This window comes from Nicotiana tomentosiformis, chromosome 6 (genome assembly GCF_000390325.3).
Source record: "Nicotiana tomentosiformis chromosome 6, ASM39032v3, whole genome shotgun sequence".
Classification (NCBI taxonomy): Eukaryota; Viridiplantae; Streptophyta; class Magnoliopsida; order Solanales; family Solanaceae; genus Nicotiana; species Nicotiana tomentosiformis.
In genome coordinates this window covers 72,275,750-72,347,838 of record NC_090817.1, presented here as the reverse complement: position 1 = coordinate 72,347,838, position 72,089 = coordinate 72,275,750, and the positions used below count along the sequence as shown (strand labels likewise).

At 39.5% G+C, this 72,089-nt stretch overlaps 2 protein-coding genes and 1 pseudogene across 2 annotated transcripts; 1 reads left to right on the top strand and 2 right to left on the bottom strand.

Moving 5' to 3' along the window:
- Positions 1-37,535: 37,535 nt before the first annotated feature.
- On the bottom strand, positions 37,536-39,390 carry LOC104096785 (elongation factor TuB, chloroplastic). Its single transcript, XM_009603202.4, has one exon. It carries the CDS (start codon positions 39,264-39,266, stop codon positions 37,809-37,811), a length of 1,458 nt encoding a protein of 485 aa, XP_009601497.1. The 5' UTR covers positions 39,267-39,390; the 3' UTR covers positions 37,536-37,808.
- A 663-nt stretch (positions 39,391-40,053) lies between these two features.
- On the bottom strand, positions 40,054-52,297 carry LOC104089698 (probable serine/threonine-protein kinase WNK3). Its single transcript, XM_070177468.1, has 8 exons — positions 52,033-52,297; positions 51,264-51,301; positions 50,414-50,641; positions 50,095-50,318; positions 49,828-49,985; positions 41,637-41,820; positions 41,431-41,568; positions 40,054-41,341 (listed from the first exon to the last, which is right to left on the bottom strand). Exons 1-8 carry the CDS (start codon positions 52,123-52,125, stop codon positions 40,533-40,535), a joined length of 1,872 nt encoding a protein of 623 aa, XP_070033569.1. The 5' UTR covers positions 52,126-52,297; the 3' UTR covers positions 40,054-40,532.
- LOC138893452 (uncharacterized mitochondrial protein AtMg00810-like) lies at positions 48,595-49,670 on the top strand (annotated as a pseudogene).
- Positions 52,298-72,089: the final 19,792 nt, after the last annotated feature.

Here is a 72,089-nt window from a genome sequence, read left to right as displayed (position 1 = left end):
ATAGAATCTCTAACAATTACCAAAACCAGTAGTACAAGTCATAAGCTCTACAGAGTGTTTGCAAAAAAGAAAGTCTCTAAATACAACTGTCCAGAAATAGGAATAAACAGTGCAAAACGAAAACTTGAAGGTGACTCCGAAGCCTACGAACGCATCGGTAGGCTTACCTTGAGTCTCCGCAGCAAAAGTCCACACAACTAGCTAACGAACACTTTCCTGGATCTACACAAAAATGTGCAGAAGAGTAGCATGAGCACACCACAGCGGTGCCCAGTAAGTATCAAGACTAACCTCGGTGGAGTAGTGATGAGGAACAGTCAAGACACCCACTGGTCAAATAAACTGTATAGATATAAGTACATGAACAACAGAAGTATGATGTCAACATAAAGACTATGCAATATGGCTCACAGTACAGTGATGGCAATAAGGAAGGAAACAACAAGTATCAGCGGAATATCATAAAAATGACACAGAAAGGTGAATGGAACACAACCTAAATCCGGAATCACAAATACAGCAAGGACAAGTAATAACTCAGCAACTATAACCGCTTTTACATCAAGTTTTAGTCAACAACTCCACGAGGTACCGAACCTCTGACAAATCGCAATTCACGGGTCTCAATACCTGAACTCTAACACTTGGCCTCCTGTGCCCTCATAACATCTCATAACCGCACTAATGACTCACGTGACAATAGAGTCATTCTCACATAGAAGGCAAGTGAACAAGGGTGAGCATCTATGCTCAATAATATCGAGAACACCTCTTGTCCGATAAGAGTTCTTAACTACGTGTATGCTTGTGCAAGTGTACTACCCTAGTCCATATCAACAATTAAGCATAAGGAAAAAGAACGGACATCACGTAGAATATTCTCTCACTGCTTTCACAAGATAAAGCTCACACAAGTACGTATACCACTATACAAATATCAACAACAAAAATGCCCCCAGGCCATAAATCATCGCAAATCAACACCTGACACAGCCCACCTTGTCTCGCCACGTGTGCAATAGTAACATAAATGCCTACATTGTCTTGCCACATGCGTAACCCCCCATATATATATATATATATATATATATATATATATATATATATACATACATATCCCGCCTTGTCACGCCGCATGTGCAGATATCAATGGTAACAATAGCACAGTAGAAACCTCGTGCAACCCCATAATAACAACCGCACAGCAGAAACCTCGTGCATCACAATAATAACAACCGCACGGTATAAACCTCGTGCATCACCACAACAAGTACAATAGCAACAATGACAATAATACAAAGTACGACAAGTAAATCAACTCAAGAACTTTAATTCATAAAGAAACGGTAGAACCAATTCACAAGGAATAACCACAGTAAAGAATGTTAGGCGTAAAGAGAACATCTCAACAAAGGTAAAACTAATGTGTAGCAACGATCCCACAATATACACTTCAATAACAGGGAAGCTAACACAAATCAAATAATGCCAAATAAAACAAGTGGACTAAGATATAGGATATCTAAACTTCTTTTAAGGTTGAGGAAATTACGAAGGATATTCAACAATTCAATTAAGGATAAGAAGCGGAAAAATAATCATAACCTCAATTAAGACTGAACAATTATAGGATGAAATAATATAAATTCCAAATAAAGATAAGCAGTTATGAAAAGATAGCATGGCTATAAAAGAGATAACAGTTTCAATTAAGGCACATATGAATCAAGTAACAATAATAGTGGATCATGAAGCAATTGATTCTAATTAAGCAGGTAGATGTGAATCTAGTAATTAAGATATATAATCATAACAAGAACAACTGCATATTCAATGAATACAAGGACCTAAGAACCCTAAAAGGGCAACTTTCCACAAATAAGTTCGTGCACGCACTCGTCACCTCGTGTACACGGACTACAATCAACATAGAAGACTCAAATCCTAAGGGAAAGTCCCCTACACAAGGTTAGACAAGATACTTACCTCGAATCAAGCTCAAATAATCGGTCACAATGCCTTTTCCACGAATATCCGGCTCCGAATGACCCAAATCTAGCCAAACACAATTGCATAACATGAATACAACAATAATAGACTCATCTAATCAATGAAATCAATATTTTAACAAAAATTCCGAAATTCACCCTAAAAAGTCAACCCGGGCCCACATCTCGGAATCGAATAAAAATCATAAAATACGAACACCCATTCACTCACGAGTCCAACCATATAAGAATTACTCAAATCCGACCACAAATCCCCCTTCAAAACTCAAAATCTTCATTGAAGAAGTTCTTCCTATTTTTCCCAATTTCAACCCCAAAAATACGAAATTTAATGGAGAAACAACTATAGATTAATGCAATAAAACCAAATTTGAGTAAGAAATCGTTACCCACAAGATTCCTCTGAAAATCCCTCAAAGAATCGCCTTCTCCCGAGCTAAAAATCAAAAATGGAGTGAAAAATGAACTAACCCTTGATTCCAACCCCTTTCTGCCCAGCGATCCTCACACCTACTATCATTTCTCGCACGTGTGCCTACCGCACCTGCGGTCTAACCAGTCGCACCTGCGGAAGTCACTAACTCCCCAGCCTGCACACCTGCGAGCCTTCTGCGCATCTGCGGGCATCGCAGATGCAGAACTTCCTCGCATCTGCGCTTCCATCTCGGCACCTGCGAGTCCGCTGATGCACACAAATTCTCCGCACCTGCGGAGACTGCCAAGTCCAGCTCTTCTCGCACCTGCGCCTCCATCTTCGCATATGCGACCATCGCACCTGCGCCCAAGGTCTGCAGGTGCGATTACACTAGAACTCAGACCTCCCCAAAACTACGAAAATCATCTGCAACTCGTCCGAAAAACACCTGGGGCCCTCGGGACCCCGTCCAAACATACCAACAAGTTCTATACCCTAACACGGACCCACTCGAGGTCTCAAATCACATCAAACAACGTCGAAACTATGAATCGCACCATGAATCAAACTTATAAATTTTCAAATCTTCCAACTTCTAAAACCCGTGCCAAAACCTATCAAATCAACACGGAATGACGTCAAATTTTGCAGGCAAGTCCCAAATAACATAACAGAGCTGTTCCAACTCTCGGAATCGCATTCTGACCCCGATATCAAAAATTCCACTTCCGGTCTAAATCTCCAAAAATTAGACTTTTGCCATTTCAAGCCTAAATCAGCTACGGACCTCGGATTTACAATCCGGACACACTCCTAAGTCCAAAATCACCCAATGTAGCTAATGGAACCGAGGGAACTCCATTCCAGAGTTGTCTTCACAGAGTTCTGACTACGGTCAAAATCCTAAGACTTAAGCTTTCGTTTTAGGGACTAAGTGTCCCAAATCACTCTGAAATATCCGGTAACCGAATTCAACTACGCACGTAAGTCAACACACGTAAAATGAAGCTGCTTAGTGCCTTATGCCGCCAGACGAGACTTAAATTCTCAAAATGACCGGCCGGGTCGTTACACTCTGGAAGATAAGTAAAGACGTCTCAGTACCGATCCTTCAGACTCAACTAAGCATGCTCGTGACTCGTGAGACCTTCGTAACCTAATGCTCTGATACCAACTTGTCATGACCCAAAATTTCCACCTTCGGGACCGTGATGGCGCCTAACATTTCAATTGCTAGGCAAGCCAACGTTAGAATATAATTAGCCATTTTAACACAATTTTAAATTAATTAATAACAAAGAAACAAATGCGAAAATAAAGTCTGAAATAAAGTGAATAATCCATAATAAAGGCGATATCTAAATACCATCCCAGAACTGCAGTCATAAGTACACGAGCTTCTAAAATAATACAAATAAGGGTTTGAATAAAATAAAAGCTGTCTGAAAGAAAACACACAGCTAAAATAAAGTAGACGGGGACTTCAGAACTGCGGACGCTGTGCATTTATACCTCAAGTCTCCTCTAGGTAGCTAAAATCCGAGTAAGTCTATGCTACGCCACTGGGACCAACTCCGAAATCTGCACAAGAAGTGCAGAGTGTAGTATGAGTACCGACCCCATGTACTCTGTAAGTGCCGAGCCTAACCTCGACAAAGTAGTGCCGAGCCTAACCTCGACAGCTAAGGCAGGTCGCTTATATTAACCTTTACACAATAATAATAATAACAGGAATAGTAGTAAGACCGGTAAATAATATCAATAATTAAAGTCAATTCAGCAGTCTTAATCCTTCAACTTGTTTCCATTGCAGCATATAACCCGCTCCAATAATATAAACATAAAATAAATCTATTGCGGCGTACAACCCGTTCCTCCCAATATAAACTTTAAATAAATCTGTTGCGGCGTGCAACCCCTTCCACCCCAATATAAACTTTAAATAAATTTGTTGCGGCGTGCAATCCATTGCCCCCATATATTAACAACTCTTAAATGTAATAAAAATACTCCAATAAATACCACGTTCAATGGGAAACTATTAAGCATCAAGGAATACAATAATTATAATTTATTTATGAAACAAAAAATGACAAGTAGCAATTAATTATAGAAATCAGGGAGAAAATAGGTAGTTTAATATTTAATATGCTAAATGTCAAGTAGCAATTAAGATACATAAATCAAATAAGCATGTCACAATTATTGCATGAATTCAAAAATTAATATTTGACAAGGAATAGGAGAGAAACAATTATTATAACAATTAATTCGTCTCTTAAAACAATTTAAGATGTTTAAATAATTAAGCAAATAATTAATTTGACAAAATATAGGCATTCGTCACCTTGCCTATACATCGTTACACATGAAATTCACATAGCAAATAATTCAAGAGTTTTATTCCCTCAAGTCAAGGTTAACCACGATACTTACCTCGCTTTGCAACCAAATTCAAGATTCCAATAACCCTTTGCCTCGCGAATTCGTGTCCGAAATACTCAAATCTAATCATAACAAATTCAATATACTCAATACAAATCGTAGGAATTAATTCCATATGAATTTACTAATTTTCCGGATTAAAATCTGAAATACATCTTAAACATCGACAGTGGGACCCACATCTCGAATCCCGAAAAAACTCACGAAATCAGAACACCCGTTCCAATACGAGTTCAACCATATAAAAATTATCGAATTCTGATATCGGATTGGCTTTCAAATCTTCATTTAACATTTTCGAAAGATTTTATAAAAATCTGATTTTTCTTCCATAAATTCACGGATTCATGATGTAAATGAGTATGGAATCATGAAATATAATCAATATAGGATAAGGAACACTTAACCCAATATTTTCCCGTTAACATCGCCCCAAAATAGCCTTACACGAGCTCAAAATCTTGAAAAATAAAAAATGGGATGAAATCCCATTTCCAGAACTTAAGTTCTGATGTCCAGGAATTTCTTCTTCACGAACGCGATAGCACCCTCGCATTCGCGAAGCACATTTTTATGCTGCCCCAGATTTCTTCTTCGCGAACGCGGTGGCAGTCTCGCGACGCGATGCCTTGCCAAACTTGGCCTTCGCGAATGCGGTCTCCCCTACGCGAACGCGAAGCCTTATCGCCTGGTGCCCGGCCAGGCATCGATCGTCCTTCTACGCGAGCGCGAGCGCTCCCATGCGTTCGCGATGTACAGTGCCCTTTACCCCTTCGCAAATGCAGTCCCCTTTTCGCGAATGCGAAGAGTAAATTTTGCCTGCCTCCAGTTCCTCTTTGCGAATGCGAGACTCCTATCGCGAACTCCAAGACGGTAACCAGACAGTGCATCAGAAAAATTCCAGCAAAGTTCCAAGTCCAAAATTCAACCCGTTAACCATCTGAAACTCACCTGAGGCCCCCGAGGCCTCAACCAAATACACCACCAAGTCCTAAAATATCATACGAACTTAGTCAAAACCTCAAATCACATCAAACAATGCTACAACCACAAATCATACCACAATTCAAGCTTAAGGAACTTAAAAATTTTCAACTTCTACATTCGATGCCGAAACCTATCAAATCAAGTCCGATTGACCTCAAATTTTGCACACAAGTCATAAATTATATAACAGACCTATTGTAATTTTCGGAATTAGATTCTGACCCCGATATCAAAGAGTCAACTCTGTGGTCAAACTTGAAAATCTTTAGCCTTTAAATTTCTAGTTTCCGTTAAATGGTCATAACTTGAGCTAGGGACCTCCAAATTAAATTTCGGGCATACGCCCAAGTCTCAAATAGGGATACGGGCCTATCGAAAATGTCAAAATAGTGATCTGAGTCTGTTTCTAAAAATATTGACCATAGTCAACTTAATTAAGTTTTAAGACTCTATTTCACCGTTTAATCAATGTTTCATATAAAAACTTTCCGAAAAATTATACGGATTGCGCATGAAAGTTGAGGAATGATAAATAGTGATTTTTGAGGTATTAGAACACAAAATTAATTATTAAATTTAAAGATGACCTTTTGGGTCATCATATAATTATTTGGAGGTGACGCACATGTTAGGTGATGGGCATGTGGGCGTGCACCATAGAAATGGTGACTTAAATGATTCCGTAGAGTTGCATAATCAAATAATCATGTCATTACCCATATATCCTCTACGTGTTAGAGGAAATTGAGCTGATACTTATATTAAAGATCATGTTTAGGCTACGTGCCGATATTTTTGGGACCTAATGAGGTCTTATTGCTATTGAATTACTTGTTTAAATTTACTATTTTGTAGTAAGTCACATCTATCATTTCCATATCATATCTCAGTCTCTATTGTCATTTATTGATACGTCATATCATCATGTCGGATTGATTTTCATGCCATTGAGAGCCCGAGAGACAAGAGATTTTGAGTGATATTTATGGGATCGAGTTGCATGCCTCAACATATTTTTTTTATTTATGCCTGGATATGGCTATTATAGCGCTTGGGCTAAAAGAGTCCCTCCGGAGTCTGCACCCCCCACAGTGAGCGCGGTTGATTTTCTATTGAGTGATGGATCTTCCCTGGACATGGATCTTGTCCGAATCATTTATATCCGGGGATGGATCTTCCCCTAGGCTGGATTAGCCTTATACAATATTGATTGACTGTCAGTTGATATGTATATATACGGGATGGATCTTCCCTGGGCTGGATTGGCCATATACAGTACTGTGTGATTGAGTATTTTGTGATTTTGAGTGCACGAGATTTTCCACAGAGGTACATCACACACAACATGTGCATTGGCATGTAGATATAGAGATGTCATATTCCTCATATCATTCAGAGTTGATCTAATTTATTTGTACTGAGTTTAACTATTGAACTTGAAAGCATGCCTACATTTCTGTACTGTTATTTTTATACTGGACTGTACCTATTGAGCTTGTCACTACTTTCAGCCCAAAGGTTAGTCTTGTTACTTATTAAGTACATGGGGTCGGTTGCACTCATACTACACTTCTGCACCTTGCGTGTAGATTTTTGATGTTAATGTAGCTGCATACGGCGGGAGCTGGATCCGAAGATATACCTGCATTCCAGTCATTGCTGCCTCTTGTTTATGGTAGCTTTAGAATTTTTAATCTATTCATGTATACTTCAGACAAATGACGTATTTTATTTCATACCAGCTTTGTAAATTCTAATCTTTAAAGCTCATGATTTGTACTATCAGTCCTTGGGGAGTGTATAAGAGTTAGTTAAATATTAATTTAATTGGATTGTTGTTATTTGGCTTACCTAGCGGGTGAATTTAGGTGCCATCATGGCTAGTTGGATTTTGGGTCATGACAAAAGCAGAGCAATGGTGCTAAATTTATAAGGAAAGCAAAATTGATAATATGGGATGAAACACTTATGGCTAAGTGTCAAATGATCGAAATAATTGCCTGGAGTTCTAGAAATATATTGGATATTAATGAACCATTTGGTGAATTAATAATGGTTTGGGAGGTAATTTCTATCAAGTACTACCAGTAGTTCCAAAATCGACAGCATGGACTGTAAAAGCTAGCTTGCCAAAGTTATACTTATGGCCTCAAACGAAAAAGATTTAACTGACAAAAAATATAAAGTAAGAACATATCCATTATTCAGTGTCTTCTTGCTTCGTGTCAGAAACGAAGAAGAGCATCCAACAAAAGATGATTTGGTTCTTACTGAACACTTGGTTATCAATCCCAATGGTAATAGTAGTGCATTTAATAAGAGTAATATTTCTATCAATAGATTAAAACTCAATTTGTACAAATCACTTGATAGAATTAAAAAGATATCTTAGCTAGCAGAAATGAATATGTTGATCAACTAAATAAAATGTTGATTGCAAAATTTTATAGTAAAAACAAAATATTTTTCAATTTTTGGCTCAGCAGAAAATGATACCAATAATTACTACCAAGAAGAATAATTAAATACTTTAATACTAAATGGCCTTCTACTATACATGTTTGTTGTCAAGTTTCTTATTTCTTACGTATGTTAGTGTCACCGTATATATAATAGACTAAGTTAAAATTGATCCTCCATTGTATATAGGTTTATTTTGAAGAAAAATATGCCTGTCATGCTACGGAAAAACTTAGATACGCCAAATAGCTTATGTAATAACACATAGATGGTATATAGAAGTTTTGACAATAACGTCATACATGCAAAAATGTGATGACCCAAAAGGTTATCTTATATTTTAGAACTCGAATCTGTGCTCTTAAGCCTTAAAAATCTCATTTTTGACCTCCTCAATTTGCGTGCACAGTTCGGGAAGGTTTCCGGAAAGCTTTTATGTTGAAAATTGATGAAAATAAGAATTTATGCCTTAAAAGTTAATTTTAGTTGACTTCGGTCAACACTTTTAGTAAACGGGCCCGGATTCATGTTTTGACGGTCCCGGTGGGTCCGTATCAAATTATGGGACCTGGGCGTATGCTCAGAATCGAATTCGGAGGTCCCTAGCTTAAGTTATGAATTTTTGATAAAAATTAAAAGTCTAGAAATTATTTATTTTTAAGAATTGATGGATATTTGGCATTGCTAGTATCGGGTCCGTATTTTGGTTTCGGAGCCCGGTATAGGTTCATTATGATATTTAAGACTTGTCTGTGAAATTTGGTGAGAAACAGAGTTGATTTGACGTGATTCGGACATTCGATTGAGAAAATAGTAATTTTAAAATGTTCTTGAGAATTTCATTTGATTTGGTGCTAAATTCGTAGTTCTAGGTATTATTTTGGCGATTTGATTGCGCGAGCAAGTTCGTATGAAGTTTTTATACTTGTGTGCATGTTTGGTTTGGAGACCCGAGGGCTCGGGTGAGTTTTGGATAGGCCACGGGATGTTTTGGATTTTGACTGGTATTTTGCTGCAGTAGGTGTTTTGGCATGTCCTTCTTCGCGTTTGCGAAGGTACTCTCGCGAACGCGAAGAGTAAACTGGCCAGCTGAAGTTTTCTTCTTCGCGAGCGCGAAGGCTTTGTCGCGAACGTGAAGCGATGGGGGCGTTACCCTTCGCGAACGCGACCAGCTCCTCGCGAACGCGTAGTGTTAGGCGCACCTGGGGAAGGGTTGGTCGTTCCTTCATCGCGAACGCGAGCAATGCCTCGCGAACGCGGAGGCCAGGGGGGAGTAACCATCGCGAATGCGAGCAGGATCTCGCGAACGGGAAGGCTTGGCAGCCAGTACCTTTCGCAAACGCGACAGTACTCTCGCGAACGCGATGAACACTGTCGCCCAGCACTTAACAGAATCCAAAAACGGGATTTTAGCCAAAAATTTATTTTTCTCAAAAATCAAACGGTGTTAGGCGATTTTTCAAGAGTCATTTCTTCCCCAAAGTGTTGGTAAGTGATTCTAAACCATTTTCTTTCAATTACCCATTACATTTTTTGAATTTTCAACCTAAACTCTAGAGTTTTAATGGTAGAATTAGGAGTTAAGGTAGAAACTAGGGATTTCGGGAATTTGGGGATTTAGACCTCAATTTGGGGTCGGATTCCAAAACCAATTATATATTCGGGCTCGGGGATGAATGGGTAAATGAATTTTGGTCCGAACCTCGGGTTTTGACCAAGCGGGCCCGTGGTCGATTTTTTGACTTTTTGGAGGAAAATTTGGGAAATTTAATTTATGCAATATAATTGATTCCTTTAGCAATATTTGATATTATTGAGTCATTTTTGAATAGATACGAGTGGTTTGGAGGTAAATTCCAAAGGAAAAGTTGTGATTGAGAATTAAATGGCCTTCGGAGCGAGGTAAGTGTTGTGTCTAACCCTGACTTGAGGGAATTAGAAACCTTAGATTACTTGCTAAGTGAAATCCATGTGAGCGGCGTATATGTGAGGTGACGAGTACTTATGAGCCGCCAATTTACCTGTTTTCCATGTTTTCTCTGTTTTTCTTATATTGTCTCTTTCCTATGCCAAATTGCTACGTGTTATAGTAGTATTGCTCAATTTATCGTTCTTATCATGTTTACGGATTTTCTGGTGATAATTGAGTTTTTATTTCAAAGTTGAGATTGATATTATGGAACCAAATGTTGAAGTAAGGTTTGTACTTGTTATTATATCTCTCTGTAGTTATTATGCATTGCATTATGGTAAGGGAGAGTGTAAAAGCACGAAGGGTGATGCCATGCCATATTGTGAGTGTTAATGCACGAAGGGTGATGCCGTGCCTTATTGTAAGTGTTAATGCACGAAAGGTGATGCCGTGCCATATTGTGAGTGTTAATGCACGAAGGGTAATGCCGTGACATATTGTGAGTGTTAATGCACGAAGGGTGATGTCGTGCCATGATACGAGAGTTAATGCACGAAGGGTGATGCCGTGCCATGATATGAGAGTTATTGCACGAAGGGTGATGTCGTGCCATATTGTGAGTGTTAATGCACGAAGGGTGATGTCGTGCCATATTTTGAGTGTTAATGCACGAAGGGTGATGTCATGCCATGATATGAGAGTTAATGCACGAAGGGTGATGCCGTGCCGTTTCTATTAATATTATGGTGAGATTGAGAGTAAAAGCACGAAGGGTGATACCGTGTATTTTTTCTTACTGTATTCACTATTCCTGTTGATTCACTGTATATTGACTGTTTCGGTGATCATTTTGTTGTAGTTCTTTATCTTGTATTCCCCTCAGTATGTTCCCCTCCCGACATTTCCTGTTTAGTTCTTCATTTATGTTATTTGTATATACACTGTTAAATTGTACAGGTTGATTTGTAGGCACCTTGCCTTAGCCTCGTCACTACTTCGTCGAGGTTAGGATCGACACTTACCAGTACATGGGATCGGTTGTACTGATACTGCACTCTGCACTTTCTGTGTAGATTTTGATACCGGCTCGGGTTGATCGAGATTTTGCTATTGGTCCGTTGACCAGAGACTCAAGGTAGATCTGTCGGCATTCACAGACCTTGAATTTCCCATCTATCTTTTCTGTTCTACTGTTTCTTTTATTCAAACAGTTGTATTTCTTTCAGACTATTACTTGTAGTAAATTCTAGAATGCTCGTGAATTGTGACTCCAGATCCGGGTGGTAGTAATTAATACAGTTTTATGATACTCCGTACTTATTATATTTCATCTTAGTTGATTATTGTTAATTATTGAATGGGAATAAGGAAATGGGTTTAATGATTCTCTAACGTTGGCTTGCCTAGCAAGTGAAATGTTAGGCGCCATTACGGTCCCGTTAGTGGGAAATTTCGGGTCGCGAGAGTTGGTATCAGAGCACTAGGTTGCCTAGGTCCCACGATTCATGAGGAAGCTTAGTAGAGTCTTAAGGATCGGTACGGAGACGTCTGTGCTTATCTTCTAGAGGCTATGATGTTTAGGAACAAGTTTCACTTCTTTTCTTCTCTGTCGTGCGATCTTGCTTTCTCAATGCTTATTGAACTCTTCTATCTTATTATCTCGCAGATGGTGAGAACACGTACCGCTTCCTCAACTGAGAAGAAGCCAGAGCCTCCCGCGATAGCTCCTACGTGGGGCAGAGGTCAAGGCCAAGTCCGTGCCAGGGGCCGAGGCAGGGGCAGGGCTCAGCCTAGGGCCCGAGCAGCAGCCCTAGCAGTGGAGCCTCAGATAGAGCTTGACGAGGAGGTTCTAGCCTAGACTGTTCCTGCCAGACCAGCTCAGGTTCCGGAGGGGTTCATTGCTACCCCGGTACTTCAGGACGCTTTGGTCCGTTTTGTGGGCCTTATAGAGAGTGTAGCCTAGACTGTCGCATTTCCCATAGCACCAGCAGTCTCTCAGGCTGGAGGAGGAGCCCAGACTCCCATCACTCCCGCTCTGGAGCAGATAGCTCCTTAGTATTAGGCTCCAGTAGCTCAGCCAGTCGGATTAGTTCAGCCGGTTATTGCTGTACAGGTAGGAGATGGGCCAGCAATGTCTTCTGAGGCTTTATGGAGATTGGATAGGTTTACCAAGCTCTTTCCTGTTCACTTCAGTGGTGCTCCTTCAGAGGACCCCCAGGAGTATCTTGACAGCCGTCATGAGGTTCTACGAAATATGGGCATATTGGAGACCAATGGGGTCGATTTTGCTGCATTTCAGATGACTAGTTCTGCCAAGAAATGGTAGAGAGATTACTTGTTGACTAGACTAGCTGGGTCGCCTGCTCTTACTTGGGACCAGTTCTCTCAACTCTTCATAGAGAAGTTTCTGCCTATCACATTGAGAGAGTTGCGTCACCGTCAGTTTGAGCGTCTCCATCAGGGCAGTATGACTATTACTCAGTATGAGACCCATTTTGTAGATTTGGCCCATCATGCCATTCTTCTGCTTCCCACTGAGAGAGAGAGGGTGAGGAGGTTTATTGATGGACTTGCTCAGCCTATCAGATTGCAGATGGATAAGGAGACTGGGAGTGAGATTTCTTTTCAGGCGGCTGCTAATGTCGCCAGACGAGTCGAAATGGTTCTTACTCAGGGAGGTCAGGGGTCTGACAAGAGACCTCATCATTCTGGTGAGTTCAGCGGTGCCTCATCTAGAGGCAGGAGTACTTTTGGTAGAGGCAATCCTCCCAGGCCATTTCATTCAGTGCTCCAGGCATCCTACGGTGCCTCAGGTGGTCGTGGCCCCCAGATGCATTATTCCGACCAGCTAGCCTACAGTGCATCACCAGCTCCTATTAGTGCACCTCCACTCCAGAGTTATCAGGGTGGTTATTCAGGTCGATAGGGTCAGTTTCAAGGTCAGCAGTCACAGCAGCCGAGGTTATGTTATACTTGTGGTGATCTGAGGCACATTGCTAGATTTTGCCCTCGAGCAACGGGCAGCTCACAGCATCAGAGTTCACGTGCCATGGTACCGGCACCAGTTGCTGCACTACCCACTCAGCCAGCCAGAAGCAGGGGTCAGGCAGCCAGAGGTAGAGACCAGACTATTAGAGGTAGAGGTCAGGCCGTTAGAGATAGAGACCAACCAGTTAGAGGCCGTCCCAGGTACGTAGTTCAGGGTGGTGGGGCCCAGCCCCGATGTTATGCTTTCCCAGCCAGGCCTGAGGCTGAGTCATCTGACGCTATTATCACAGGTACTGTTTCAGTTTGCAGTAGAGATGCTTCAGTTCTATTTGATCCGGGATCTACTTACTCCTATGTATCATCCTATTTTGCTTCGTATTTGGTTGTGCCCCATGAGTCTTTGAGTGCTCTTGTGTATGTGTCCACACCAGTGGGAGATGCTATTGTGGTAGATCGTATTTATCGTTCGTGTGTGGTCACCATTGGGAGTCTTAAGACTCGTGTATATCTTCTACTTCTCGACATGGTTGATTTTGATGTCATACTGGGTATGGATTGGCTGTCACCTTATCATGCTATATTAGATTGTCACGCCAAGATGGTGACCTTAGCCTTGCAGGGGTTGCCTCGATTAGAGTGGAGAGGGAATCTTGGCCATTCTGCCAGCAGGGTTATCTCTTATGTGAAGGCTCGACATATGGTCGAGAAGGGGTGTCTAGCTTATTTGGCTTATGTCCGCGATTCTAGTGCGGAGGTTCCTTCCATATATTCGGTGCCGATTATTCGTGAGTTTCCAGAGGTGTTTCTTGTAGACCTGCCGGGGATGCCACCCGGCAGGCATATTGACTTCTGCATTGATTTGGCTCCGGGTACTCAGCCTATTTCCATTCTGCCATACCGCATGGCCCCGCCAAAGTTGAAAGAATTGAATGAGCAGTTGCACGATTTGCTTGATAAGGGCTTTATTAGACCTAGTGTCTCGCCCTGGGGTGCACCTGTGTTGTTTGTGAAGGAGAAAGATGGATCGATAAGGATGTGTATAGATTATCGGCAGTTGAACAAAGTCACCATCAAGAACAAGTATCCATTGCCGAGGATTGATGATTTATTAGATCAGCTTCAGGGTGCCATGGTGTTTTCAAAGATTGATTTGAGATCTGGCTATCATCAGTTGAGGATTAGGGCATCCGATGTTCCTAAGACAGCTTTTCGGACTCGGTATGGGCATTATGAGTTTCTAGTGATGTCATTTGGGCTGACAAATGCCCCAACATCATTCATGGATTTGATGAACCGGGTGTTCAAACCCTACTTGGATTCATTTGTGGTTGTGTTTATTGATGATATCTTGATCTACTCCCACAATCGAGAGGAGCATGAGCAGCACCTTCGGATCATTCTTCAGACTCTGAAAGACAGTCAATTATATACTAAGTTCTCAAAATGCGAGTTTTGGTTGAGTTCAGTTTCTTTCTTCGGTCACGTTGTATCAGCAGAGGGTGTTCAGGTAGATCTTAATAAGATTAAGGCAGTCTAGAACTGGCCTAGACCCACATCAGCTATAGATATCCGTAGTTTCCTGGGTTTGGCGGGCTATTACCGTCGATTTATGGAGGGGTTTTCATCTATAGCAGCCCCGTTGACCAGATTGACCCAGTAAGGCGCCCCGTTCTGGTGATCAGACGAGTATGAAGTGAGCTTTCAGAAGCTCAAGACTGCTTTGACCACGACACTGGTATTGGTATTACCCACACGTTCAGGATCTTATACAGTATATTGTGATGCATCCCATATTGGTCTGGGTGCGGTATAGATGCAGGGTGGCAAGGTTATTGCATATGCTTCGCGGCAGCTGAAGGTTCACGAAAAGAATTACCCTGTTCATGATCTAGAGCTGGCAGCCATTGTTCATGCGCTGAAGATTTGGAGGCACTATCTTTACGGCGTGCCATGTGAGGTATTCACTAATCATCAGAGCTTGCAGTATTTGTTCAAGCATAAGGAACTCAATTTGAGGCAGAGGAGGTGGCTGGAGCTATTGAAAGACTATGATATCACCATATTGTATCATCCCGCGAAGGCCAATGTGGTGGCCGATGCTTTGAGTAGAAAGTCAGTCAGTATGGGTAGCCTTGCATATATTCCTATTGGTGAGAGACCGCTTGCATTGGATGTTCAGGCCTTGGCCAACCAGTTCGTGAGGTTAGATGTTTCTGAGCCCAGTCGTGTTTTAGCTTGTACAGTTGCTCAGTCTTCTTTGGGTGGTGCCAAGCAGGTTACTGTTGGAGATGACGGAGTTTTGAGGATGCAGGGTCGTATTTGTGTGCCTAATGTGGATGGGCTTCGTGAGTTGATCCTTGAGGAGGCTCACAGTTCTCGGTATTCTATTCACCCGGGTGCTGCCAAGATGTACCAAGACCTCCGGCAGCATTATTGGTGGAGAAGGATGAAGAAAGACATAGTTGCCTAAGTAGCTCGGTGCCTAAATTGCTAGCAGGTAAAGTGTGAGCATCAGAGACCTGGTGGTTTACTTCAGAGGTTAGAGATTCCTGAGTGGAAGTGGGAGCGTATCACTATGGACTTTGTTGTTAGACTCCCATAGACTCAGAGGAAGTTCGATGCCGTGTGGGTTATAGTGGATAGGCTGACTAAGTCAGCGCACTTCATTCCTGTGGCAGTTACCTATTCCTCGGAGCGGTTAGTAGAGATTTATATTCGGGATATCATCCGTCTTCACGGTGTGCCCGTGTCTATCATTTCTGATCGAGGTACGCAGTTTACCTTGCACTTTTGGAGGGCAGTTCAGCATGAGTTGGGTACGCGGGTTGAGTTGAGCATAATATTTCATCCTCAGAAGGACAGGCAGTCCGAGCGTACTATTCAGATCTTGGAGGATATGCTCCGCGCTTGTGTTATAGACTTTGGAGGATCGTGGGATCAGTTCTTGCCCCTTGCAGCATTCACCTACAATAACAACTATCAGTCGAGCATTCAGATGGCTCCCTATGAGGCATTATATGGTAGGCGGTGTCGGTCGCTAGTTGGGTGGTTCGAGCCGGGAGAGGCTCGGTTGTTGGGCACAGACTTAGTATAGGATGCCTTGGACAAGGTCAAGATTATTCAGGATCGACTCCGCACAGCTCAGTCCAGGCAGAAGAGTTATGCCGATCGTAGAGTTCGTGATATTGCATTCATGGTCGGAGAGAGAGTGTTATTTCAGGTATCACCCATGAAGGGTGTAATGAGGTTCGGAAAGAAGGGCAAGTTGAGCCCTAGGTATATCAGACCTTTTAAGATTCTGGAGAGAGTGGGAGAGGTGGCTTACAGGCTTGCGTTGCCACCTAGTTTAGCAGTTGTTCATCCGGTATTCCATGTGTCTGTGCTTCGAAAGTATCACGGTGATTCGTCCCATGTGTTAGATTTCAGCTCTGTCCAGTTGGACAAGGATTTGACTTACGAGGAGGAGCCGGTGGCAATTCTAGCCCGGCAAGTTCGCCAGTTGAGATCAAAGAATTACCCTTCAGTTCGAGTGCAGTGGGGAGGTCAGCCTATTGAGGCAGCTACTTGGGAATCTGAGTTCGATATGCGGAGTAGATATCCCCACCTTTTCACCAGCCCAGGTACTTTTCTATGTCCGTTCGAGGATGAACGGTTATTTTAGAGGTGGAGAATATGATGACCCAAAAGGTCATCTTATGTTTTAAAACTCGAATATGCGCTCTTAAGCCTTAAAAATCTCATTTTTACCCACCTCTATTTGCGTGCGCAGTCCCGAGCAGGTTTCCGGAAAGCTTTTATGTTGAAAATTGATGAAAATAAGAATTAATGCCTTAAAGTTGATTTTAGTTGACTTCGGTCAACATTTTTGGTAAACGGGCCCAGATCCATGTTTTGACAATCCTGGTGGATCCGTATCGAATTATGGGACTTGGGCGTATGTCCGGAATCAAATTCGGAGGTCCTTAGCTTAAGTTATGAATTTTTGATGAACATTAAAAGTCTGGAAATTATTTATTTTTAAGAATTGATTGATATTTGGTATTGTTAGTATCGGGTCCGTATTTTAGTTTCGGTACCCGGTATAGGTTCATTATGATATTTAAGACTTGTCTGTGAAATTTGGTGAGAAACGGAGTTGATTTGACGTGATTCGGACCTTCGGTTGAGAAAATAGTAATTTTAAAGTGTTCTTGAGAATTTCATTTGATTTGATGCTAAATTCGTAGTTCTAGGTGTTATTTTGGCGATTTGATCGCGCGAGCAAGTACGTATGAAATTTTTATACTTGTGTGCATGTTTGGTTTGGAGCCCCGAGGGCTTGGGTGAGTTTTGGATAGGCCACGTGATGTTTTGGACTTTGAAAATCTGGTATTTTGCTGCAGCAGGTGTTCTCGCATGTCCTTCTTCGCGTTCGCGAAGTTACTCTCGCGAACGCGAAGAGTAAACTGGGCAGCTGAAGTTTTCTTCTTCGCGAACACGAAGTCTTTGTCGCGAACGTGAAGTGATGGGGGCGTTACCCTTCGCGAACGTGACCAGCTCCTCGCGAACGCGTAGTGTTAGGCACACCTGGGGGAGGGCTGGTCGTTCCTTCATCGTGAACGTGAGCAATGCCTCGCGAATGTGAAGGCCAGGGGGCGTAACCATCACGAACGCGAGCAGGATCTCGCGAACGTGAAGGCTTGGCAGCCAGTACCCTTCGCGAACGCGACAGTGCTCTCGCGAACGCGATGAACACTGTCGCCCAGCACTTAACAGAATCCAAAAACGGGATTTTAGCCAAAAATTCATTTTTCTCAAAAACCAAAACGGTGTGAGGCGATATTTCAAGAGTCATTTCTTCCCCAAAGTGATGCTAAGTGATTCTAAACCATTTTCTTTCAATTACCCATTACATTTCTTGAATTTTCAACCTAAAATCTAGAGTTTTCATGGTAGAATTAGGGGTTAGGGTAGAAACTAGGGATTTCGGAAATTTGGAGAGTTAGACCTCAATTTGGGGTCGGATTCCAAAATCAGTTATGTATTCGGGCTCGGGGATGAATGGGTAAATGGATTTTGGTTTGAACCTCGGGTTTTGACCAAGCGGGCCCGGGGTCGAATTTTCGACTTTTTGGAGGAAATTTTGGGAAATTTAATTTATGCAATATAATTGATTCCTTTAGCAATATTTGATATTATTGAGTCATTTTTGAATATATACGAGTGGTTTGGAGGTGAATACCAAAGAAAAAGCTGTGATTGAGAATTAAATGGCCTTCAGAGCGAGGTAAGTGTTGTGTCTAACCCTAACTTGAGGGAATTAGGAACCTTAGATTACTTGCTAAGTGAAATCCATGTGAGCGGCGTATATGTGAGGTGACGAGTACTTATGCTCCGCCAATTTACCTGTTTTCCATATTTTCTCTATTTTTCTTATATTGTCTCTTTCCTATACCAAATTGCTACGTGTTATACTAGTATTGCTTAATTTATCGTTCTTATCATGTTTACGGATTTTCTTGTGATAATGGAGTTTTTATTTCAAAGTTGAGATTGATATTATGGAACCAAATGTTGAAGTAAGGTTTGTACTGGTTATTATATCTCTCTGTAGTTATTATGCATTGCATTATGGTAAGGGAGAGTGTAAAAGCACGAAGGGTGATGCCGTGTCATATTGTGAGTGTTAATGCACGAAAGGTAATGTCGTGCCATATTGTGAGTGTTAATGCACGAAGGGTGATGACGTTCCATATTGTGAGTGTTAATGTACGAAGGGTGATGCCATGCCATATTGTGAGTGTTAATGCACGAAGGGTGATGTCGTGCCATGATATGAGAGTTAATGCACGGAGGGTGATGTCGTGCCGTTTCTATTAATTTTATGGTGAGATTGAGAGTAAAAGCACGAAGTTTGATGCCGTGTATTTTTTCTTACTGTATTCACTATTCCTGTTGATTCACGGTATATTGAATGCTCCGGTGATCATTCTGTTGTAGTTCTTTATCTTGTATTCCCCTCAGTATGTTCCCCTCCCGACATTTCCTGTTTAGTTCTTCATTTATGTTATTTGTATATACACTGTTAAATTGTACATGTTGATTTGTAGGTGCCTTGCCTTAGCCTCGTCACTACTTCGTCGAGGTTAGGCTCGACACTTACCAGTACATGGGGTCGGTTATACTGATACTGCACTCTATACTTTCTGTGCAGATTTTGATATCGGCTCGGGTTGATCGAGATTTTGCTATTGGCCCGCTGACCGGAGACTCAAGGTAGATCTGTCGGCGTTCACAGACCTTGAAATTCCCTTCTATCTTTTCCTTTCTACTGTTTCTTTCATTCAGATAGTTGTATTTCTTTCAGACTATTACTTGTAGTAAATTCTAGAATACTCGTGAATTGTGACCCCAGATCCGGGTGGTAATAATTAATACAGTTTTATGATACTCCGTACTTATTATATTTCATCTTAGTTGATTATTGTTAATTACTGAATGGGAATAAGGAAATGAACTGATTCTCTAACGTTGGCTTGCCTAGCAAGTGAAATGTTAGGCGCCATCACGGTCCCGTCGGTGGGAAATTTCGGGTCGTGACAAAAAAATATGATACTGGTCAATGTGCTTTTAAGTATATTCTTATCCCCGAATTCAACTTTCAACTTCCGAAACTAAGGAATATCCTTTTAAATTTGTGTGAAAATAGTTTTTAGTATGTTTATATTTTGCAAATATAATAAATAAAGCACAAGGACAAACATCCCAAATATTGGACTATATTTACCGCAATATATTTTTTTGCACGACCAACCATATGTTGCACTCTCAAGAGGTATATCAAGATCGACAACTAGAGTTCTGGTTAATGCAGAGCAACCAACGCATTAGGAGAAAACATACACAAAAATAATATTGTCCACAAAGAAGTGTTCGTTAAGATACCATCACATTAAATACTTTTAAACTCTAATATATAATTATCTAACTAACATGACAAAGTTGATCATTTGTGTAAGTTTTGATGATGTCCTTTTATTTTAAATTCATGTATTATGCTAATATAATAATATTTTTTAGCATTTAGATGATTGTTGTATTATTATACATAAAATTTCTCTCATTAATTAAAATTTTATTTGTCACGTCGCCGTTAGGCAAGCCAACGGTAAACTATCACATTAACTGTTCATTTGATTACTTTCAAAACCATAAATTTTATTAAGGAAGGAAATTTACACTTTTAAATCCATGGGAACGTACATAATTAGTAGTTTATAAAAAAAGCGAAAGGCGAAAATAATATATAAATCCGTAAGCATCAAATAGCATATCCCAAAACTTGGTGTCACGAGTGCATGAGCTTTTACTAAGGAGTCCAATAATAATACAATATTTGTCTGGAATGTAAATAAGATAGGATAAACTAAATGGTACAATGAAGACTCTGTGGGCTGCGATGCGTAGCCTGGAATGCAGCTCACCATAAAGTCTCCCCAGCAGTTGCGCCTACGCGCCAAGATGACCACCAAATGGACCAGTCGGATCCTGCACATTTAGTGCAGAAGTGCAACATGAGTACGTAAATCAACGCGTACCCAGTAAGTATCTAGCCTAACCTCGGAGAAGTAGTGACGAGGGGTCGACATCGACACTTACTAGAGGTTCAATAAAACAATATGATAAATTATAAGAAGCTATGAAGCACAACAATAATAATGGGGTAAAACCGTAAGTTACATAACCTTCCAAAAATCTCTTTTAAAGATATAGATTTCTCAGTCTCGTATTCTATCTCAAGAACTCAGATGTATCATGTGCCAGTATCAAACTGATAAGGAAATACCATATAAATTGCCGGGCATCAGTGGAAGGACAATCTCATGAATATTCGGACTGCTAGCGATATAACGCACGATTATGCCGAGGTCGTTCAGCCTGATACAGAATAATGTGTATACTACCGAAGGTCGAGCGGCACGAACCATAGATGCATCTATTATACTGCCGAGGCATTCAACCCGCTCCACAAGAAAGGAAGGAAATCATCGAATTACGAGATACGTTCTTACAATACAGTACATGAGAACAAAGCGAATATAACCCTTCCCGTTTCTCAAATAATTTGCTAACAACTCAAGGTAATAAGGTGTAACGACCTGACATGTCGTTTTGAGAATCTGTACTTCGCTCAGAGTTTTGAGAACTCGATCATCTTCGCATGATGTGTTATGACTTGCATAAATCTTCGATGTTGGTTTTCAAGTTATTCGGAATCGATTTGGAAGGATGAACTTCAAGATTCAAGCTCTAAGTTGGAAGAATTGACTAAGGTTGGATTTTTGGGTAAACGATCTCAGAATCGGGATTTAAAGGTTCCAGCAGGTTCGTATGATGATTTTGGACTTGGGCGTATGTTCGGATTGGGTTTTGGATAACCCGAGAGCATTTTGGCGCCAATTGTGGAAGTTAGCACTTTGGAAGAAATTCATCATATTTGGGCTGAAGTGCATTTAATGTTATCGATGTCCGTTTGGGATTCTGAGTCTGAGAATAGCTCCATATGGTGATTTTGGTATTGGGAGCGCGTCCGAAAATGGATTTGGAGGTCCTTAGGTCATTTTGGAGTCGTTTGGCAAAAGTTAGAAATTTGAAGGTTTTTGAGAAGTTTGACCAGAAGTGAACTTTTTGATATCGGGGTCGGAATCTGATTTCGGAGTTGGATCAGGTCCGTAATGTCAAATGTGACTTGTGTACAAAATTTGAGGTCAATCGGACGTCATTTGATAGGTTTCGGCATCGGTTGTGGAAGTTTCAAGTTTCAAGTTCATTGAATTCGAATTGAGGTATGATTCGCCGTTCTGATGTTGTTTTGTGTGTTTTGAGGCCTCGAGTAGGTCCGTGTTATATTATGGGACTTGTTGGTATGTTTGGACGGGGTCCCAAGGGCTTCGGGTGTGTTCTGGGTGGGCTACGGGACAATTTTCCTCCTATTTTGAACTGCTGAATCTGTCATCTGGTTTTCCTTCATCGCGTTCGCGTCCTTGCACTCGCATTCGCGTAATGTTATTTTGGACGGTGGAATATTTCCTCTTCGCGTTTGCATCTACCCTCTCATGTTTGCGAAGTTCTGCCACCTCCTTCTTCGCGTTCGCATTCCATATGTCACGTTCGCGAAGTGCAAACTAGGCCCCAGGCACTGGTGATCATTTTACTCTTCGCGTCCGCGTGTCTCTTACGTGTTCGCGTAAGTCCTGTCCCTTGTTCATCACGTTCACATCCCGTTTCTCGCATTTGCGAAGGGTATTCTGGGCAGCTTTTGTTTTCTTCTTCGCGAACGCGATAGTTCTTCTGCGTTCGCGATGCTTAAAAGACCTGGGCAGTGTTCTTTTAAAAATCGCAATTTTGACTTCATTTTAACATTTTCAAGCACGGATTAGGGCGATTCTTGGAGCAATTTTCGTCTTGTGGACTGGGGTGAGTGTTTTCTACTCATTTTTGATCTTATATCACGAATCTACCCTCATTTTTGGTAATTGGATTATGAATTTTATAGAGGAAATTTGAGGTTTTGGCCTAAAGTTCATAATATGAATTTTTGAGTTTTGAACATTGAATTGGAGTTGGATTTGAGTGAAACTAGTATGGTTGGACTCGTACTTAAATGGGTGGCCGTATTTCGTGAAATTTGTCGGGTTCCGAGGTGCGAGCCCGGGGGTCGACTTTTGGGTCGATTTTTAGACTTTGTTAAAGATTGAGACTTTATGATCCGGAATAGTCTCTTACGAGTTTTATTTGTGCTTTGAAGTTATTTTGATTAGATTTGAGCCGCCTGGAGGTCATATCACCCGATGAGTTCATTTTGAGTATCGGTTTGCCTTCTTTGAGGTAAGTGTTTTGCCTAACTTTGTTGAGGGAATTTTTTCTACTATTTGATATTGTTTGCTATATGCGGGGGTGATACATATATGAGGTGACAAGCATATATGCATGTGCCAGGATAACCATGCTCGGGGGTAAAATATGTTATAAACTGTGTCTTGTAGAATCACGTGATCTTCTTGCCTCATGCCTTACTTGGCTCCTAGATACTAAGAACATAGTATTAAATGTTAGAAACCAAGACTTAGCTTATGATAACTAGATCAAATTTGATGGAAATTCTAAGAATACATTGGTGTGTTTAATTCGGTTATCAATATGCATAATCATTAATACATTGCTACGACCGATATTCTTGAGATACTAGATTCTATACTTGTGTTGTAGATCATTTGTAAAATTTGTTGGAATACTTGAATAAAAAGGTTCTTGTGGGTTTATTGTACTATTGTTGGCTTGGAAAGTTGCGATCGGGAATTCATTTGAAATATTCATTTAAACACTCCCATTGACATTATTTATGCTTCCTTCTTTGTTTGTCATTGATATATATATGCTTGGTAAGGAAAAGTGTAAAGCACGAAGGGTGATGCCGTGCCTTTGTTTATGCATTATCATATGAGGGAGAGTGTAAAGCACGAAGGGTGATGCCGTACCATATTATTTGAGAGTTAAAGCACGAAGGGTGATGTCGTGCCATATTATTGAGAGTAAAAGCACGAAGGGTAATGTCGTGCATATTATTGAGAGTAAAAGCACGAAGGGTGATACCGTGCCATATTATTGTGAGTAAAAGCATGAAGGGTGATACCGTGCCATGTTATGTGAGTAAAAGTACGATAGGTGATGTCGTGCCATTATATTTATATTATTACGCTTTCATGTTATGGTGAGTTCATGGCATGAAGGGTGTTTCCATGCAAGTGAGAACGAGAGACATGCATTATGTTGTGATATTTCTTTCTTGCAGATACCTTCATGTCTTTACCTGGAGTTGTTATTGTCATGTTCATGGTTCTTATGTGATATGTCATTACTGTTCTGTCTTTATCCTTTATCACCTTGTTGTCATGCTATCATGCCTTCTATTTGCTTAAACTTGCTAATATCATGCCTATTTCCTGTTGTTAAGATTTCATCCATGCCATCTGTTTTGTTGCACTTAAGTGTAGGTCTTCTTCCATACTAGTCGTTCATGTCCCTACTTGCTAACTTATATAGATCATGTGTCCGCTTCCTTATTTGTCATATTCGTCTTCATGCCTTCACCTTGCTAGTTAGTCGAAATTACATTCCTTTTTCCTAATCATTGTCATTACCTATATGCTTTCTGTTTAGTCTATTACTGATGTTCTCATGTACAATCTCGTCCTCCATAGTTATTTGCGTATTTCCCACTCTGTCATTTCTGTTATCGGCATTTCTGTCATTTGGTTGGTATTGCTTTCCGCATAATTGGTGAGGATGAGATAAATGCACGAAGGGCATTGCCGTGCCGTTAAATTTGATGTCTTGGGTATATTTCTCACATTATGAAAGTTTTGATGTGATTGTTGTGAATTATTGGCTTTCGCTCTCAGGAAAGGATTAGGTGATATTTTGATACTTATTGAATTGTGTTTTCTTTTAGTACTCCGTTATTGCTTTGTATAATAGTTTCGTGTGCTCTACTCTATTGTACTGTAGTATAGTTTTATTGTTAGTTACATTACAGGTTTTATCAATGAGCATCTTTTAACCAAAGCCTCGTCACTACTTCGACGAGGTTAGAAAAGATACTTACTCAGTACATGGGGTCAGTTGTACTGATACTACACTTCTGCATATTACGTGCAGATATTGGTTGTTGTTGTTGCTGTGTTCTATGGTTGCCGGGATTGAAGATGTACCTGCATTCCTGTTGTAGCTGCCTCTTGTTCATGGTAGCCCTAGATTTATAAAAACTCTTTTTATGTACCTTTCAAATAGAAGATGTATTTACTTCATATCAGCTTGTAAATTCTATTCTTAGAAGCACATGATTTGTACTACCAGTCCTTGGGGATGTATAAGACTTAGATAACTCATTTGTTAAATTGTGTTATTTAATTAATTAAAAATGGGAAATCGTTAATTGGCTTACCTAGCGGGTTGGGTTAGGTGCCATCATGACTAGTGAATTCCGGGTCGTGACAGGTGGTATCAAAGCTCTAGGTTCATAGGTTCTACAAGTCATGAACAAGTGTCTAGTAGAGTCTTGCGAATCCGTATGATGATGTCCATACCTATCTTCGAGAGGCTGCAGGGCATTTAGAATAAACTTCCCATTCTTCTTTCCTTATCGTGCGACATTGATTCTGCTTGGAGCGTAACTTTTTGAATTCCTTCCATGCATTCGTTTGCGCATGCGAGCGTTCGGTATTGGCGGAGCATCGACGGCTTGTGAGTCCCTGGATGAGATGCGAGATATGATTCATATGTGCTGATGATGGGTCAATCCGGAGTACTTGAGGCCGGGTTATGACTGTGGTTTGAGCACGGGGATCTCGGTTATGTGAGCATGCGCTTTTATACTTATACATCTGGTAGTGTGCCTATGAGTAGAGATGTGGCAGGCGAGTGGTTGGGTGACTAAATGACGAGTAGGATGTGGCTGCAGACTATATTCGGGTGATTAAATGTGACGAAAGGAGTCTGTTTGAGGTGTAAAAAGGGGTAATGGACGTTGGTTTCTGTCTTTATGTGGCGTATGGTCTCGAGTTATGAGTGTATTGAAAGGCTTTCGTGTTGTTTAATTGTGAAAGGGATTTGACTCGCTTGCCTTATTGATGAGTTCAGACTCAGGAAGCTTAAGTGATGGCATAGAGGTCGTGGCTAGGGTTTAAGATTTACAGTGGATGGTGTCAAGGCTCGCGGTATTTCCATATCACTATGGATTATGCATTTCATTAACAGGAAGACTAAGTGGTGGAAGGAACGGCTTTATATTCACAGAAGGTGCCTTCAGAGCGGGTGCCTTGGTTGTGGTACTTTGGGGCGCTAAGAGGGAATGCAACGGCTTATGGGCCATAGGGCGGTGCGGTTTTTATGCTAGAACCTCTTATGGCGAGCTTTGGGGTAAGAATCATGGTGTTCTCACAAGGAGGGGTATCAACTTGAGGTTAATCTAGAAGGAACTTAGAGGAAAGTGGCGGTTTGATAGTAAATTGGATCAACACGGTAATGATAAGATCGGTTCCTTAGGTACTTATGATGTGGTGGGTTTCCACAGGTGTTTCGTGGCAATGCTCATGGGTTTTGGGCAACTGCGTGGCTTGGTTAAGTTAGAGGGATTCGGTTCTGATAGCTTGGGTATGTGCCAATGGATTTCCAGGGGTTCTCGATGATTTCTATCACGGTTTGGGGTGAATACTTCCTATTGGTGTGAGGAAACATGTTGCGTATTGGCATTTCCTCCTAGATGAGATCAAATAGAATGCTTCTGACTGAACGGGATTGAGTTTTGAATGTGCAAGGTCACGGTTCCATTTTGAAGGGAAAGTCATGAATTCTTAGACAGCATGGACAGTTTCGGACGTCTAAATGGATGTTATTACTACTTGGTATTGCATGAGAATGGTGTGCATTTTAGAAGGCGCATTGTGTTTTGACTTACGAATGCATCATTTATATTGCGATGCTCTCCTGGTTAGTCTGCTGGTGAGATTAAGATTTTGTTATATGACACGGAAGAATTTCAGAAGTATTTCTCATGGGATGATTGTATACGAGAGATGTGTTAGACATTTGGGCGGTGGAGTTGGGATCAGGTAGGGTGATTCTTGTGTTCCATAGATTTGAAGATTGGAGTTCTCAGAAACAGATTGTTTCGTGGTTGTGGACTGTGAGATATGGCCAAAACCAGCCAGATGATGGTGTGTGTTACGGTTATGTCGCTGTGGACTTTTGGAGGGCTAATCGTCCGTTCAGGGATGACCGGAGTTAATTTGGGGGCTCATTAGTAGGCCCAATAAGGATGAATATTCAGTATAGGATCGGATTTGCTTGCTCATGCGTAGTTGTTGCCACGTGTATATCATCGGGCGAAATGAATGTTATTCGCGCCTTGGTTTATGTTATATGTTTTCCTCTTAGACTATGACGGATTGTGGGGGTTATATTGTCCTTCGCACGTATATTGTAATTCAGTTTAGGCTTCATGGTACTATGGGCGAGATGGCCTTCGCGATGTTGATTTTCTTATTGCACCATAGTTGTGCTTATCCTTCTCAGTATTGTTTGTTCTTGATAATTTTCCCACGGTTGTATTTCTGTGCACACTATGGTGCTTGATATTGACGCACATATGATCAGTGAGCCGAGCGTTCTGGCTCGAGGGGTACCTTATGTGGATTGATATGATGGGATCGGGTTGCACGCCGCAACGGTACTGTGATGAAATATAACTCCTGATGTTTACCTCGTGTAGTTTTGCTTTCACCTTGTTGAAAATAGTTCATAGTAAAATGCTAAAATTTCCCTGCCTACTTAACTTGTTTAGTAGTCTTTTTATTTAGCTCTCCTACGGTTATCTGTCATGTCTGAATTATTACTCGTTGGTGTTCGGGACCGTGTTATATGGGGTTCCATATGATTACTATTGATACTAGTCGGTGGGGCTGCTTGTAATGGCTGGGATGAGGTTTCTAGACTTGAGAATGGCACTATTGTAATAGGATGAGGAAGGTTTGGAAGAATAATATTATGCTTTGGTGAGGATTCGGGCAAAATGGCCCTGGTCGGACTAGTGAGTTTCTTGGATTATTGATCAGATGAGTGGTTAAGAGGTTATGTGTGTTTCTTTCATCATTGGCGGGGTATGAAGGTTTTAAACGAGGCTCTAATCGATATGAGGTTTGCTACCGACACTGGATTTGTTTTCAGGCAGTAATGGTGGCCAACAGTTCCTATTGTGATTGTCCGAGTGATGGGCGCATCATGCGATTTCATCCTGGGGTTTATGGTTATGGCCTAATACAGCTTGTTCATGCTTATACTGTGTGTAGATGTGAGATTTGGGGCTTATAATGAATTCGGGGTGTTAGAAATTGGGTTCAAAGGTTTAAGGACCAAGGTTGAAGTAAGGATCTCTAGTTAGGTTGTGTTGGCAGGTTTATATGGGGCAAGGTGATGCGGGATCACCCCTGGGTTTATGCATAGTAAGATTATACCATGATTTGATAGCTTTAGAATGACTCCTGGCACATTCGAGGACGACCGTATGTTTAAGTGGTGGAGGATGTAACGACCCGACAGGTCATTTTGATAATCTATACTTTGCTCAGAGTTTTGAGAGCTCGAGCATCTCCGCATGATGTTTTATGACTTGCGTAAATCGTCGGTGTTGGTTTTCAAGTTATCCGGAATCGATTTGGAAGGATGAATTTCAAGATTCAAACTCTAAGTTGGAAGAATTGACTAAGCTTGGATTTTTGGGTAAACGATCTCGGAATCAGGATTTGAAGGTTCCAGCAGGTTCGTATGATGATTTTGGACTTGGACGTATGTTCGGATTGGGTTTTGGATAACCCGAGAGCATTTTGGCGCCAATTGTGGAAGTTAGCATTTTGGAAGAAATTTATCATATTTGGGCTGAAGTGCATTTCAATGTTATCGATGTCCGTTTGGGATTCCGAGTCTGAGAATAGCTCCGTATGGTGATTCTGGTATTGGGAGCGTGTCCGAAAATGGATTTGGAGGTCCGTAGGTCATTTTGGAGTCGTTTGGCAAAAGTTAGAAATTTGATGGTTTTTGAGAAGTTTAACCGAAAGTGAACTTTTTGCTATCGGGGTCAGAATCCGATTTCGGAAGTTGGATCAGGTCCGTAATGTCAAATGTGACTTGTGTGCAAAATTTGAGGTCAATCGGACGTGATTTGATAGGTTTCGGCGTCGGTTGTGGAATTTTGAAGTTTCAAGTTCATTGAATTCGAATTGAGGTGTGATTCATCGTTTAGATGTTGTTTTATGTGTTTTGAGGCCTCGAATAGGTCTGTATTATGTTATGGGACTTGTTGGTATGTTTGGACGGGGTCCCGGGGGTCTCGGGTGTGTTCCGGGTGGGCTATGGGACATTTTTCTCCTATTTTGAACTGCTGAATCTGTCATCTGGCTTTCCTTCATCGCGTTCGCATCCTTGCACTCGCGTTCGCGTAGTGTTATTTTGGAGGGTGGAATATTTCCTCTTCGCGTTCGCACCTACCCTCTTCGTTTGTATAATCGTTTCGTGTGCTCTACTCTATTGTACTGTAGTATAGTTTTATTGTTAGTTACATTACATGTTTTATCAATGAACATCTTTTAACCAAAGCCTTGTGACTACTTCGACGAGGTTAGAAAAGATACTTACTCAGTACATGGGGTCGGTTGCACTGATACTACACTTCTGCACATTGCGTGCAGATATTAGTTGTTGTTGTTGCTGTGTTCTATGGTTGCCGGGATTGAAGATGTACCTGCATTCCTGTTGTAGCTGCCTCTTGTTCATGGTAGCCCTAGATTTATAAAAACTCTTTTTATGTACTTTTCAAACAGAAGATGTATTTACTTCATATCAGCTTGTAAATTCTATTCTTAGAAGCTCATGATTTGTACTACCAGTCCTTGGGGATGTATAAGACTTAGATAACTCATTTGTTAAATTGTGTTATTAAATTAATTGAAAATAGAAAATCGTTAATTGGCTTACCAAGCGGGTTGGATTAGGTTCCATCACGGCTAGTGAATTCCGGGTCGTGACATAAGGCTCGGCCTAATATATATATATATATATATATATATATATATATATATATATATATATATATATATATATATATATATATATATATATATATATATACATGTAACTCTAAATCAATTTTCATTATAAATTTAATTATTTAAGCTAGCAAATGGAGTTCAAATAATTCAAATATTACATGTTAAAGTCCTAAGTCTACCCAGACATAAATATGCTTTAGCTACGTACGGACTCTCGTCACCTCGTGCGTACGTAGTATCCACAACTAGTAGCACATAATAATTACATCACCTATGGGGGTAGTTTCCTCCTCACAAGGTTAGAAAGGAGGCTACCTCGCTCCGAAGTTCCATAACCGGCTCCAACGCCTCTCTAACACCTCAACTCAAAGCCAAACGTCCCGAAACTAGTCAAACAACATGCAAATCAATGAAAATATACTCCAATGCTTACAATTTATAAAAATTCCCAACTCCGCTCGAAAAGTCAATAAAGTCAACCCTCGGGCCCACGTGCCCGGATTCCAAAATTTTTCGAAGATAAACTTTACCCATAACATTACAAACTCAAATATATGATTTAGTCCAAATTCTACGTCCAATTTCGTGGTCAAAATCTACAAATACCAAATTCTAGGTTTTCTACCAAAATCCTAAATTTCTACTAATTTTCATATTTAAATCTATATATAAACCATGTATTTAACTCACAATATGCGGGAATTACTTACCTTGACATAAATGATGAAAATCTTCCTCCCGAGAGCTCCAAAAATCGCCCAACCAAATAAAAATGTGAGAGAAATGGGCTAAGTATCGGATTAAAAACACCCCACTGCCCAACAACTTTTGCACCTGCGGATGCATTTGTGCGTCTGCGAGCTTTCTTCTGCGAGAAAAATCTCACTCCTGCGGAAGTCCACTGCCAGTAGCCCATTGCACCTGCAAAAATTCTTCCGCTCCTGCGCAATCGCAGGTGCGACACTGCCTCGCGAATCTGTGCATTTGCCCGCACCTGCAGCGGTGGCCTCGCTTCTGCGCACACGCAGATGCATAGCTCGTCTCCGCTTCTACGACCACACGCCCAGGCTGCCCAAGTCGCTTCTACGAGCTTCATCTCGCTTCTTCGAGGTCGCTTCTGCGACCAAACTTCCGCAGAAGCGATCGCTCCAGCAACAGAAATTCCCAGCAACATCAACAAGGCTCAAATCGATCTGAACCGCGTCCGAAACTCGCTCGAGCCACTCGGGTCTTAACCAAATATACCAACACATCCCAAAATACGATATAAACTTAGTCGAAGCCTCAAATCATGCCAAACAACATCAAAACTACGAATCGACGATCGAAACCTTTCTTTAAACTTTCAACCATTCAAACTTCGCTGAACACGTCCGAATTATACTTAAACATCCCGGAATGACGCCAAATTTTGCGTACAAGTCACAAATCACGATACAAACCTATTCCAAGGCTCGAAATCCCAAACGGGTATCGATAACTTCAAAGTACACTTCAAACCAAACATAAAAAATTCTTAAACTTTCAAAATGCCAACTTTCTACAATAAGCGCCGAAATGCTTCCGGACAACCCGATACTCAACCCGAACATACACCCAAGTCCGAAATCATCATACGAACCTATTAAAACCTTCAAATCCCGATTCCGAGGTCGTTTACTCAAAAGTCAAACCTTAGTCAATCCTTCCAATCTAAAGCTTCCGAATTTTGAAGTTTCTTTCCCAAATCAACCCCGAACTTTCCGAAATTCGATTCCGACCATACGTACAAGTTATAGTACTTGAAGTGAAGCTACTCAAGGCCTCAAACCGCTGATCGACGCGCTAGAGCTTAAAACGACCGGTCTGATCGTTACATTATTGTTCCTTCAAATAAATAAATATTTTAATTATCACGTGCCATTATTAACATGCAACACACGTTCATCGATACTAGTTATATTAAAAGCACGAAAATCCTTAGTGAAAATGTCGTTCGCCTTCTTTACCCTTTAAAAATAAAGTTAAAAATAACTAAAATTTTACTTATTAGATCTTTCCTTATTTAAATTACATAAATAGTCCTAATATTTAGGACTTTATATGAATATTTTTATTATTTGAACTATGTAGCATAACTATAATATATTTCATATATTACTTTTCCTAATATTATTTGAGAAAAAGGAAAACATGGGTCAAATGTGAAGAGCATGAAAGGCCAACAATCTTATGCAACTCTAAGTGATGCAGCAACACCGAGAGCAAGTTCCAATCGGACAAGAGTACCAAGCATAAACAACAACAGGGGTCCTTGGCAAATGGAGGCTTATGCAACTCTAGTTTCTCATGATTTTATAAGTACTAATTTCTCGGCACGTCAAGTTATGTAGTATAATTTTGTAAAATACTATAAATATTATTAAATTATCATTTGAGTAAATAATTAAGCATAAAAGAAAAATGGACAAATTTCTATGAAAAAATCAGTGTAGATTGTCGTATGGTGAATTTCTTATCATTGTAAAGATGATTGGATATCATTTGAGCTTACAAAGACGAACAATCAAAATTTAATTTGATACATATGATATATTTACTTATTTTGATTTTATGAGGTACAATCTAATCAGTGGCGTACGTAATATTTTTCATAAGTGGTGTCACAATTTGAAGAAATGAATAAATAAATAACTTATTGTAGTTGTAAGCGGTGTCATTTTCTATATTTATCCCTAATATTTTTATTTTTCTTATACATAATTAGTAAAAAAATCCAGCGAAGCGATGTCCCATGACACCGCATAAGACAAGGTGTATACGCCCCTGAATCTAATGAAACATCTCAACTAAATGATAATTTTATATAATACATCATCAAACAATATTTTTCACATGTGTAATTTTAATTTACTTTATATTCGTACTCTCTTCTCCAAGTCTATCCATCTCCCATAAGTGATTTTCTTGCTACTGACATGCAAATTACATCTAAAAAGTATGAGATTAAAACATTAGTGATAAGTATTAATTAATTATGTACAAAAATAAATCATAAGTTCGTATAAATAATTGTCAAAGATAGTGTCACCGCTAGATATTTTCCACGTGTTCCAAGGATACAAAATCATTTGAAATACTTTTGGGTGGCAATGTTATTGGCTGATTCCTTTGCAATGGTGTTATTAGTAAAAGTTATTTCAACTTCTATGTGCACTGAAGTACTGTTGGGGTTAACACGATTTAATCAACCATTATTAATATATTAGCTCTTATTTGGTCCATATAAGTTCTTTCACTTTTTCACATAATTATTAAAAGAAGTTAATTGGATATGTTTTGTACGTAGCTTGTTGACAGGGACAAAATATTTTACTAATTTTACTTTGCTTGCCATTTTGACTGAACATAATATGGTTAGGTAGAGAAAGCAAAAAAAAGTTTAATATATATATATATATATATATATATATATATATATATATATATATATATATATATATATATATATAAAAGATAGGTTTTGTACGTTCTACCGTGATCAACATTCTTGTTTGAGATATACAACAAATTAAGATAATTTAACATCTTGTGCTGATAGTAACTATTTTTTTTAGTTAGTACATTAAAATATTTTAATTAATTAAAAATTGAAGTATTATCAATTGTGTGACCGAGTAATCCAAGTAAGATATTAGGAGAAAAAAGAGTATAGAATACAAATTTACATTGGATGCAATATAAAATTTATAGTGAAAGAATAATAATTTTCAAATGAAAGTAGGTGCCGAACAAATACAAAACTTTGAGAGTTTGTTTCAATCAAACAAACAAAAAATTTTGCAAACAAATGATTAACTTAAGCCAAATAGTATGCCTATTACCAAGTAAAACCGTCCCATATGCAAGGATATTAACTAAAAGAGCTAAGTTTTTGTAAAACAATAATGCCAAACATCTCAGAACAAAATAAAATATTGAGAAGGATCACTTTTTCTTCATTAGCGTTTGGATAGGAACGGTATCAAGTTTTAAAACTGTAATTCTTTAAATGATCTAGTTTCATAAGAGATAATATATCTTCTGTGTAACAACATTTTAAAACTAATACACCTAGGAACAAAGTGATATTCTGAAATTTTGCATCAAAGGAATCTCATTTGAATGAAACTTTCTTTATCGTATTCATTTTTGCATTTAAATTTTAATTTGCCTAGAAAAAAACTGAAATTATTAGCACTTTAAAGAAACCCTCCTCCATTTATTAGGATATTTAAAACATCCCTTAAATCATACAATAGAAAAATTTAAGGGATGGTTCAGTTGTAACATTGAAAGTGAATACATGCATGCTTAGATGACAAGAAATTTTTCAACTGCGCCAAAATAAGAATAAGTAGCACAATTTTCACTTCCTTTCCATTCACTTCCATCAGATATATTTCTGATACTGTAAATATATATAAAGTTTCATCAAATTTAATTTAACAAACAAGCACACATCTCTCATTCCCAGCAATGAACATTATAGGGTGAATTAATGATTTTATCGAACAAGTCATGTTGGATATCTTCATTTCAATTTGTTTGTCTGCCATAAATTTATTGGAGTAAGATTTAGTATTTGGAATGGTTATAAATGAGATTGAGAAATTTGTATGAAGAGAAAACAATTGGCGTATTCTATTCTTTCGGAACGAAAGAATAATGGAGAACAATGGAATGAAGATTCCATCAATTTAACATTGAACGTTAACATTAAATATTTTATACATTATAACATATAGTTCAATTTTACTTCTTTGGTTATCTTAGAATGTTTTACGACCACAAAAGATTCTAGTATCATATTTTCATTCTTTCACAAGAACTTGAATTTATTTTGTATTCTACTTATTGCAATAAGGAAATCATAAAATTCCCCTCTCAAGAATATTATAACATTCATATTTCCAATTCTTTTATTGATCATAGTTTCAATTTAGAGACAATAATGGGATAGTTGTACTACAAATTTATACTGCAACATCACTTTGAGAATAAACACTATTTTGCACCAACTTGAGATCATGATAGTAAACAATCGTTATATTTAGATATTGGTTAAGGGTTAATGTTCTTTGTGATTAGATATTTCATCCCACAATTTAAAAATGAACTTCACATGATTTTATGCATGCAAGTATGCAACATATATATTTTTGCCATCTAAATACTATTTGGCAACGAAATAACAATTATAAATATATCAAAAATGTAAATTTAGCATACATTTCAAGATCATCATTATAAGTATGTCATTTATCCTAATATTTGCAAAACATAAATTTCACAAAATCCACAAAAGGTAGAAACTTATAAGTAAATAATAAAGTAAAGTTAAGAAAACAGAACCTATTTTTTTTATCGAGTCTCACCCAAGAGATTTGCATATTGTCAAAGATTGTTGCCTTTCGTTTTTTTTCCTTTTGCATGCGGTCAACTCTTTAGACGATTTTCCATCTGCCTTATCAATGAATTTTTATCTTCTAAACGCGTTATGTAGACTCCTTTGTATGAGAAGAAGATCCACAAAGGCAACAGTCACCAATTAACACACCTTTTGACAGAAATATAACCCACATGGAAAGAGTTTGCCACTATATAATTTTTGTCACATACAGGAAAAAATATAAGTTAAACAATCGTGTCTTCCCTCCTTTGACACATTAATAACTGATACTACTATGAAAAGTTACACCTCTTCAAATAAATTTAGTATTTTTATTTAATATTTTTATAAGTAGAATATTTAAATTAATTAGAAAGGCAATTATATAATTTAACTTTTCAGTTAAAGTGTTCCTACTCTTAATATAATATAGATATAGATACTCGTTAAAGCACATTCTAAAGAATTTCTAATCACATTCATTAGTATCAATGAATCAGTAGGGATCCCATTTCACCCAGCCAGCTACAATGAATAGACAGATATACGCTTGAAAGAAAGCACAACTTACTAGTGAAAAGAAAGGCCGTTAGACTTGCTGCGCCTTTTCCTTTTGTTGATAACTGTTTGACCCAAAATCGGATTTTATATATTTTAAGGCATCTACCAATCGTTTCCATCCAAACTTGAAACAAGGAAATCAATGATAGTAACTAATGAATAAAATAAATAAAAGCAGGAATAATGAAAATCTTATCAGATGAGAGCCTCGTCGGGTTGAATAGGCAATATCATTAACAATCTTCAAGATAGTTGAACAAAGTTTGACAGCGAAATAAAGTAAACAAGATCACTGAAAAATGATTATAGTATGCTTTTTTTTTCTTTTTTTCTTTTTTTTTTACGATGCCCCTCTCTCGAAATGCAGAGGTGGTATTTATATGAGACACTGTCGTTCCGAGCTTCAAGCCAGGACGTCAGGGAGTTGGGTAGTGGAGAGCGAGATTCTCGATAATTGGAACAGCCTTAGCATAACATCCGATGGCCAAGATCTCAGGGTGCGGTTGACTGAGTCTGCTCTTTTCAGATACTCGACCCTTCGATAACCATAGCTTCCAATCGCTGAGCCCGGTAGCAGATCCCATCGTATATCTGCATTTCTGATTCTTACTTGCCACGTGGAATTTTCCTAGCACGCCACGTGAAAAAGGTAAATTTAACCGATGCAGAGTCTAGACCAGCTTTTGCGGACCTCGACTAATTCTACGGGGTACTTGCTATCTTCCACCAGCACATGAATCGGGTAACTCTGTTCACCAAGAGTTGGACAGCTGAAAAGAAATCACCTTTTTCAGAAGGCTCCTTGTCTAGGATAGTAAAAGCAGATTTAACGACACTTGCTAGCATCAGCTTTTTTAAGTAAACTTGCTCTATCACTGGTAGCAATGCATTTATCCTTTGCTTGAATCAACACAAGGGGATTATAAAGTATTCAGTGTAAAGCGAACTGATTGCACATGACTTGTACTTGTCAAAATAGTAACTTCTTTTCATTTTTCATGTGAAGATACAAGCAATTAAAACCACATTGGAGGATAAAACCAAGTACCAACAATTGGGAAGAAAGGTCATACCAGAGTATCAAATCCAGAAAGATCAAACACATTCTAAACAATGTTAGCTCTGGAACACATGCTTCTTAACCATAAAAGTCAGAATTGACCAGTTGGCTAAATATGCCACTCACCTAAGAAGAAATAAACCACTGGATTCAAAGAGTGCATCAGTAATGCATGATAAGAGGAACAAACTCGAAAGATGAGAAAATGGACCTTTTCATTCTGAAGATACAAAAGCAAAGTGTATGTGACAATCGTAATGTATCTAAGATGTTCGCGTTAGTCAATGAAGACCAACATTTCTCATCATGTCAACATCACGTACCACATATTATTCACTGCTTCTGTATTCAAGGTCAGTGAGTCCTCCAATCCAAGATGAACCAACTCTGAATGTTCTGCTCAAATATTGTAAACCAAGCAATACAGAACAACAATTTTAAGCAGTGCAGATAAATACATATCTGTTTCGAGTACCATAGTTTTTAGTTACATAGACATACAGAAATTCAGTCATTCGCCAGCTGACAAATTATTATCCATAGTTTACAAAAAAATTATTTATTCTTTTGTGCTTTTCTATCAGCATCATTTTGCTGAAACAAAAAGCCGAAGCAGTGAATCTCAAATTAGCAAATCTGCACTTAAAGTTTCAAACAGAGTTGAACATTTGTTCTAAATTAAATAAAGTGCATGAAATCAAATGTTCTCATTCCTTTCAAGCAAAGGAAAAGTGAAAGAGGAGACTGAGGAAAAATCCCAAAAGTTCAGTAGAATTTGGTGTTTAAAACAGGATACTTCTACTAAAGTAAGATTCTAAGACATAATAAAAGTAACCAAGAAGTTGCATATATGACAATGGATTAAGTAACTTCAATGGAAAGTGCCGATCATGTGAAAAGAGAAGCTCAGCTGCAAGTTCATCATTCTAAGATTTTCTGAATAACACCAGCTCCAACAGTCTTTCCTCCTTCCCTGATAGCAAACCGCATCCCTTGCTCACAGGCAACAGGCATAATAAGCTCAACCACCATGTTTACACGATCGCCAGGCATGACCATCTTAGATTCCTCTCCTTTGTCACTCATAATCGCGGTAACCTTTCCAGTCACATCAGTTGTCCTCATGTAAAACTGAGGCCTATAACCCGCGAAAAACGGGGAATGCCTGCCCCCCTCTTCCTTCTTCAACACATACACCAAAGCTTCAAACTTTGTGTGCGGAGTAATCGTTCCGGGTTTCGCCAACACCATCCCTCTCTGAATATCAATCTTCTGAATACCTCTCAACAACAACCCCACATTATCTCCTGCCATTGCTTCATCCAAAATCTTCTGAAACATCTCAACCCCTGTCACTGTAGTATTCCTAGTATCCTTCAATCCAACTATATCAACAATTTCCCCAACCTTAACAGTCCCTCTCTCTACTCTCCCCGTCGCCACAGTACCTCTACCGGTGATCGAGAAAACATCCTCAATAGCCATCAAGAAAGGCAATTCAGTTTGTCTTTGTGGGATAGGGATATATTCATCAACATTATCCATCAATTGATAAATCTTATCAACCCATTGATTTTCACCCCTTTTAATACTAGGATTAGCCATCAAAGCCTCTAAAGCTAAAAGTGCAGAACCAGAAATAATAGGAATTTCATCACCAGGGAACTCATAACTTGACAATAATTCTCTTACCTCCAACTCAACAAGCTCAAGTAACTCCTCATCATCAACTTGGTCTTGTTTGTTCAAGAAAACAACCATGTTAGGGACACCCACTTGCTTAGCTAACAAAATATGCTCTTTAGTCTGTGGCATTGGGCCATCAGCACCTGACACAACAAGAATTGCCCCATCCATTTGGGCAGCACCAGTAATCATGTTCTTGACATAATCAGCATGCCCCGGGCAGTCCACGTGGGCATAATGTCTGTTTTCCGTTTCATACTCCACCGTGGCAGTGTTGATAGTAATACCACGCGCCCTTTCTTCAGGGGCAGCATCAATTTCGTCATATTTCTTGGGGGCGGAGTTGCCCATAGAGGCAAGCGCCATGGTCAAAGCAGCTGTGAGTGTGGTCTTTCCATGGTCAACGTGGCCAATTGTACCAATGTTGACGTGGGGTTTTTTACGCTCGAATTTGCCACGTGCAGCGCGGACAGTGAACCGACGGGGGTGGGTGGTGGAAGGAGTAGTTGTTGGTGAGTGGAGGAAAAGGGTTGAAGGGGTGGGTGTAAAAGAAGAGGAAAGGACAAGCTTTGAGGAATTTGAAGGGAATACAGCAGCAGTGTTGCTGCTACTGCTTGAGAAAGAAGGGGAAAAAGGGTAAGCAAGCTTTGTAGAAGCTGTAGCTGTTGCAGAAGCTGCTGAAATTGAAGCCATGGCAGCTTTTTGCCTGAAAATGGGATTGAAGTTTTGGAGAAGAGGGTCGAAAGAGAATTGTGGTTGAAAAAAGGAAGAAGAGGAGAGGAAAGGAGAAGGATAATGATGTTATTTATCCTTGGTAGGAATAAAGAGGGCCTCTCATATATGTGGGGTTTTATCCAATCACTTACTTCTCAACTTGCAACTGTGGGGATTAGGGGGTATGGGATTTCTGTGAATTCTGTTCCCAAAATGTGACACGTAAGAAAATGGTCTAAATTTTTTACCCTGCCTTCTTCTTTTAACTTCACATAAAAAAAAAAATCGGAATCTGTATGTTCCAAAGCCTTCTTTTTCTCCCTTTCAGCTTTCGGTAGTGTTTAATTTAATGATTGTACATGCCAAATCTACAACAATGGCTATATATTTGCTATAAAGATTGGTAGAAATTAACAGGGAGTGGGATGTATACAATAGAGTGCCAAGAAAAATCTGGTAACGTGTGCTTTAGAAAAAAGTTCCATATCAAATACTAGTATGTAATACTTAAGTACGAAGGATTGACTAAAAGTGCGAGAACAATAGGGTATATACAAAAGTTTAAACCGTGAGTTTACACCAATGATCTGTATCGAGGTTATAAAGAGCTTTAGGATAGGTAAAAGTAGTGTTTTAAAAGTAGCGGGGGTGCTGAGGGGGCATTTATAAGCACATGAAAAAATATACTTTGTGAAGAAAAATCGGACAACAGTAGAATCATTCAGATAATATTACTTACTTTTTTCTAGTGAACACCAAGATAAAATTAAAGAAAACAGCAAACAGTAGAATCATTCACATAATATTACTTACTTGTTTACAGAAGTTATATATTAACTGGCATTATTTCAACCAATTAACATTTCCAATAGTTAAATACTCATGTAAATATGTACAAGTATACATGCCATTGACTCATTTTTAGCAGCAACATGAACGCACAATATGCGTGTAATGAGAAACCTGTAGTACTGTAATTCCTGGCCCTGAAATGATGGTAACTTTGACAGAAGTGAATCTGTATCTAACGATAGGTCCATGCTTTTCCCTCTAGCTTTTGATCTGCATGTGACCAATGTCAGCAACATTAATCTTTCAGCATTCTGGAATATCTTGAAACAGGGTAGTCGCATAATTGGTGCAATCCAAGAACTATCTGCAGTTGAGTGGCAAAAGGCCGCACAGTAACATCTTCACAGAGAAACTTCAGTCTTCAGGATCCATAGAATAGCAGCCTCATCCGCACTACAAATTATGGGAAGATATTTTGCAACCATAAATGCCACGGATCTCAGGAGGAAGCTTGCTTAGAATATCTGATATAGCCGAGTCATGTTTCTTCCTGAGATCATTTAGCTCCTTTTGCTGCTGACCTAGCAGCTCCTCGAGTTTCTTGACAATTTGTCTGACATCAGCTGGGTAGTTGTTGCTGATCATGTTATTTCTTTCCTCGGATGAATTAGGCCCGCTTGCATAACTAAAATCCGCAGAATGATCATTATCATCAAGGTAAGAATCATGTAGAACACCGGCCTCATCATCCATGTAAGTCTCCGTTTCATAATCTTCGAGTAAGGCAGCAGCAAAATGTGAACTACCTCCGTCTCTCAGGACAACAGGTGATTGTTCATTTTCTTCGGTCCAGCTACCTTCACGAATTGGTGAATCGGTCTGTGACATGTTTGAAGGCCCCTGTCTGAGCGGAGAGCTTGCACTACTGGCTGTTTTCGGTGAATCAGACCAGTACTTCCGACCTGAAGGAAGTCTTTCCAACACAAGACTGCCCGAATGAGCAGAATCAATAGTTAAGGGGGGAACATCATCTCGGGCTCCAGAAGTACAGCTATCGGGAGCAACTTCATCAGTTATGTCATTGTTAGAGCATTCTCTCGGTGCCCAATCTGGGATATATGACCGAATTTCAGAATCAATCATTGCTGCTATTGCTGAAACATCCTGATCTGTCAGGTCCAGCTCTTCGACCATTTCACTAGCAACGGCATTTGCCGTATCAACTTGAATATCAAAGGGGAAGTGAATGTTCCTAATATGACCTGATACCACAGTTCAACTGTTATACAACCTAATTAAGGGAAGCATCTTAAGCTTGATAAAGAAACAATGAGCATGAGCAAATGGTAACCTGTTGAATCAGTTATTCGCAGTTTAAGAAATATTGTATTTAGGTCCTTCCTTTGGCCCTGCACCGTGAAATCTCTACCTCCCTCAGGTAATGGGTCCTTAGTACTTTTTCCATTATCAGACTGATCATCCCTCATTTCTGTAAAAATCTCACAGAAGTCAATAATATTAGCGGACATTTCAGGAAGTGTGCGATCCGATAATTACCTGCATGTCTGGAATTGGAGCTCAAAGATCGACCTACGTTTCCAGAATCCTCATCTGAAAGGAGAAAGGGGTCCATCAATAGTTCTTTAGCAGGCAACCGATCAGAAGCTTTCGCGATACATTTATCTATAAAGGCTTTAACTCCTGGATCCTTCACTTTTGCCAATGAGGCAGGCTTAATTCCCTTCATAGATGCAATTGGTAAAATCAGAATCTTAGTGATGTAGTATTGTAAGATGAAATTAAAAATACCAAGAAATGCAGAGTCACCTATCTCATTATAATGATCTGCTAAAATAAAAATAGAGTTGCAGAAAAATTAAAATTACCAACCAAATTAACAAGCTCCCACTTCCCTCTTTGCGCTCAAAAGAAAACCCCCCCCCCCCCACCAAAACCCAAATAAAAAGTTCACGCCTGTTTTGTAATTTCTAGCAATCAAACACTGAAAATTGATCATATAAACTCATGGATTTGTTGAGTAATGATCTAATATAGTAAAATAAGGTGCTCCCTAGATCCAGTCTAAACAGTTTCATCTTGCCCTGGCACAAAGTTAAAACAGGAGTTTAAATTAAACAGTACTTCAAATAATACTACGCCCCAGAATTAGAGATATAGGTTTGATAGTGATAAGCTTGAGATTTGACAAGGATCAAAGTGGATCTCATATTACTTTGATATAGTATAGTCCTCAATATGCAATAGGTACTCAGAAGGAAAGCCATTTCCCTTTATTAAAGCAAGTGACAACATTTAGTCATAATGCAAAAAGAACACAATCCTTTTGGGATGGAGGTAACTAGTGTGCTAAGTGCTAAGCACTTTTGAGGACCCCATGTTTGCCCGGAGGAGAAGACAACTGTACGTTACAAAAACCTAGCCATTTGATATGCTTCTTTTCTTTTCTTGTAAATTATTCTCCATCACTAGTATCCTTTAAATCCGAGCACAGATGTTGGAAGTTATTTTAACACCTTCAACACTAAAGAGCTCCTTTCCCTGTCACAGTAAAATCCTTACTACTCCCTCATAATCTTACTTGAGCATCTATGTTGCTATTCGTTCAGCCAAACCACTACTCTCATTACCACTTAACATACTGTGTATTATTGCAACTCATTTTAACACCTTCAACACCATGTCAGTTGCTGGATCCAGATCAAGATCTCCATTATATTGTTGGAGAAATTGATCCAGAAAAATTTAATCCAGAAAATTATCTTTCAGTTTAAGTTGTCTGTTCTGCTTCAACCTAAAGTGATGCTAGGCTGCTTCATAGAGGTTCGCTTGACCACATCATGAGCATATTTAAGTTAAGTGCAAGTCAAGCAATTAAGCCCCCATTTCTTTAACTATGAGTCATTCATATCTATTCCTTGTCAATGACACATAATTCCGATAAATGAAACAAACAATAGGCACCACGTACTTAATAACTAACAATGGATTTTTACACTAGTACACAGTATTAATTGAACTCAATAATCTTATTCATCTTCACTAAAATAACCTAACAATACAATGATTTATGTGATACATCAAGATACATACCACATTATTCAGAACAGAAGACCGGATTAGCTAATAGATACTGTTGAGTTAGCACTCATAGGAGAAAAAGATAACTCACTTATTAAACATGGAGAGAGAAAGAGAGAGTATGACAATGATTTCAGTTGGAGTAAGGTCTAAATGAAGTGGTTGATATTGCTAGCTGGAGCAATGCTAAAGAATAAAATTGACATCCAGATAGAAATTCCCAAGGTGAGGGTGGTATTTGGAGGTAAACTGATAACCAGGAAGTACTGAAAGTCCTTTTGAAAATTGTCCCCTGTGAAAAGGATCTTTACTTGAGCCGGGGGTCTATCGGAAACAACCTCTCTACCTTCAAGGTAGTAAGATCTGCGTGCACTACCCTCCCCAGAACCCACTTGTGGGATTATACTGGGTTTGGAGTTGTTGTTGTTGTCCCAGTTGAAAAGGAGGGGGCAGTGCTTCTTATTCAATGTTGACAAAACACTATTGACATATAAACCAAGTTGGGGATTGGCATTTATGTAATCTTCTGAATTTATATTGCTGAAATGGAATGTATTCCATCTAGGATAGAATCGTCCACTTATGCAAGCAGGTCATGACAATGTTGTTTAGGTAGTTTGCTAGATCAAACGAATATCAAAAAACAAACAAATGTAGGCAATTGGGCATCCAATAGGCCCCATAGCTTCAAGATATTAGCTATTAATAACACAGGTAGTTATTCAAGGAACGAATAAGTGCACAGGAGCCCTTTTGAGATAGAGCTTAATGAAATTATCTAAAATGAACTGCCAATCCAACATTTTCAGTAGGCTCATTTGAATAAGAAAATTTAAGACCAAAAGAATATTTTTCATCATCAAAAGCAGGTAGGAGTTGAACTAATGTGGATACAAGACTAAGAAATTAAAACCTGAAGTTCCTTCAATCAGCAGCTGATTCTGATTATGCATAGCCAAACTGCTTTTAAGTGGTCAACAAAATATCATTCCTATGGTAAAACCACCATTAGCTACTGAGCCCACCAAGTCAAGGACATTCATTCGACAGAGGGCTACTATCTTTCCTAAAAAGATCATGTTTGTTCACTACCTTTGCAAATTGAACATCCTGCTTTACAAAGAATGGTTATTGAAGTGAGATCGAACACCCTTTTTAACAAAAGAAAAGGTATCGGACTAAACTTACTTTTACATTCAAGGAGAGAGAGAGAGAGAGAATTTAGTTTTAAGAACTCTGGTACGGGGTATACCCTATCAATTCTTATTGTATTCAAAGACTCAAGAAAAATGAATACTAAGAACTCCAAGCACAAAAATGTTTATCTTTGACAAACTAAAATAGAAACAAGCGGAATCATTATGGTACAAATGGAGTATTCCTTTTTCTTTTGCGAACAGTAGATTCTTAGGTTGGTGAAATAAAGAGGAAAAAATGCTTCATGCAGTTTTCTTCCGAGAAACAGCTTCCAATTGCAGCATAATTGGTCCCTAAGAAATGCCTGTCAATATGCAGAAAATAGTAATGAATTCTCATTCTTTCCAATTCCAATGGGTAATATTATATCTGAGTCTTTTTGCACAACTTGCGGATTTGCCCTCTTCGTTTAAAGCTATAAGCATCCTTTGGAGATCTTCCAAGGAAGCCAATTCCAAGTAGATCCTCCCTTTCCCTCGCTCCACTTTGTTTCGCTCGACCTTGGAGTAGTGCCACTATCATCAGGTCGATGAACTTGATACTGCCATAAAACCACGAGTCCACGACAACGCACAGAAACCTGACTTCTTTGTATTTGTTCTGATAACCGGGTTAGTGTATTAAAATGTCTAAATGTAAACGCAGCATAAGTGTTTATTTTACTAATTTGCTATTATAATAATGCGCCTCTAAAGACACAGACTTAAGCCGGAGTTTCCATCCTCCCCACCCAAAGGGAAAAGGAGAAAGAGACAAAGGTCATCAACCCCCAGGAATGAACAACTTTTTTTTCTTTGATGACCGAGAAATCGGTCTGCATCGAAACTCAAGGATTCTGGGCCCGCCCTCTATCCTGCTCACTTGAATACCATGCTTAGTTCGCATGGCGCAGGGCTCGAACCCGTGACCTTAGTCACAAGTCCCTCAACCTTTACCACTTAAACTAAGCCCTGGGGCCCAGAAAAGAACATACTTCGAAGCAATTGTGTGACTACCAACAGATAATTACCTAGAGCTTAGTAAACGAACAATCATGTAAAACTATAAATGTCATAGTTCCTTAAGGGGGGCACTAATTATAACTCTCAATTAGAAAAGTTTCCATTACTTTTGCTGCTTACAACCTTGTTCCCAAGAAAATGATATCTCTATCAACAATCATGAACCCTGTTAGTGTATAGATATGTATAGTGTAGTCTTGTCCCACATTGGAAGAGGAATAATATCTCCTTGTAGTGTATAGCTATAAATAGGGACCTCTTGTATTGTATTTATCATCCAATATCAATAACATATTTTCTCCCGTGCCTTCTCACATGGTATCAGAGCATTAGATCGTTGTGCGTCATTCCAGCGTTAACCGGGAAGAAAGAACTTAGTCATCGTGTAATTTTTCCGGTGACCTAAGGCTTGTCTAAGTGAAAGTCACTTTCTGTCAGTGTTGTGCTAAAACCAACACCACCACGAGGTAGATCACCCTCCGACTACCTACCCCTGAAATTTTATCCGGCAGTAAAGCCGCTACGCTCCTCCACGCGCCGGCAACAACTTTTCCGGCGAGGGTTCCGGCCATTTTTTCGCGAAGCTTCTTCAGGACAGTGTGCTCTCCTCAAAATTCCGAGCCTACCCATCTAATTCAAATCAAATTGCGGCCACTTTTATATTTTTCCGGAGTGAACAGTGACCTTTCTGGCCATTTTTTGAAAATATTTCTTCAGGACAGCTTGCTCGCAAAGGAATTCCGAGTTTATCCATCCTGGTTACAACAAATTCCGACAACTTTGGAATTTTCCGGCGAGCTACAGTGTTTCTGGCACAGAACAGTGTTCTGTTTTCCTACTGTAAACAGTGTTTTTCAAGCTATTTCTTCAGTTTTCTCAGAGGAGTTACTTATTTTCACTATTTCAAGTTAACCCTACTACTACAAATTGTAACGACATGGGAACCGATGCTTTGAATAGTCGGATGGTTTCTTTAGCAGAGTATATTGAGTTCCTTCAGTATAAAGCATGTAAGCAAACATCTTCTAAGATAGCTTCTGTTGTTCAAACAGGTAATAGCGTGACTTGTTTCTCCCAATCTTCATCCTCTGAGTCTTGGGTCATTGATTCAGGTGCATCAGATCATATTTCTGGTAACAAATCTCTTTTCACTACTATTTCGTATTCTCAATCTCTTCCAAAAGTCACAATGGCCAATGGGTCTCAAACCATGGCAACTGCAATAGGTCAAGCAAGCCCACTTCCTTCCTTACCTTTAGATTCAGTCCTTTATGTTCCCAATAGTCCTTTTAATCTCATAGCTGTTAGTCGCTTAGCCAAATCACTTAAATGCGCTGTTTTATTTCTTAATGACCATGTTTTTATACAGGAACGCAGTACGGGGCGGATCATTGGTACCGGACGTGAATCAAACGGACTTTATTACCTTATCCTTGCTAAATCACATGGACTTACATCTTGTCTTCCTTCTACAACTTGTTCTGTTACTGATTCACCAGATTTATTACATAAACGGTTGGGACATCCAGTTTGTCAAAACTTCAGAAAATGGTATCTGGTTTATCTCACTTGTCAGCTCTAGAGTGTGAGTCATGTCAGCTCGGTAAGCATACCCGCTCCCATTTCCCTCGGCGTCTTGATAATCGAGCAAAGTCACCTTTTACTTTAGTCCATTCAGATGTTTGGGGTCCTAGTCGGGTCAGTTCCACCTTAGGATTCCGCTACTTTGTCAGTTTCATTGATGATTATTCTAGGTGCACTTGGATATTTTTGATAAAAAATCGATCTGAGCTGTTTTCTATTTTCCAAACCTTCCACGCTGAAATTCAAAATCAATTTGGGGTTTCTATTCGCACATTTCGTAGTGATAATGCCCGAGAGTATTTGTCTTCCCCATTTCAACAGTTTATGAAATCTCAATTCATCAAACATCTTGTCCGTATACATCTCAACAAAATGGGGTAGCTGAAAGAAAGAATAGACATCTTATTGAAACTGCTCGTACCCTACTCATACAATCTCATGCTCTGTTGCGTTTTTGGGGGATGCCATTCTTACATCTTGCTATCTTATTAATCGTATGCCATCTTCAGCTATCCACAACTAAGTTCCATTCTCTGTCATGTTTCCCCACTTACCTTTGTTCTCTCTTCTACCCCGTATCTTTGGAAGCACTTATTTTGTCCATAACCTTACTCCAGGAACAGATAAGTTAGCTCCTCGTGCTATTAAGTGCGTATTTCTGGGTTTCTCGAGAACACAAAAGGGGTATCGATACTACTCTCCTGACCTTCAGCGGTACCTTATGTCTGCTGATGTTACCTTCTTTGAAACCCAATCATACTTCACAGGTTCAGGTCATCACTTAGATATTTCTGAGGTACTACCAGTTTCATCTTTTGGAGATTCAGTCACTCCAGCTCCACCACCTACAGCTCCAGTTGTAGCTCCACCACCTATAGCTCCAGTTGTAGCTCTACCACCTATAGCTCCAGTTCCACCACCTACAGCTCCGGTTGTAGCTCCACCACCTATAGCTCCAGTTCCTCCACATAATCCAGTTCAACCTTTTGCAGCTCCACTACTCTTGACTTATCATCGTCGTCCACATCCAGCATCAAGCCCAGGTGATTCACGCCCCGCATCAGATTCTGCACCTACTGCGGACTTGTCTCCTCTTAGTCAACCAATTGCACTCTGCAAAGGTGTACGATCCACACTTAATCCTAATCCCCACTATGTCGGTTTAAGTTATCATCATCTGTCGTCACCACATTATGCTTTTATATCTTCTTTGTCCACTGTTTCTATCCCTAAGTCTACAGGTGAGGCACTATCTCATCCAGGTTGGCGACATGCTATGATTGACGAGATGTCTGCTTTACATGCGAGTGACACTTGGGAGCTTGTTCCTCTTCCTGCAGGTAAGTCTACTGTTGGTTGTCGTTGGGTTTATGCAGTCAAAGTCGGCCCGGATGGCCAGGTTGATCGGCTTAAGGCTCGTCTTGTTGCAAAAGGATATACTCAGATTTTTGGGCTTGATTATAGTGATACTTTCTCTCCCGTGGCTAAAGTAGCATCTGTTCGTCTCTTTTTGTCCATGGCTGTTGTACGTCATTGGCCTCTTTATCAGTTAGACATTAAGAATGCTTTTCTCCACGGTGATCTTGAGGAAGAAGTTTATATGGAGCAACCACCTGGTTTTGTTGCTCAGGGGGAGTTTAATGGTTGTGTGCAGATTGCGCAAGTCATTATATGGTTTGAAACAGTCCCCTCGAGCTTGGTTTGGTAAGTTCAGCACAATTATTTAGGAGTTCGGCATGACTCGTAGTGAGGCTAATCACTCTGTGTTTTATCGGCATTCTGCTCCTAATCTGTGTATTTATCTAGTGGTTTATGTTGATGATATTGTTATTACTGGTAATGATCAGGATGGTATTACTAATCTGAAGGAACATCTCTTTCAGCACTTCCAGACTAAGGATCTGGGCAGATTGAAGTATTTTCTAGGTATTGAGGTCGCTCAGTCTAGCTCAGGTATTGTTATTTCACAGCGGAAGTATGCCTTAGACATTCTTGAGGAGACTGGAATGATGGGTTGCAGACCTATTGACTCTCCTATGGATCCGAATGCTAAGCTTCTGCCTGGACAGGGGAGCCTCTTAGAGACCCTACGAGATATAGGAGGTTGGTTGGCAAATTGAATTACTCACAGTGACTAGACCTGACATTTCTTTTCCGGTGAGTGTTGTAAGTCAGTTTATGGATTCTTCCTGTGATAGTCACTGGGATGCAGTTGTTCGCATTCTTCGGTATATAAAGTCAGCTCCAGGCAAAGGATTACTATTCGAGGATCGAGGCCACGAGCAGATTGTTGGGTACACAGATGCTGATTGGGCAGGATCACCTTTTGATAGACGTTCTACGTCTGGATATTGCGTTCTAGCAGGAGGTAATTTGGTCTCGTGGAAGAGCAAGAAACAGAATGTAGTTGCTCGATCTAGCACCGAAGCCGAATATCGGGCCATGGCTATGGCGACGTGTGAGTTAGTTTGGGTCAAGCAGTTGCTCAAGGAGTTAAAGTTCGGAGAAATCAGCAAGATGGAACTAGTGTGTGATAACCAAGATATTTTCACTAAGTCTCTTACTGGTTCTCGTATTAGTTACATGTGTAACAAGCTCGGTACATATGATGTGTATGCACCGGCTTGAGGGGGAGTGTTAGTTTATAGATATGTATAGTGTAGTCTTGTCCCACATTAAAAGAGGAGTAATATTTCCTTGTAGTGTATAGCTATAAATAGGGACCTCTTGTATTGTATTTATCATCCAATATCAATAATATATTTTCTTCCGTGCCTTCTCACAAACACAAAATAACATGTACGAAGCTTGATGAACAAGAAAGAAAGATAGAAAGAGAGCATGGGAAGAACGATGCAAATTCTTACTGCTGTCACTTTCTTATATATTTGAGCAGCATTGGAACACTCAACATAAGGATACTCAAAAGTCACGAGCTCCAGCAGGCACATACCAAAGGCATAGATATCTACTAGCTCATTGTATTCCTCCTCATAAAGTTCTGGTGCCATGAATTCTGGTGTACCTGAGATCAAATATAGAATTGCATTTTTCAGCAACCATCTAAACCACCAATGAACAGCCAATTGAAACCTAGAGGACAGTTGCAAAATTAGAAAAACTGAGGACCTCACCAATGACACTATGAGCAGCGCGAGCCTTACAAAGAATTGCAGCAAGTCCCAAGTCACCAATCTTAACCTCCCCTTGGTTACCATTGATAAAAATGTTATCACACTTAAGGTCACGATGAATAATTGGAGGGTCATGACCATGTAGATATGAGAGACCCTCCAATATCTGCCTAGACCAATTCTTGAGTGCTCTAACATCAACCTTCTTATGTTTCTTACGGTACCTACACGAGCATACAAAAAGACCAGTCCACAATTCAATGTTTCAAAAAATATGGGTATTGGGTTGAGAAAAGGAAGAAAAACCACATAGCCATACTGTCTTAAAGTCCCGGAAGTGAAAATTTCAGTAATGATATTGATATTCTCATTTTTTGAGTCAACCCACGAGTTATAGAATTTGATGATATTCTTGTGCTTGAGGGTTTTAAGCAAATGAACTTCAGAATATAGACGCTCCAAGTCCACAGAATTCCTCAAGAGATCAGCCACTTTAACTTGATTCCAAGCAACTTCAATCCCCTCTAATTCATCAAATGCTCGATAACTAGATTTCCAATAGTAAGTCAAGAATGGACAAAAAATCGCACTTGACAAAATTCATTAATGGGGAAAAAAGCAGTAAAACAATACTCCCTTCATCTCAATTTATATGACAAAATTTCCAGAATATCTGTAACAATATTATTATACAATTTTCACAAATATTAAGAATTCAAAGTCATTTAACTATTCAAAGTCAATACCTTTATGTAATGTTTTCTCTATCAATCTAACTTTTAAACTATTACTTTATTTTTCTTCCGTTATTACTAGTATAATATACTCCCTCTGTTTCATTTTATGTGGCACTATTTCCTTATTAGTTTGTTCCAAAAAGAATAACATCTTCCTATATTTTCGAAACAATTTAACTTTAACCTTCTTATTTCACCCTTAATGACATGCTTTTATGGCCACAAAACTCCATGGCATGTTTAAGACCACAAGTTCCAAAAGTCTTTTTTTTTCTTCTTAAACTCCATGCTCAATCAAACGCTACCACATAAATTGAAACGGAGGGAGTACTAGTCAAATTAACATCTTATATTCCTTATCCTGCCAAACACCATCAATCAAAATGAAACAGCTGCAGAGCATCACACACGTAAAGACGTTATAAAGGATACACTTTCTTGAAAGCTCCTTTTCCCAAAACCTCTTTGTACTGCAAATAACAAGACAATCAACTTCAAAGTCACAATGTGGCAACAGTAATAGCAAAGCAACAATAACAACTCAGTATAATTCCACTAGTGGGATCTGGGGAGGGTGGTTTGTATGCAGACCTTACCCCCTACCCTGTGGTAGAGAGGCTGTTTCCGATAGACCCTCGGCTCCCTCCCTCCAAGAACTCCCCACCTTGCTCTTGGGGTGACTTGAACTCACAAACTCTTGATTGGAAGTGGAGGGTGTTCACCACTAGAGCAACCCACTCTTGTCAACAGCAATAGCAAAGCAGTAACAAAGAATAGAACAGCGGGAAATACAAAAAGAAATACTCCCCGTCCCAATTTATTTGATTCTCTTTCCATTTGGGACGTTAAAAGAAAAGTTCCACGCTATTCTATTTATGTACAATTTTAACTAACTTCAAGCTTTCTAATTTATTAAATTTTATCTATAATATGATAAATTCTTTCCTTATCAAACAAACATTTTTTTTTATAACGGTTGTATCTGGACCAGCTTGTCACTAGCTCAACTATTTCCTTACCAAACTAACTTTTCGATCATTATGTTATATTTTTCACACTATCACTCGTATATTATTTCAGTCAAATCATATAAGATGAGCAGAATATGGTCACTGAGCAGTTTGAAAAATGTACTCCAAACACAGCATAATGTACAATGAAGCCAAGAGTTAATAAATTAATGTAAAAATGAGAAACTGACCCGGCCGTAACGAGCAGAAGGATCGAGCTCGACAAACTCCGGTTCAGATTCAGAATCGTCCGGTTCCTGTTCGGACGCAGAATCCTGCTGCATTGTCTTCGTTCAATGAATTCAATTATGAGAAGAAAAAATAATTCAAAAACCTAGCTCTTCGCGAACAACAACAATTGGATTCAGATCAAGATCAATTTGAAATTGCGAAATAACAATCTAATCGTACACTTTTGTCTCAGAATTGAGATATAAGCAGTTTAAGGGGATGTGTAAATTGACAGAAGACTCTGTTACACCAAACTAGTAGTTACATAATACATCATATGTAAACAGCAGAAACGTATAAAAGAAATGAAGCGTGCCAACTGCCAAGGGAAAAAAGCAGAGTTCGAGTTGAAGGCGTCTGGGTGGGGTCATGGGCAGATAGATGTGTGTATTCTTTACTTTACGCTGTGCATGCGAACGAACCAGACTCAAACCCGGACGCATCTTATCTTGGATCCTAGGACCCGAATACGAGAGATCACTTCATTTTAATTATAAATTATAAATTCTTTTAACTTTTTTTTAAAAAAATCAATAAAATTTGTATATTTAAGAGTTATATAAAAAGCCATATCTTATCTAATCGTTTAGTATCTAAGTATCTAACAAAAGTTTGAAAAATACAAAGTTGTCAACTAAAAAATATTGGCTTTCTACATATATAACATAATGCTGTATAAAATAGAGTTAGGAAGCGTATTATTTCAAGAGATGAAACGTACTTTGTGTAGGGATTTAAATATTTTTTTTTAAAATTGGGATAACATTACATATTTGTGTAAGATTACATAATATAGAAAATGTATAAACAATTGACATATTAAATGGATGCTTTGCGTAATTGATCCTTTAATTTAGTGGGATTGAATAGTCAACTCTAGAGAAAATCGAAAGTCAACGGTTTTGGCACATGGCGACACCTAGTTAGCTGGGAATCCTTTTTATTGTTCCTTTTGTTTTATAGTTCCGCTCAACTATATCTCTTTTTTCTTTTTTATTATCAGTTTGCTTCTAACCTACGTGGCAATCCTAGATATATAACTATAATATACAAGGCTAACTAGTTAAAAAATTTCTTATTAGCTTTTCTTTTTGCCTTTTCCTTCTATTTTGAGTGAAGAAGATGATGAGAATAGAAACAAACATGCCCCGAGAACACCTTTTGGAAACAAAGTAAATTCAAAGGTAGAGTTAGAAATCTTTTTCCTTTTTCTTTCTCTATTCACTTAAAACATGCACCAATGATGGTGTGTCTGATAATTCACACATAAAAGGCCGAGCTTGAACACACTTCGTCAAAGAATTATATATGTAATGTGTAATGACCCGGCCAGTCGTTTTGAGAGTTGTAGTCTCATTCCCCCATTCACTGTTCAATTTATGCTTCACAGTTTGTTATGTGACTTGCCCGGGTGATTAGTTTGGGTCAGGTGAGGTTTTAGGAATGAATTGGAATACTTAGTTCCAAGGTTTAAAGTTTAAGTTGAAATAGTGATCGGATGTCGACTTATATGTAAACGACCCCGGAATAGAGTTTTGATGATTTCAATAGCTCTATATGGTGATTTTGGACTTAGGAGCGTGTCTGGAATTTTTTTTTTTGAAGTCCGTAGTAGAATTTGGCTTGAAATGACGAAAGTTGAATTTTTGGGAAGTTTAACCGGGGAGTTGACTTTTTGATATCGAAGTCGGAATCCAGTTCTGAAAATTTTCATAGTTTCGTTATATCATTTATGACTTGTGTGCAATATTTGAGGTTAATCGGACTTGATTTGATAGGTTTCGTCATCGAATGTAGAAGTTAGAAATTCTTAAGTTCCTTAAGCTTGAATTGGGGTATGATTCGTGATTTTTAGCGTTGTTTTATGTGATTTGAGGTTTCAACTAAGTTTGTATGATGTTTTAGGACTTGTTGGTGTATTTGGTTGAGGTCCCGAGGGCCTCGGGTGAGTTTCAGATGGTTAACGGATCAAAATTTAGACTTAAACAGCTGCTGGAATTTTTCTGCTGGAAAAATCGAGGCTGAAAAAAATCGAGGTTGGAAATCGAAGGCTGGAAATCAAAGTCAGGAAATCAAGGTTAGGAAATCGAGGGAAGAAAATTGAGGACAGAAAATGGAGGTCTGGAAATCGAGGGTAGGAAATCGAGGGTAGGAACTGGACAGAAACTTTAAGTTATAAAACAGGAGCTTCGTCCCATTTTTTATTTTTAACAAATTGGAGCTTTGGGAGAGGCGATATTTGAGAGATTTTCAAGGAAAAATATTGGGGTAAGTGATTCTAAATCGGATTTGGTCAATATACACGAATATATCATTGTTTTCATCATTTAATAAGTGTTTTGAGATGGAAACTTGGGGAAGATTGTAGAAATTTCATAAAACAAATTTTTGACATTTCGACGTCGATTCGGAGTTGGATTTGAGTGAAACTAGTATGGTTGGACTCGTAACTGAATGGGTTTTCGAATTTTGTGAGTTTATCGGATTCCGAGACGTGGGCCCCATGGACGATTTGTTTTGGGTTAAATTTTGGATTTTTGTTAGTAAATTTGTATTTTCTTATGGAATATATTGCTATAATTTGTATTGATTGAATCAAATTAATTATGATTAAATTCGAACCGATCGGAGTCAGAAAATCGAGGAAAAGACATACTACTTGACTGATTGAGCATGGTTTGAAGTAAGTGACTTATCTAACCTTGTGTGGGGAAATTCTCCTTAGGATTAGTATTGATATGAAAATGTTGAGGTCTTGAAAGTCGTGTACACGAGGTACCGAGTGTGTACACTGGCTAAATATGGAAGATTATGTCTTTAAATTGTGTAGAGCATTGTTGCATATTAATTAAATTATTTTATTGTGTTATATTCATCATCATTAATATATTTTCGTATTTTAAATTTGTCTGACATGTTCCTCCTAAGTGTTTTATTTGTTTAGTTGAAACTCTGTTTCTTTTGTTCCATGCATTACTTGAAGGTTGGATTTCTTAATTTAAATATTATTAAAAATGAATTGTTTTACATTACAAAAATTTGATGTTAAGCCAAGATGTTAAATTTATGAAATATTATTTTTGCTGAATATTTTGTGAGACTTTGCACTCATTGTGATTGAGCCGTGAGTTCCTTATTGTGGAAATTATTCTTGTTCTTGATTTATTTTGGCAAGTTGAAATATTTGGGCACTGAAGGTGCAAATTATGATATATTGTGATATTGATATGCATGCGGTGGTATAAGGTCTAGGTGTTGAAATGCATGCGGTGAGATAAGGGTGGCTTGATACGCGTGGCTAGCAGGGAAACTACTAGAAGTCATGCGGTGTGAAAAGGGTGGCTAAAACGCGAGATGCTATTTCGGAAAAAATATTTTCTTTAAAATTTAACGTGAAGGCTCCCGTGGTGATATAAGGAAATGAGATATTGTGAATTTATTTATGATTTGAGACTACGAGACGGTACCTCGGGAGTGCCCTTGTTGATATTTCTTTATGGCTGCATTGCCTTTTGTTATTTTGGTGAATTTCCTTAAAGTTGTAAATTTATATTTTTCCTTCTGCGAGGTATTGTTTGCCCTTATTCTGTGCAGTTAAATTGTGACATACTACTTACTTGATTCATCCCCATTTTTATTATTATTATTATTATTATTATTATTATTATTATTATTATTATTATTATTATATTGTTAAACTGTTCGCCCTGTCTTTTATTATTTCTAGTAGGGCCCTGACCTGATCTCGTCACTACTCTACAGAGGTTAGGTTTGGCACTTACTGGGTACCGCCATATTGTACTCATACTACACTTCTGCACATCTTTTGTGCAAATCCAGGTACTTCCTATCAGACCACGTATCAGTGAATTAGACTGTACACTGAGACTTCAAGGTACATCTGCCAGTGTCCGCAGACCCCGGAGTCCCCTTCTACCCTTATTATGTTGTTTTCCTTATTTCTTTAGACTCTGATGTATAGAGACACTGAGGATAAATTCTTAGAAGCTTGTGACTTATTCCTACCGGGTTTTGGGAGTTGAAATTGTTAAATTGCAGTTCTTATTTATTCGGTTGTTAAGGATTAAATTTTAGTTTATATTTAGTTATATTCCACATTGATAGGTTTACCTAGTCTTAGAGACTAGGTGCCATCACGACATACTACAGAGGGAATTTGGGGTCGTGACAAGTTGGTATCAGAGCTCTAGGGTCATAGGTGTTATGAGTCACAAGCAGGTTTAGTAGAGTCTCGCGAATCGGTACGGAGACGTCTGTACTTATCTTCGGAAGGTTATGTAACTGTTAGGAAAATGTTCACTTCTTTGATTCCTTATCATGCGCATTTGTTGACTTCAAAGTTTTAAACCATTGTCTTTCTATTCTCTTATAGATGGTGAGGACACGCACAACTGGATCCGATGATCAGACACCCGCGCCCTGTTGGAGCCGCAAGAGGCCGGGGCCGGGGCAGAGGCTGAGGAAAACCACGTGGTGCAGCCAGAGCACCTACATGAGCTGCTGCAGCAGAACCACCAGTAGCTCCAGTTAGGGAACAGGCACTTGAGACGCCTATTACTACCCCTGCACTTCAGGAGACTCTTGCCCAGTTCTTGAGCATGTTTGGCACTCTAGTTCAGGCAGGGTTGATTCTACTTGCTCCTGCCACATCTTAGGTCGGGGGAGGAGCACAGACTCCCGCCGCCCGTACCCCAGAGCCACGGGCCCAAGTTGACCATACTACAGAAGTTATACCAGTGTAGCCAGTTGTCCCAGTTCGGCCCGAGGCTAGGGCAGCAGTTTCAGAGGGGGAGCAACTGAAGCTCGAGAGGTACAAAAAGTGACAACGGTTTAGCTTCAGAAGATGCTCAAGATTTTCTTGAAGAATGTCATTGTATCCTCCGTACTATGGGTATTGTGGATTCCAGTGGGGTTTCTTTCATGATATTCCAGCGTAGAGGAGCGGCCTACTAATGGTGGTAGGCATATGAGTTGGAAGTCCTGCTGAGGCAGCTTCACTCACTTGGACTCAATTCTCAGATATGTTCTTGAGGGAGTATGTTCCTCAGAGTCTTAGAGATGCATGGCGCGCAAAGTTTAAGCAGTTGTGCCAGGGTTCTATGACCGTGTCAGAGTATGCGGTCCGATTCAGTGATTTGGCTAGGCATGCACCAGCCTTGGTTGCTACTGTTCGAGAGCGGGTTCGCCGATTTATTGAGGGGCTCCACCCTAGTATCAGATACAGTATGGTCCGAGAACTAGAGATGGACATCACATACCAATAAGTGGTGTCAATTGCTAGGAGATTGGAGGGTATGCGGACTCGGGAGAGAGAAGAGAGGGAAGCTAAGAGACCTTGAGATTCTGGCACATATAATAGTTTTCCTGCCCCAGCTGCAGCCCGTCATGGTAGAGGCTATGTGAGCCATCCTATTCATTCAGCACTTCCAGCTTCCAGTGGTATTCCGGGTACTCCCATACCTCAGGTTCCATATTATGCACCGCCAGTGTCTACTGTAGCTCATGTACGAGGTGCTTTCAGCGGGCACTCCAGTCGATCAGGCCCGAGTCAGTCTCAGCAGCCACATCCTTCGAGGGCTTGTTTTGAGTGTGGTGACACTCGTCATATAATGAGGCTTAGGAGAGGTGCACCTCCACAGATTTCTCAGGCCCCACCCATTGGACCTCAGGCTTCTCAGGCTATGATCACTGCACCAGTTGCTACTCCACCTGCACAACCAGCTAGAGGTGGAGGTCGGACAGGTAGAGGTCGCCCTAGAGAGGGAGGCCAGGCCAGATATTATGCCCTTCCTGCTAGAACGGAGGCAGTTGCATCCGATTCTATTATCACGGGTATTGTTCCGGTCTTTCATAAAGATGTATTAGTCTTATTTGATCCAGGTTCCACTTATTCTTACGTGTCATCTTATTTTGCCCCGTATTTGGGCGTATACCGTGATTTTTTGAGTTCTTCTGTTTATGTATCTACACCCATGGGTGAATCTATTATTGTTGACCGCGTGTATAAGTCGTGTTTGATTGTTATCAGTGGTTTTGAGACCAAAGCTGATTTATTATTGCTCAGTATGGTGGATTTTGATATTATTTTGGGCATGGACTGGTTGTCGCCTTATCACGCTATCCTTGATTGTCACGCCAAGACGGTGACGTTGGCTATGCCAGGTCTACTGCGGCTAGAGTGGAAAGGTACCTTGGGTCATGTTCCTAGCAGGGTTGTTTCATTTCTTAAGGCTCAATTAATGGTTGATAAGGGGTGCGATGCGTATCTAGCCTATGTGAGAGATGTTAGTGTTGATACTCCTACCGTGGAGTCAATTCCTGTAGTAAGGGATTTGCCTGATGTATTTCCAGCCAATTTTCCTGGTATGTCATCCGACAGGGATATTGACTTTGGCATTGATTTGTTACCGGGCACTCAGCCCATTTCTATTCTACCATATCAATTGGCCGCAGCAGAATTGAAGGAATTAAAAGAGCAATAACAGGAGCTGCTTGATAAGGGTTTTGTTCGGCCCAGTGTATCGCCTTGGGGTGCTCCTGTCTTATTTGTGAAGAAGAAGGATGGCTCTATGCGGATGTATATTGATTACCGCCAGCTAAACGAGGTTACAGTGAAGAATAAGTTTTGCCACGTATTGATGACCTATTTGATTAGCTTCAGGGTGCTAGAGTGTTCTCTAAAATCTACTTACGTTCAGGCTATAATCAGTTGAAGATTCGGGAACTAGATATCCTGAAGACTGCTTTTAGGACTGGGTATGGTCATTACAAGTTCCTCGTGATGTCTTTTGGGCTGACCAACGCCCCAGCAGCATTTATGCACTTAATGAAGTGTATTTCAGCCCTATCTTGATTCTTTCGTCATTGTGTTTATTGACATCATTCTGGTGTATTCTCAAAATCGGGATGAGGACTGTGCTTCAGACTTTGAGAGAAAAGAGGTTGTATGCAAAATTTTCAAAGTGTGAAATCTGGCTGTGTTCAGTAGGATTTTGGGTCATGTGGTAACGAACAAGGGGATCCAAGTAGATCCAAAGAAAATTGAAGTAGTGCAGAGTTGGCCCAAACCATCATCAGCTACTGAGATCCGGAGTTTTCTTGGCTTAGCGGGGTACTATCGCCGATTTGTAGAGGGTTTCTCTTCTATTGCTGCACCTATGACCAAATTGACCACAAAGGGTGCTCCGTTTAGGTGGACCAAGGAATGTGAGGAGAGCTTTCAAAAGCTCAATACAACTTTGACTACAGCCCCAGTATTGGTATTGCGTACATGTTTAGGGTCTTATACTGTGTATTGTGATGCATCGCGCATTGGTCTCGGCGCAGTGTTGATGCAAGACGGTAGGGTGATTGTCTATGTGTCCAGACAGTTAAAGGTACATGAGAAGAATTATCCGGTCTATGACCTTGAGTTAGCAGCTATTGTTCATGCCTTGAAGATTTGGCGACATTATTTGTACAGTGTCCATTGTGAGGTTTATACCGATCACCGGAGTCTACGACATCTATTTTAACAGAAGGATCTTAATTTACTGCAGCAGAGGTGGTTGGAGTTGCTTAAGGATTATGATATCACCATTCTCTATCATCCCGGAAAGGCCAATGTGGTGGACGATGCCTTGAGTCGTAAGGCGGAGAGTTTGGGCAGCTTAGCATACTTACCAATAATAGAGAGGCCTTTAGCCTAGGATGTTCAGGCCTTGGCCAACCAGTTTGTTAGATTGGATGTTTCCTGGCCGAGCTGAGTTTTGGCTTGTGTGGTTTCTCAGTCTTCTTTGTATGATCGTATCAGGGAGTGTCAGTATGATGACCCCCATCTGCTTGTCCTTAAGGACACAATTCAGCACGGTGATGCCAAGGAAGTCACTATTGGAGATGACGGTGTATTACTGATGTAGGGCAGGCTATATGTGCCTAATATAGATGGTTTGCGTGAGTTGATTCTCCAGGAGGCTCACTATTGGTGGAGGCGAATGAAGAAAGACATAGTGGAATATGTAGCTCGGTGCCTAAATTGTCAGCAGGTGAAATATGAGCATCAACGACCGGGTGGATTGCTTCAGAAGTTAGAGATTCCAGAGTGAAAATATGAGCGAATCACTATGGATTTCGTTGTTGGGCTCCCATGGACTTAGAGGAAGTTCGATGCAGTTTGGGTGATTATGGATAGATTGACCAAGTTAGCTCAATTTATTCCTGTAGTTACTACTTACTCTTCGGAGAAGCTGTCTCAAGTTTACATTCGCGAGATTGTTAGGCTTTATGGCGTACATCTATCATCTCTGACCGGGGTACACAGTTTATATCACGGTTTTGGAGAGCCATACAACGAGAGTTGGGTACTCGGGTAGAGATGAGTACAACATTTCACTCTCAGACGGACGGGCAGTCCGAGCGTACTATTCAGATACCGGAGGATATGCTTCGTGCTTGTGTGATAGATTTTGGGGGTGCTTGGGATCAATTCTTACCACTTGCGGAGTTTGCTTACAACAACACTACCAGTCGAGCATTCAGATGGCTCCGTATGAGGCCTTGTATGGTAGGCGGTGCCGGTCTCCAGTGGGTTGGTTCAAGCCGGGTGAAGCTAGACTATTGGGTACGGACTTGGTTCAAGATGTTTTGGAAAAGGTTAAATTGATTTAGGATTGGCTTCGTACAGCCCAATTTAGACAAAAGAGTTATTGGGATTGGAAGGTTCGTGATGTTGCATTCATGGTTGGTGAGTGGGTCTTGCTCCGGGTTTCGCCTATGAAGGGTATTATGAGATTCAAAAATAAGGGTAAGTTGAGCCCGATGTATATCAGACCTTTTGAGATTCTTGAGAGAGTTGGAGAGGTAGCTTACAGACTTGCACTACTACCTAGTCTCTCTGCAGTTCATCCAATGTTCCAAGTTTCCATGCTCCGGAAGTATCACAGCGATCCGTCTCATGTGTTAGACTTCAGCTCAGTCCAGTTGGACAAGGATCTATCTTATGTCGAGGAACCAATGACCATTTTGGACAGACATGTTAGAAAGCTAAGATCGAAGAGCATTGCTTCGGTAAAAGTACAATTGTGGGGTCATCCGGTTGAGGAGGCGACTTGGGAGACCGAGCATGATATGCGTAGTTGCTATCCTTATCTTTTCACCACTCCAAGTATAATTCTAAACCCGTTCGAGGATGAACATTTTTTTAAGAGGGGGAGGATGTAACGACCCGACCAGTCATTTTGAGAGTTGTAGCCCCATTCCCCCATTCACTGCTCAATTTATGCTTCACAGTTGTTATGTGACTTGTCGGGGTGATTAGTTTGGGTCCGGTGAGGTTTTAGGAATAAATTGGAACACTTAGTTTCAAGGTTTAAAGCTTAAGTTAAAATAGTGATCGGATGTCGACTTATATGTAAACAACCCCGGAATAGAGTTTTGATGATTCTAATAGCTTCGTATGGTGATTTTGGACTTAGGAGCATATACGAATTTATTTTTTGAAGCCCGTAGTGGAATTTGGCTTGAAATGACGAAAGTTGAATTTTTATGAAGTTTGACCGAGGAGTTGACTTTTTGATATCGGGGTCGGAATCCAGTTCTGAAAATTTTCATAGCTCCGTTATGTCATTTATGACTTGTGTGTAAAATTTGAGGTCAATCGGACTTGATTTGATAGGTTTCGACATCGAATGTAGAAGTTGGAAATTCTTAAGTTCCTTAAGCTTGAATTGGGGTATGATTCGTGGTTTTAGCATTGTTTTATGTGATTTGAGGTTTCAACTAAGTTCGTATGATGGTTTAGGACTTGTTGGTATATTTGGTTGAAGTCCCGAGGGCCTCAGGTGAGTTTTGGATGGTTAATGGATCAAAATTTGGACTTAAATAGCTGCTGGAATTTTTCTGCTGGAAATTTCTGCTCGAAAAATCGAAGCTGGAAAAATTGAGGCTAAAAACAATCGAGGCTGGAAATCGGTCAGGAAATCGAGGGCAGGAAATCCAAGGCTGAAAATCGAGGGTAGGAAATCGAGTCGATTTTGCATTTTTGACAAATAGGAGCTTGGGGAGATGCGATTTTTGAGAGATTTTCAAGGAAAAATATTGGGATAAGTGATTCTAACTCGGATTTGGTCAATATACACGAATATATCATTATTTTCATTATTTAATCAGTGTTTTGAGATGGAAACTTGGGGAATATTGTAGAAATTTTATAAAATGAATTTTTGAGATTTCGATGTCGATTCGAAGTCAGATTTGAGTGAAACTAGTATGGTTGGACTCGTAATTGAACGGTTTTGTCGGATTTTGTGAGTTTGTCGGATTCCGAGACGTGGGCCCCACAGGCAATTTTCTTTTGGGTTAAATTTTAAATTTTTGGTAGTAAATTTGTATTTTCTTATGGAATTTATTCCTTTAATTTGTTTTGATTGAATCGAATTAATTATGATTAGATTCGAGCCGATCAGAGTAGGAAAATCAAGGAAAAGGCATACTACTTGACTGATTGAGCATGGTTTGAGGTAAGTGACTTGTTTAACCTTGTGTGGGGGAAATTTCCCTTAGGATAGGTATTGATATGAAAATGTTGAGGTGTTGAAAGTTGTGTACACGAGGTGACGAGTGTGTACACTGGGTAAATATGGAAGATTATATTTTTAGATTGTGTAGAGCACTGTTGCATATTAATTAAATTATTTTATATTGTTATATTTATCATCATTAATATATTTTTGTATTTTAAATTTGCCTGACCTGTTCCTGCTAAGTATTTTATTTGTTTAGTTGAAACTCTATTTCTTTTGTTCCGTGCATTACTTGAAGGTTGAATTTCTTAATTTAAATATTATTAAAATTAAAGTATTTTACATTAAAAACATTTGATGTTAAGTCAAGATGTTAAATTTGTGAAATATTATTTTTGCTTAATACTTTGTAAGACTTTGCACTCATTGTGATTAAGGCGTGAGCTCCTTATTGTGAAAATTATTCTTGTTCTTGATTTATTTTTGCAAGTTGAAATATTTGGGTACTGGAGGTGTAAATTATAATATATTGTGATATTGATATGCATGCGGTGGTATAAGGTCTGGGTGTTGAAACGCATGCGGTGAGATAAGGGTGGCTTGATACGCGTGGCTAGCAAGGGAACTACTAGAAGCCATGCGGTGTGATAAGGGTGGCTAAAACGCGAGATGCTATTTCGGGAAAAATATTTTCTTTAAAATTTAATGTGAAGGCTCCTGCAGTGATATAAGAAAATGAGATATTGTGAATTTATTTATGATTTGGGACTACGAGGAGGTACCTCGGGAGTGCCCTTGTTGATATTTTTTTATGGATGCATTGCCTTTGTTTATTTTGGTAAATTTCCTTATAGTTGTAAATTTCTGTTTTTCCTTCCGCGAGGTATTCTTTGCCCTTATTCTGTGTAGTTAAATTGTGACATACTACTTACTTGATTCATCCCCATTTTCATTATTATTATTATTATTATTATTATTATTATTATTATTATTATTATTATTATTATTATTATTATTATTATATTGTTAAACTGTTCTCCCTGTCTTTTATTATTTCCAGTAGGGCCGTGACTTGACTTTATCACTACTCTACAGAGGTTAGACTTGGCACTTACTGGGTACCGCTGTGGTGTACTCATACTACACTTCTGCACATCTTTTGTGCAGATCCAGATACTTCCTATCAGACCAGATATCAATGAATTAGACTGTACACAGAGACTTCAAGGTACATCTGCCAACATCCGCAGACCCTGGAGTCCCCCTCTATCCTTATTATGTTGTTTTTCTTATTTTCTTTAGATTTTGATGTATAGAGACACTGAGGATAAATTGTTAGAAGCTTGTGACTTATTCCTACCGGGTTTTAGGAGTTGAAATTGTTATATTGGAGTTCTTATTTATTTGACTGTTAAGGATTAAATTTTAGTTTATATTTAGTTATAATGAATAGTGTATTTCAGCCCTATCTTGCTTATTTCGTCATTGTGTTTATTGACGACATTCTGGTGTATTCTCGAAATCGGGAGGATCATGAACAACACCTGAGGACTGTGCTTCAGAGTTTGAGAGAAAAGAGGTTGTATGCAAAATTTTCAAAGTGTGAATTCTGGCTTGGTTTAGTAAGATTTTTGGGTCATGTGGTAACGAACAAGGGGATCCAAGTAGATCTGAAGAAAACTGAAGCAGTGCAGAGTTAGCCCAGACCGTCATCAGCTACTGAGATCCGGAGTTTTCTTGGCTTGGCGGGGTACTATTGCCAATTTGTAGAGGGTTTCTCTTCTATTGTTGCACCTATGACCAAATTGACCACGAAGGGTTCTCCGTTCAGGTGGACCGAGGAATGTGAGGAGAGCTTTCAAAAGCTCAAGACAACTTTGACTACTGCCCCAGTATTGGTATTGCCTACATGTTTAGGGTCTTATATTGTGTATTGTGATACGTCACGCATTGGTCTCGGCTCAGTGTTGATGCAAGATGGTAGGGTGATTGCCTATGCGTCCAGACAGTTGAAGATACATGAGAAAAATTATCTGGTCCACGACCTTGAGTTAGCAGCTATTGTTCATGCCTTGAAGATTTGACGGCGTTATTTGTACGGTGTCCATTGTGATTTTTATACCGATCACCGGAGTCTACAACATCTGTTTAAACAGAAGGATCTTAATTTGCGGCAGCAGAGGTGGTTGGAGCTACTTAAGGATTATGATATCACCATTCTCTCATCCCGGAAAGGTCAATATAGTGGCCGATGCCTTGAGTCATAAGGCGGAGAGTTTGGGCAGCTTAGCATACTTACCAATAGTAGAGAAGCCTTTAGCCTGATGTCCGTATGATAAAGGAGGAGGACTAGGAAAAAGATTTGTATTGTTCTCCCAATAGCTAACTCTCGTTAAGCCTAGTCAAATTTAATTAAATAACCTCTTAAGCTTGATAGTAGATTTGGAGTCGCATGTTTAAATATTTACTAGTCTTTAGGTACGCGCGTGCTGATGGTAGGCTAGGAACACGTGTTTTAGCCGCATTCTGCAATCTAATTACTGCACTTTGAGCGCGTTTGAGCTTAAATGATGGTGATTTGCACTTATTATGTGTTTTATACTTTGTAGGATATAATTCCAAGTTAAGAAGATGTTCTAGAGCTAAATAGACTAATTGGAGCTTTGAAGTCTGAGTACAAGCCAAGGAATTAAACCAGGATCGCATCCGGGGCTCGTGGACCGGTGTTGCATATGAAAGTTGGAAGAAAACGCAAGGGTTATGAAATTTGTACTAATGCTTCGCACCATGCGTATCACAGTGCGACGCATCAGTGCAAATATACGTCAAACATTTGAGAAGTTCAGTGACTTGTAGTTTTTGGGTCTGACAGAAAAATACACTAATGCTACGCATAGTGCGTGGCATAGTGCGTCGCATCAGTATAAAATTTTGCCAGACAAGCTAAGTTCAGAGAGTTGACAACAGATCAAATTACACTAATGCTACGCACCGTGCATGGCATAGTGCGACACATAAAGTGTAAAAAGTTTGTAGGTTTTTCCACTTCGGCTCAAAGAGGGTAGTTTCGTCCTGGTTCGTTCCTACTTGGTATAAATACACTGGAAATACGTTTTTAAGGGACTTTTGACCTTAGAAGTTTTGGGAGAGCATTGGAGGCTACAAGACTCAGGATTTCATCATCTTTCCATCAATTCAATACGGGAGTTTGGATTGTAACGTTAGATTGATGCTTCCTTATTCTTTAATTATATTTGTGATGACTTCCTCCATGATTATGGAGTAATTTCCCTTAGGGTTTGACGGATATGGTATTTTGATAAATATTTGTGGATGTTAACTCTAGTTCTTGCTTGAATTCGTTTATGGAGTTTTGAATTATTGCAACTTTATTCACCGGTCTATTTAATCGAAAGAGGAATATTTTGGTGATTATCTTTGCATTATTTAGTTTGATTTAATTTATTGATTCTCTTAAGTAATTTAAAGAGCTTGTTGAATTGTTGATTAAATCAAGTTAGGAGAATATTCGAGAGACGTTTTCCTAAAGACTAATCCATTAACGAATGCTTGCATATTTTCACAGTGCTTATATTAGTTCACCTCGTAGAGTTAAGATTTAATCGAGAGAGTAGTCTTGACTACACGTTTGAACTAATCATCGAGTGAATTCGTGAGAATTATTAGAACATTAGAGTGAATTAAACTAGAGTTAGATCCTAAATAGCTATCTTGCACCTATCCTGTCAAAACTCTTATTCCTCACATTGATAAGAAACCAACTCTACGAATCTCCAATTTCATGCTGCCAATTGTCAATTACTTTATTTTAGTAGTTAAATGTAGTTCATAATTATTTAACTCAAGTGTTGATCCTCCTGAATAGCAATTAACCCAGAAATTACTCGAACACTGTTTAAATCCAATCTTTGTAGAGACGATATTTTACGATACTATCTTTGACTAGCGAGCATTAATTTTGTGTTGTGTTTTGCGCTCGTCAAATTTTAGCGCCATTGTCGGGGATTGGCAATCAATAGTGTTCAAATTAATTTTTGGTGCTAATTCAGGAATGTTTTATATTTATTTTATTCTTCATGGGTTTCCTCTTCCGTATGCAGGCAACAAATTGACTTCTCTCGTATATGACTTGATCATTTTCAAAGGAATTGGTTCAATACTATCCAGAGGTGGAAAAGAGTCTGCGACAGTTGAGGAATGAAAAAGCACTCACCAGAAAATATTTGGGGCACCCATCAACCCGAGAACACATGGCTAAAAACGGTGAGGACAAAGTAGATTTAGCTGCAAGAGAGGCAGCACAACAGAGACAAGAAGCTGCGTGGATAGCTGCTGAGGCAGCCCGTAGAGCTGCTGATGAGATCGTCAACGATGATGGGGGTCAAAGATTCAATCTAAATCGACCCTTGATTGAAGACCAGCTCGAGAATGCGGTACCCAGGCCTGATAGAGCATTGGGTGATTATGCCAGACCAGTCTATAATCAGCGATTGTCTAGTGTCAGACCTCCACCAGTAGCAGCAAACAATTTTGAGTTGAAGCAAGGCTTGCTTCAAACTATCCAGAACAACTGTGTCTTCAGAGGGATGGTGAATGAGGATCCTAACACTCACTTGATGGATTTTGAGAAAATCATGAACACCTTCCGATACAATAGAGTGTCGAAAGATGCAGCCTACTTAAGGTCATTCCCCTTTTTACTGAAGGATGACGCGAAGCACTGGCTTCGTAGCTTACCAACGGGGTCGATCAGGACATGGGAAGATATGACTAGAAAGTTTCTTGACAAATACTTCTCAGCTGCAAAAATAGTGAAGTTCAAAAGTGAAATTCACAACTTCTACCAGACGGACACTGAAACAGTTTTTGAGGCTTGGAAAAGATTCAAGGAGATAGTGAGGAAGTGTCAGCATAATCGGATTGAATTATGGATGCAACTCCAGGACTTTTGGGATGGACTGACACCACCCTCACGACGAACTCTGAACATTACAGTCGGAGGTCCTTTAATGAAGAAGACTCTTGAGGAGATTGTGGCAATTCTTGATGAGCTATCTGAAGATGCCAATCAGTGGCCAGCTGAGAGTAATGATAGAAAAAGATTAGTTGGGGTTCATTAAGTAGATTCTAACATAACAGTGCAAGCCCAGTTAGAGGCCATGGCCAAAGAGATAAGAAAGTTGACCTTAGCCAAGGTCTAGAGCCAACCATCACCAATTTTTGATTTATGTGGAATGGGTCATCCAACACACGGGTGTCAGGCCTTAGCTACAGATGAAGTGGTAAATGTTGTGGAAAGCTTTGATAGAGGCAACTACCAAAGTGGTAATACTTTCAATTCTATGGGACAGAGGCACCCAGGATTTTCTTGGAATTCACCAAGTGGTAGCCTGAACTCATGGCAGCAAAATAACTCTAGACCTCAGGGACAAGGAGCTCCAGGCTTTCAAAATCAGCAGAGGCATCGCTTCTGCGAGGGCTTTGTCTTTTCTGCGACCACCGCGCCTGTGCAAATTCAACCGCAGGTACAGTCACTCCAGAACCAGCAGCAACCAGCAATAACAACATGAAGAAAAATGATCCGAAATCAATCCGAAACATGACCGAGCCCCTCGGGATCCCGTCCGAACATACCAACAAGTCCCATAACATAACACGGACCTACTCGAGGCCTCAAATCACACCTATCAACATGGAAATAACGAATCACACCTCAATTTAAAATCAATGAACTTCAAAACTTCAAACTTCCATAACTGATGTCGAAACTTATCAAAGCGAGTCTGATTGACCTCAAATTTTGCACACAAGTCACATTTCACATTATGGACCTATTCCAATTTTCAGAATCGGATTCCGACCCCAATATCAAAAAGTCAACCCCTCGGTCAAACGTTCCAAAAATTCATCTTTCGCTATTTCAAGCCTAATTCCACTACGGGCCTCCAAATAATTTTCTGGACACGCTGCTAAGTCCAAAATCACCATACAGAGCTATTGGAATCATCAGAATTCAAATCCGAGGTCGTTTACTCATAAGTCAACATCCGGTTAACTTTTCCAACTTAAGTTTTTAATTATGATACTAAGTGTCTCATTTCACCCCGAAATCCTTCCGGACCCGAACCAATTAATCCGATAAGTCATAAAACAGATGTAAAGCTTAAATTGAGTAGTAAATGGGGGAACATGATTGTAATACTCAAAACGACCGGCCGGGTCGTTATATTCTCCCCCACTTAAATATAGGTTCATCCCTGAACGTGCCAAAAGTTGTTTCCAAGCCATCAAATCACTATTCCATCTTACCACGCACGTACTCGGGGGTGATCCCACGCCACCCTATTCCATATAAGCCTGAAAATACCATGTAATTGAAGATCATTACTTAAACCTTAGCCCATAAACCTTGGAATTCAATTTTCAACATTCAGAATTTCTTTTTCAAGACCCGGATCTCATATCTCTATACTGTATAAGTATGAACAAACAGTATCAAGCCATAACTATAACCACGAATATAATCGCCTAACATATTACACAACTCGCATGCTCGTAACACCATTCCTGATCACAGTAACTACTCCAAAACCAACCAAGTACTAGTATTAAATCCCATATCGAACCAAACCTCATCCCAAAACCTTCGTACACTGTTGATAATAAAAGAAACATGCAGATTTTCATGACCACTTACCAGATCAACAAGTTACAAAGCTTTCCCTTGTTCAACAAGTACCATAGCCAATTATTTAAGCTGAATTCTAAGTTATTCTTCCAACACGCTGTAATCAAACCTGATAGTATCCATTCTAGGTCTAATGACCTTATATTATTAAACACAACTATCCCACAGACAATCCATACCAATATAACTCAAGCCACAACGGCGCAATCCGCGTACCCAAAAATGGAAAAAAATGTCTCAAAGTAGAGAACCGTCTTGTAAGTTCAACGAGCACCACCACAACTGCAATGCTATAAGCTTATCATACATGGTAAAACTAAGACTCACGAATCTAATAACGGTAATCAGCTCTCCTAGAGCTCACATTAACTTCACCCGCATGGAAAACTCACGTGCTATAGTATTAATATCTGGACCCACACGGACAACTCACGTGCCAATAATATCAATATCTGGACCTGTACGGACAACTCACGTGCCAATAATATCAATATCTGGACCCACACGGATAATTCACGTGCCAATAATATTAGTATATGGATCCGCACGGACAACTCACGTGCCAATAACATAATCCGCTTGGCATGGTCACAGCCCTCCCGTCCAAGCATATCATACAAGAGCAATCAAACAAGTACACATGTATATGATAAATGAAGTAAAATTCACATGCTCATGGACTAGTATAAATAACACGCCATAGAGTAGGCATGTGCAAAGTGCACTATCACAACTTAAATCGGCAGTTAACGCATAAATAGTAACTACCCAGTAAATTCGGGGAATTAGCCTCTTTGTAACCTCAAGTATAACCCAGATAGTTCTCAACAAAGGTACGAATAAGAGAAGCGTCATAACTTTACGCTTAACCGTCAACTCTAGGCATATCATATCCTAAATATTTTTCCGAATCTGAATACTTGCCCCGATGCCTGCACATGGGCTCAAACCTCACACACACACTCATATATATATATATATATATATATATATATATATATATATATATATATATATATATATATATATATATAGCGCGTAGTCATCACAAATAATTAACGCAACTAGTGCCTCCACTGAGTTTAAATAAAATACTTACCTCAAACAGGCTGTAACTCTAAAACAATATGCTTTTGAGAACTCACAGTTCCCCAAATTCATAGAAACTTGAACCATCGTAACTGATCACAACTCCAGCACTCGAATGACAATCACATCCTTTATGCACGATCATCCCACTAGGAATATTTTCATAATTCTTCCGTGCCACATATCAATAATTTGAATATCAGCAGTCTATCAACTAGGTGAGTATCGCAATACCGATGACATCCGAAAGTCAAAACACAATGCGCCTTTTGAAATGCGTACCCTTCTCAGGGATTACCGAGCAGTTATAACATTCATTTAAATATCTGAAGCTGACCATGTTGTCCAAAATTCAGGACCTTCCCTTCAAGACTGAACTGTCACCTCGTATATGTAGATTTTAATCCCGCACAACACACCGCATCTATCATGCCATCATGTGACAAGCACAATAATCTTATTATCATCTTTGAGTCACCAACAATTTACATACCCTATTAGTTAGAAACATTTCTCTTGCTTCTTTCCAGGAGGAAGTCACAATACACAACACGTTCCCCACACTGGTAGGAAATATCTAGCTCAAACCATGGTAGAAACGATCAAGAACATTTTGAAATCCATTTGCACATAACCAAGCTATCAGAACTGAATTCCTCTAACTCGACCAAGCCACACATGTTGCCAAATCCAAAAGTATTGCCACAAAACACCCGTAAAGCCCCACCTCATCATAAGAACCAAAAGAACCGAGCATACCATTACCATACTGATCCAGCATGTTACCCATTTGTCCTATTTTCTCCGAGTTTCTTCTGAATTACCCCCATGTTGACATTTCTCCTTATCAGAACACTACTATCCTTACCCAAAGCTCACTACAAGACATCCTAACATAAAACCACATCGCCCTAAGGCCCATGAGCCACTGTATTCTTCTTAAGCACCTCCATAAATACCACAATCGTAACACCCACTCTAAAAATACCTTATGTGAATTTAAATTTTTTCTTCTTACCTTTCTTATACAAAAATGTAGAATCCATAATCATATAGAATTACCGCAAATCCCGGCACCACTAAACGTAAATCTCAGATTCTATCCATACACAAATCTTCTCGATTGCTATATATAATTCTCAAACCCATTAGAACCTTCTCGGGAGTCACCCATTTTGCTTAAATCTAAATTGCATCACCCAAATAGGCTGAAAGACACGTGCCTCATTAGCACAACAACACTTAAAGAGGTAACCCTGCCTTAACATGACCAATCAAATTCATACTTCGTGCGCACTATATTATTCACAAATAACAACTCACTCATCCCATGATTTTGATATACTCATAAAGCGCAATATAACCCGTATTTAGAAATTTCAGTACTCGAGTCATCCTCTATCTCAACCTCAGCAAGTCATAACTTATCCACAAGTATGCCTCAGACCCAAAACTAAAATTTAACATATAACCATGAATTGAATTGTCAATAGCAGGCTCCCCTACTTGGCTCAAAGCCATAAATTAAAACACTCGATAATTCGCAATACCCATACTCTATTACTGTCATAACACCGCGGTCAGTTCAACAAAAATTCTTGTCAAGCTCATACCACGCCAACCATAAAAATACCTCAATCGTCCGATAAGCTCGCATTCATTCTCTTAACACTCAAGTCAACTTTCTCAACCATATTCA

Bases quoted from the DNA above. Each gene is read 5' to 3' on its own strand.
- LOC104089698 (XM_070177468.1), bottom strand. From the start codon at position 52,125: ATGCAGCAGGATTCTGCGTCCGAACAGGAACCGGACGATTCTGAATCT. The intron at 51,302-52,032 runs GTCAGTTTCTCA...TGTTATTTGCAG, and splicing joins CTTCTGCTCGTTACGGCCGG to TACAAAGAGGTTTTGGGAAA. The intron at 41,342-41,430 runs GTTACCATTTGC...CTGTGGTATCAG, and splicing joins GCGAATAACTGATTCAACAG to GTCATATTAGGAACATTCAC.
- LOC104096785 (XM_009603202.4), bottom strand. From the start codon at position 39,266: ATGGCTTCAATTTCAGCAGCTTCTGCAACAGCTACAGCTTCTACAAAG.